The sequence below is a fragment of the Sceloporus occidentalis genome, unplaced genomic scaffold (genome assembly GCF_023333645.1).
Source record: "Sceloporus occidentalis isolate IW3139 unplaced genomic scaffold, rSceOcc1.0.p SCAF_30, whole genome shotgun sequence".
NCBI lineage: Eukaryota > Metazoa > Chordata > Lepidosauria > Squamata > Phrynosomatidae > Sceloporus > Sceloporus occidentalis.
Genome location: NW_028317010.1, coordinates 4,577,091 through 4,645,322, shown reverse-complemented (window position 1 = coordinate 4,645,322; position 68,232 = coordinate 4,577,091). Strand labels below are relative to the sequence as shown.

Genomic DNA, 68,232 nt, shown 5'->3' with positions numbered 1-68,232 from the left:
GTTCCAAATTGATCCTTCATGTTTTATAGATATAATAAGTTCTCTTCTGTGGGCTTGCATTTTAATTTTGCAAACCCCTGCACATTTGGCAGATGGCCATGCCTGTGTCCTTAAGGCCATCTGTGCAGACATGTATCTGCTCAAGGGGACATAGCTCATATGTTCGGTACTCGGCTGTACCTTGGGTCTGGGTTGACATGACTTAAGGAGTCACAATGTACTTTGAGTCATTTTCAGTGAATATTACATTTGGAAACCGATTGCTAATTTAAAAAAATATGAATTCAAATTAATATTTAGCAAAAAATTAAATGAATTACTCATTGATTAAAAAATGTATTTAACTTGTTGCTGTTGCTACAACCTGTTGTATTTTGATCACTGAGCTGAACAGTATATTTTACTGTATTAACAGTGTGTACATCACTGCACCCATACATCCAGCATTTAGTTAAATACTGTTACAATAAATATTGTGTGTATCAGGAAGGTCCTCGAGTCACATTAAGAACTTAATTAATTTACCAGACACCTTTCATCACAGAGCTAATTATACCATGAATGGCTAATTAGGGTGATATTGAGTGTTTGCATTATCACCACTGTCAGGGCCTTACATCTCTGAGGCAAACAGACTACATGTAGGGCTTCTAGGACTATCTTCAAGCAACTCTCAGATGAGATTTTAAATAATTTCTTAACATGTATTTACCTCCCACAAATTAAAATACATGAACTGCAAAATCAGAGACCACCCAATCTGAATGTTGGACTTAATTCCTAAATTTATACATAGACTGCAACCCATAACCAAACGTATTAATCACGGAATTAACAAGAGGCTTGAGCATCCACTCAATTTTCCTTATAATTTCTTCCCTTGTTTCCAGCTTTCCTCTTTCTCCACATTATCCATTATTCTATGTCTCAAACTCAAGAAGTGTACTTTTATTCATGGAAAATTGGAAATATGGTCTTACTGGTCTCAATCAAAGATAGAGGAGCAGGGTTATTTGTGGAGTATGACCCGTTGTCATATCACATGCCTCTTATCAAACTGAAACCTTTCAATATTTGCAGAATTATTCCATCTGCATCGTGTTAACCAAAAGTACTCGTGTAACTGTTCAAGTACAGTACAAGAAATATAATGTAGATGTTACAAAAGTGTAACTCTTTAAGTAAAGGTAACTTGCTGCAGTTATGGCGTGGATGTGCGGGAAGGGCATTGTGTCACCTTTGCACACTGCTAGATGTGGGAAAAGGATGTTACTCATAAGTTAGTGGTTATCAGGCACGTAAGACACTAAACAGTTGTACCAAGAAATTAATATATTGCACAAGTGTTATTGTAAATCGGTGCCTTGGATTGCATTGCTTTAAGTTATTAGTAGACATGATGTTGACTTTTTATAAAGTACAGGAGGTGTGTTAGATACCCATCTACGTCTTTCTAATTGTTTGCATTGTTTAACGAAGATTACTCATTGTCTAGTGATACAGAAAAAAAAGGCTAGGAATGTTGCTTTCAGTGTGAGAAAGTTGGATTAACCATGAAAATCATTACTAAGGGCATTGAGTTTTCTAAAAAAATAAAATAAAAAAAAATAAGACCTGTCTAGACCTTAGGAAGGAACAATACAGCCATCATATACACTTTAATGCATATGATACCTGCGTTATCACTTTATACATTTTTGCGCACAATCCCCCATGTGCATTTGCTCCTTCCCCCACTCCCAGCTATATGCCATGCGGGATGTCTTTTCAGCCAAACATCTCCTTGCACATGAAATGCTTAACTCCTGTCAGCTCTAATGCCGGCTCAGCTGACATGGGGCCAATCAGCGGTTAGAATTTTTGGACCAAGGAGAAGCTACATTCCACATTAGGTAAGTTTTTTGATTTGGAACAATGTACATTAAATTACTTACTGAGTACTTTAATATGCATTTTTTCAGTGTTGCAGTCGGGGTCAGTAAACAGACTCATTCATTGGTTTTAATGGAAGATAACAATAATAATGCATAGTTTACAATTCAATAACCTTTTTTAAACTAAAGTGGTTAATACATGTAATGCACTAAAAAAGCAAAAACAACTATATTTATTTGCTATATTCAAGTAATCATGCATTAAAACACATGCCAACAAATAAACACACTACTAGCATTGTCACATTGGCTATGATGAGCTTCAGCTGTGGCAATAATTTGAGCGCTTTTTGAATAATCGATATCCAGTGGTTTTTACATGAAATCAGCACATGGTGGGCTGTCATAACAAATCATTTCCTTTAATTTAGTTGAGCCAGTTGACCTACATTTATTCTAATTTTTTTTTAATTATTTTTTCCTATATGTATTTTTGTATTATGCTACCACTTCAAAGTGTTAGGCTTTGGAATGTTGAATGCTTTTATAATATTGTTTTGCCTGGAAATGCTGTGTTTAGCTTTACTTTGCTAACTATGTTAAGTCTTAAAATGGACGTGTAACTGAGACCACAGTTCCACAAACACCTGCAGAGCAGATAGAATTAAGTAATTACTTTCTTGGTTGAGGGGAATAATAGGGCAGTAACTGTAGCACGAGGGCCTGAGTAAGCTGAGGAGGCGTTTCTAATAAGTTTCTGAGGGGTTAAACACCAACAGGTTAGAATTTTAGAGCACTGCTTTGCATGATGATGCAAAACAGCAGACATTTTCTACATAATAAACAAATCACCCACATACATATTCTTATGATCATGCATCTTTGTTATGAAGACGTAGTATATGTGTAACATAAAAATTGAAGGAGTTTAATCAGCCACATAAAACATGTAAGGAAATCCATAGTTATTAACAAATCTATGTGCAGAAGGGGCAGGCAATAAAAAGACTAACTTCACTGATGTTGATTACAAACTCGCTGGTGGAATATTTAGTCGACCATGTATGTTAAGGTGTGGCCTGTAGACAAGGTGAATATAATAGGAACGCTTTTAAGCAGCTTTTTATCAACCAATGTTGGAACAACTAGTAACATATTTCACCTTTCATACATCATCTACATATTGCAGTCTAATATTATTGGAACGCTTAATGTAGTGCTTGTCATTATTGGTCAGCCATGTCCCAGTTATGTGGAATTCCCGGTGTGATTCAATAACTGTCATTTCACTTTTGTACATTTCCTTTGTGATTGACATGCTTTTATTATGTGTCTTCAGAAGCTGAAATATCTTCTTGACAAAAAGAATCAACATTTACTTTCTCATCACACATCTGAATTGTGATAGACCATGACTCATGTTGTACGTGCATTTGCTAGACAGAAGAAATTGGTAGATAAGGAACTGCCTTCCTCTTGTGAAATTTTGATATGACGGCTCTTAAAAATATTCTTGAAACAAGGTTCCATTAAGCTGAATATGTGAGTCTTTGAAATCAGTTTGAGTATGTGACTAGCTTCATGAGGAACACATGGTAAGCCTCCTCTAATCTGCCTTTCTATCAGGCATACACTTATAATCATACAGTGTATACCAGGTGTGTCCTAGTTTGTTTTGCAGTGGACCACTTCATCATTAATATTTGTGTGATAGACATGTGCAAGTGGGCACCTTCACCTTCCCTCTTCTTTCTTTTATCTTTTATCTATATCTTCGTCCATGCCTCATTACCTGGCACAAACTTCTGCCAAAATGGCATCACTACCAGTGACGTCCTCTTGCCATAAGTTTACCTTAGGGCAAAATGACAGTGCTTTTGGTGACGTCCTCTCACCCGAATGTAGGATTGGACATAACGAACAGCACAAACTTCTGTGAAAATGGTGGCGCCTTAAGGCAAGAGGAGGTAACTGGAAGCGTGCCATTTTGGCAGGAGTTCTCATCTGGTTATGTCCGGAGAGATGCAGATGAAGATAAAAGTTAAAAGAGAAAAGATAAAACAAGAGAGAAGATGCATAACAAGAAGATGAGAGCGTGAGAATGAGAGTGTGAGTGAAAGGACCCGTGAATTTTCTGAGCCTTTTGCTTTGTTTTTGACCACTTTGTCGGGGGCCTGGCCTTGTTTTTAGTGGCTTTGTACGAATTGCTGAATTTGCCAAAATACTGTTAAATTGCAATTTGTACGAACCCTATGCACAAATCCAATGTGTGCTCATATTTCATTGAAAGAAAATATTAGCCTTTTAGTAAACGTTGATTCAGGGTGAATTTGGCAACAATAAAAAAGCAGTCGACAAACATACATTAAGACACACATGCACTCAAGACTAGCACAGACTCTAACACTAAAACACATGCACACACACTACTCAGGTTCTCAAACTACCACAACAAGACACACCCACTAACATACCGAAATACACACACTAACATACCCAAACTCATTCCCTGACACACGCTTTCATTGACATAGCCAGACATTCACTTTCACTAACATACCCAGACTGTAATGGCCACTCCAAGTCAGGTCCCATTCAGGCTGCGGAGCTGCTCATCTCTCGTTTCTTTGCCTTGCTTCTAGTTCTGCTCTTTGCTTCAGCTCTGTTCCCTTTATAAGGTGTGCCCTCTCTCAGTCAGCAGTCTAAAGGTATGTCTCTCTGATATGTGTTTGGGTTTCATGTTTAGTTTGTTTAGTACCTCTGTAGGCAGGTTTTAGTGTTAGGACCCACCGTCATTGGAGTACTTGGCGTAGTGGTGGGCTAAGCATACTATAGCCAAGTGCTGGAAGAAAATCAAATGGATCCAAATATATTTATATAAAAAAAAAACAGAATATAAACACTATATAGTTTACTAAGTGGATAAATGTGGAGGATATAACTATAAAGACAGCCCCTTACATCATATAGGCATACCTGGGAACTTCTCGGCTCCAGCGTGACGTCAGCACGTAGCTCGCATTTTTTGGATCCATTTGAGTTTCTTCCAGCACTTCAAAGATTTGTTGTGTATGCATTTTTTATTTATTTACACACGTGGATTAGCCACCACACAGAGTGTGCGGTTATTTATTGTTTCTTTTCATTTTCAAAGACACATGTTTACACTGTAAAATACCCACATACGCAAACATACCCAGACACACAAGCACACCTAGACACACACCGACACGCTAGACAAACAAGAATACCCAGACAAAGACACATGTACACGCACTGACTAATTGTCAGGACCCCAGTGGGGCTCACCTTGGTTCCTGCAGTTCATGGTGGTTGCTTTTAAAGGCACCTCAGTCATTTTGATCCTCTGTGAGCTTCTGATTGAAGACTTACCTTGCAAAGCCTCAGCCTGATGCAGCTCGCTCGGCTACTCCTGCGAGGTCACACAATGCAACTTTGTGTGACCCCCACCCATCCTCACCTCCTCCTGATAATTAGGGAAATAAAGAGGTGAGTCCAGTTGTCAGGACTGCTTTATGCAAACTCCTGCAGCATGCCTCCGTCTATCCAGTGATGATTTTTCAAACTGCATATAAGTTACTACATTAAAAAAGAGGTTTTTTTTCTCTGTATAGTCAAACATTTAGCTTTAGAAATTGAGTTAAAACTGTAAACATACTGCACCATATCTACAGGTACATACTATACACGTTCTACATAATATTTCTGACAAACATTCCTTTAAAACTCACAGAGACTAATGTAAAAAAAGGTGTCCATGAACAGTTTATTCACTAAAATATTTGAATACGCATAAGCTATGCATTATTCAGTGACAAACTACCTAAACAAACGGGATTGGCCACATATAATGGATAGAAGAGGACAGGAGGGATGAAATGTTTTTTAGGTCAGTTATTCAAACTTTTTGTAGGAGAATATGCAAGTGCGGAATGCATTCCTGCAATGTGAAATGGCTTTGTAAATTACTGTGATGAAAAAAAAAACCAGAATTTGAATTGTAAGTTAGTGAAAGCAAGGTACGCTTCAGTGTTTACATGCATCATCTCTTGACATGTGGCAGCATGGAAAATGAATTTTTCTCCCCTCCCCCATGCATTGCTTAAGTGGACCTTCTGTACCTTCCTCTTAAATTATATGACCTCTTATTCATGGAGGACAAGAAACGTATACCAAGAACTATAAATCTTTAAAATTCAAGTGCAAACCAAGGTGATGAAAATGTAGCTGTGGTTTAAACCGTGTTTTGAAAGCAATTACCGTATTTGCTTGATTGTATGTCTTTTGTGATTTTGTTTTTGTGAGGGATGGGTCACGTCAGCAGATGCTTCCTGAGAATAGCAAACTAAAAATGGTTGAGTGTTTTTTGGTTGAAGAGCTTAGCCTAGTGTTTTTAACCCACACTGTGAATGTTTGAATGATGTATCCAATATGGACAAGAACAATACGATAATTTGTATGTTATGAGTTAAGACGGACTGTGTTTGTTCATTATTGTAATGTAGATGAAGATCATATTCTATTTTAAGACAAATTTATACATAAATGCTAATAATTCCAAAGGGTTTACTTACTTTTCCTTGCCACTGTACATACACACACCACTCTAACCAGGGCCGGCCGGACAATGGAGCCGAGTGGGGCAACCGCTCCAGGCGGCACCTTTTTTTTTTTTTTTTTAAAGCGAAAGAGAGAGAAAGGGGCACGGACTGGTTTTCGCTTACCAAGCTGTCAGTACCCGCTCAGCGCCCCTCTCTCTCTCCTCTGCGGCGAGTCTCCCTGATCAGTCTCGGTGCCGGCTTGTAATGCTGAGTGCCGGAAGATTACCTAATTTCCGGCGCTCAGCCTTACAAGCCGGCACCGAGACTGAACTGGGAGACTCGCCGCAGGACTGCTGAAAGGTAAGTACAAGGGGGGGGGGGTAGATAATGGGGGGGCGGCAGGGACGGAGGGAGAGGAAGGGTAGATAAGGGGGGGTAGGTAATGGGGGGGCGGCAGGGATGGAGGGAGAGGAAGGGTAGATAAGGGGGGGGCGGCATTTTAAAATTCGCCCCAGCGGCATTTTGCCTTGGGCCGGCCCTGACTCTAACATCTAACATCACTTACACATACATACACAAAGAGCCCCTCCAACACCATACATTTATTCTCTGATAATTGATGCAGCTCACTCACATCCCCCTCCCTCAGGCTCTTATATTTTTACCACTAAGTATTTTTAGGAGTGCTACACGTTTGTTTGCAATGTTTATTAGCTACTAACAAACACATTTCTCTGTTTTCAGTAATTTATTTAAATAATAATGAAAAATGTGCTTAAGTCATTTTTTTTTGCATTATACAAACCAGTGCTCCTTCAGTTAGTCCCAGCCCATTACATGATATCATGGGCCAGAGTGATATTAGAAACTAAATATTTGATGAATTGGTTCCTTGAGGTAAGGAAGATAATAGAGCAGCAGCAGCATTAGTGCATTGTGGGCAGGTACTGGAAGACAGAGACTACCAGTCACATATTGATTTTCTAGTTCTATGGGCTACTAACCACTACAACTACCTCCAGTAATGCATTACATTGGACTGTTAATGTATTTTTTTCGTTTTCTAAACTAAGCATATATTAATGTTCATGTAATACAATGAATATTGTTAAAACAAATATTACACTGTGGAAATAATTATTATGATGTGTATTATTGTTAGCATTATTGTCATTAGTATTTAATCCTGCAAGAGCGTACATTTGCAAAGGTATGCAGTCGTTCTGTTTACCAACATCACATTGAAGCATGAGTTAGCGGTGACACTGAAATATATCCGGCAATTATTATATTTAGAACTAGACTAACCTTTACATCAAAGACTCAAGTTGTACCACTGCTATATTGGACACTGCTATATTGAACATGCTATATGTGTACAGTTCTCTGCCGTTCATCATTTTTATCATGATAGAAACAAAAAGCTGTAGATAAAGGTATTTTGCAATGATATGAATTTCTCATATGTGGGTAATCCTCATATCCTAGATATTTTTTTATGAATAAAGATCAATTAAACCTTACATCTGACCTCAAACTGCACATGCAATGTGTGGAAACTAGTTGTGGTGACAACCAGTTTTTCGTATACAGTGAAACAAAGGCTTTAGAGGTAGAGCATAGGTAATATGGGCAGCTTATTGGTAAAAAAAAAATATGCATAGGGAAATGAAATGGGCTAGAGTAAAATTTTAAACAGAACATTTCAATATTTGCATCTCTTGGGAGCATGGATTTGCCATAGTTTTGGCCCTGATCTTGATCTTGTGACCTGAGTTCGGAGTTTTGTTTCCAGCCTAACTTCAACTTCACAACCTCCCAACAAGGGCCTAGCCCTGTAATGTATCATCCTTGCCATCGTTTTTTAGATTGTAAGCTTCTTTTAGCAGGGCCTTTTTCATCTATTGAATAACACATTTTTTAAACATATTAGAACAATGAATAAATATAATAAAAATCATTCACTTTAATTTCCACACAATACACAGCACCCAGAATATGCCACTGTTCAAATCATTATCTGCGGCCACAATGCTTAATAACCAGTCCACAGAAACGTCTCCAGTTAGCTTATAAAAATGCAAACAAGCAGGACCTTACTAAGCATCTTTCAGGATCCATCTACCAAAACCACTGTGTATGATTGGCTGAATGTGTCTCCTTGGGAACAGTCCTCCAACGAACAAAGACTTCACTGGGAGTCTGGGGCTACACACTACTCTCACTGAAATCCTTGCCTTCAAGTGGTAAATTAGAGTGGTCCAAACATAAATAAAAAGAAACAGTATTGAGTAAATAACTATGTACAAACATATCAGCATAAAGTTATGGTGGGTAAAGGTGATGGGAAAACCGCTCCACTTAAAATTAAGGGGGTAGTAGAAGCATTATTAAACACTCATCTACGACTTGTTTTTTCCCTCAGAAATCTGTGACAAAAGTGGGAACCAATATTTTAAATGTAATGAGCACCATCTAGAGGAAGTAGAGGAACCAACATCATTGGTTTACAGTAGGAAATAATGTCGACAAAAAGTAGTTGTTTCAAAGATAGTATAGTAAACCCTCAATTGCTATAAATATGTTTCTGTAGCGTAGCAAGGCTGTCCGTGGTCTCCTTACCTCTTTGGTGGAGGTCTTGAATGTTTGTGGGTACACAGGAGACTTTTAAGGACAGATGCAGCAAACAAGGCAGCAGCTTCTTTACAGTAAAACAAAGTAACAATGAAATATTGCTGTTTGCTACGATGTTAACCAATACATTTCAAAAAGTAGTAACATGCTAGCAGGATGAAGTCTGACATCAAAGGTACAATAATTGCTCTCTCAAGAAAATAAATAAAATAAATGAAAACACACCAATAATAGTGTTACACCAGTAGCGTGCCTAAAGGGTGGCGAGGGGGGTGGTCTACCCCGTGTGCCACTCATCAAGGCGGTGCCGCGACGGCCGCCTATTGCAAGCCTGCAGCTCACTGCTGTGGTGCCTGCGCACTGTGTGAGGAAACTCTTTCCCCACCCAGGGGGAGCAGGAACCTGGGCGGGGATTGTGATTGGTTAATTCTGAACACAGCCATAGCCCCAGTTATAAGAGACACCCTCTTATAACTGGGGCTATGGCTGTGTTCAGAATTAACCAATCACAATCAACCAGGTTATTGTGATGTTGTTTTGCCCCTCAAAGATTTCAGTTTGTTTTGCAATTGAATTGTTCACGTTTTAGATCATATTAAAGGTGGAAAAAGTTCTGACATGATTTATCTTTGTCTCATTATTTCACATCACAAGAACCTGGCATTTTCACAGGGATGTGAAGACTTTTTATATCCACTGTACCTGTTTGTACAGCCCATCTAATAGATGCATTTTTTCTTCATTCTTTCTGTATTATTACCTTTATATAATGGGATAGTTTGCTTTAAACTTGGTATCTGTGAATATCTTAACTGTTGCTGAAAACAATATATGGTTTCCCTAGGTGAAGTTTAGGCTTTTTATAAGGTTGCCTCCTAAGTCAAATCATAATAAAACTATGAAAAAAAGCCTGGCCTTCCAGGGCAAAAAATGTGTCCCAAACAGTGGCATTTAAATGATTAAAAGTCCAAGAGGGGAGTGTTAATCTCTTTAACATTCCATTGTATAATCAGGATGCGGAATACACACAAATCAGCACTGTCATTGCAAGATCATCTTGAAGCATATATTGTGGCACTCCTATTTTTGATTGACATAATAGACTAATCAGGATTACCTAGAAGTATAATCAGCTTCCAAGCCTGTGGATCTAATGGACTTCATACACAAGGTTGTTGGCCTGGGAGGTGTGGATAGGTCCATGGTCTCCACACCTGTAGCACAGGGATGCTGGGCAGTTGGCCGACATCCCCAACCTCCTGGCATATTTTGCCACTCGCAAGATAGCGGCACGTACTATAAAAAAATAAAAGAGTTGGCAAAGTTTCCAGGGGGTCTCTCCAGACCTTCCTGAGAACTCCTGGATCCACTTGCAAGTTGAATACAGGTACTTCATTAGATCATGCAAGTCAAAGAGCCCAGCTTTCTAATCACAATGTGATTAATAAAAATAAATTAAGACAAAAAAAGTTTAAAAAAGTGGTAACATGTAAAAATAATTTCCAACTGACCATCAGGGGAACCTTCCAGTTCCAAAATATGTTAAAAAAAAAAAAAAAAGGAAAAGAGAGAAAGAAGGCCCCCAAAAATAATACATATATATTTATGAGCAAGTCCTAGAATTAATGCTTTATCTTCAAACAATTCTCGCAAGGAAACCTTGACCCTTGTCCCTGTCGCTGATTCACTGCTTTTCCTTAGGTACTGACCAATGCAGACTGGGAACGCCCCACAAGAGCTGCAGTTTTGGAGATGCTATGACCCAGTCGTTTAGCCATCTCATTTTTCCTGCTTCTAACACATCAACTTTGAGGACAAAATATTCACTTGCAGTCTAATATATCCTACCCACTGACAGGTGCCATTACAACAAGATATATATAGGACTAGGTGTCTTAATGTGGTAGCCAACCTCCCATGAGGCACAATATGAGATGCCTTAGCAACATTTATTTAAAGGCAATTTTTCGCATTTTAGAAATCTAAGAGATGCTATTAATAAGATCTGTTCTTTACAAAACAAAAAATGTCAGTCATTCTCCTTTAATAGAAAATGAGAAGTACAAACATTGTCATGCAACTACCGCTTTCATTTTAATGTCATGTTTCTATAAAAATATTTTAAGGTTCCAAATAAAGAAAACTCTTGTCTGAGTAGACTTCATCATGAATGTCTGTGGCTTCAAATGGATTATTTATATAGTGTCTACTTGTTCGTTTTGCTGGGGTACACTGAGAAGAAAATGCTGGTTACTGGAAAGAAAATATCTGTATCCAGATATACACCTAAGATTCCATAAATGCAGTGATTTTGAACTCTTCAACTTTACAATAGCCGTGACTTGTGATAAGGTGGAAAACTCCAATGATTTGCTGGTAGAAGTTCCTTTGAAAACAGATTTACTTTGTCTAACAGAATATAAAGGTGAGAAAATGGAAGCAAAATCATTTACTTTGTTCTCAAACCTCAAAGCCCTGTATGTCACTGGCAATTTTGAGCTTCTTCCTGGGGTCTTTGATGGTCTTTTTCAACTTTCAACTCTGTGGATAAAATTGGAAAATATGTCTAGCAGCATTACATTTCACAATGATACTTTTAGTGGATTACATAACCTGCAAGAACTAAAATTAATTAATATACCATTTTCAGCATTGGATACTTCAATGTTCAGCCATATTTACCAACTGCAAAATCTTATATTGGAAAAAAACAACATCAGCTTTTTGTCTACGGTTACAAAATCATTGAGAAGACTGAAAACATTAAAGAGTCTTTCTATAATAAACAATGACATTAATATTCTAAGGAAAGATGACTGTCTACATTCAGAGAATTCTGTGGATTTCAACATCAGTTTTTTGGATCTGAGTATGAACAAGTTGGTCATTGTGGAGAATAACTCTTTGTGCAACTTTCCACACTTGTCTCAATTTAAAGCCAACAATATTGGCTTGACAATTGATGATGTCTTCCACTCTGGTATTAAAACGACACAGGCACTTTCATTGTCCAACAATCACTTGCCCGCCTTTGAGCTGTGTAAGTGTGTATCTTATCTGAATGTTAAAAAGCTTCTGATAATGCATAACTCGATAAAAGACATTCAAACTTCAACAGAGGAATGCAAAAACCTAAAAATACTAAATCTGTCACATAACTCTTTGCGAAAAATACATTTTAATCAAACGCGACATCTTAAGGACCTGAAGGATTTGGATTTATCCCACAACCATATAAGCCACTTGAACATTTGTCCAAATGAATCCATACCTACCTATGTTATGGATCTTGAGTACCTAAGATTATCTCACAATTTTTTAGGAATTCTCTCAGAAAGGCAGTTTCATTGCTTAGAAAAACTTCAGATATTGGCTTTAGAACACAACAAAATATACAAAATCTCAGATTACGCATTTTATGGCTTGAAACAATTGCAAGGTCTATATCTACAACACAACCACGTATCTCGCATAAAGAAATGTACATTTTCTGACCTATTTTCTTTAACTGATCTGAATTTACATCAAAACAAAATACACATTCTAGCTGATTTTCCATTTGATGATTTACAGAAACTCCAGAAAATTAAAATAACTTTTAAACATTTCAAAAACAACATATGGAAATACATTGGAAGCTCTGTGAAACATATTTCTGTAAAAGCATGCAAAAAAGATGTTTCATTATTAGCTGAAAACTTTAATAACTTTTCTAAACTAATATCCTTAGAGGTTGAGTCAAAGTATGTTTTTGTTAATTCATGCAAAACATTTCTGTTTAGCAAGTTGAAAGAGATGTATTTGAAAAATAACATCTATTTTACTTGCTTTGGGTCAGGTCAGCAAGCATTAGGTAATTTCCGAAATTTGGATAAACTTTTTTATGACGCCCATTCGCATGAATCATCTGCTATAGTCACGCTTAATTCCACTTTGCAACAATTAAAAAGACTAGAATTTCTTCGCTTAGAAAACACAGATAAGATCATTGGAAGAGGTGCAGTAAATGTGTATAAATTGTTTCATGGGTTATCAAATCTAAAAATCTTGCATTTGAAGAATTCTGGGTTAGATCACTTAGATTCACCAGCAATTTTTCAGGACTTAAAGTCACTAGAATTTCTATTAATTGAAAAACAATCAATTCAAGAAATTAGTAAACATGTGTTCACATCAATGCCTAATCTTAGGTATGTTTACTTCCAAGATATTATTTTTCCTTGTAATTGTAAATTTATTGGGTTCCTGTCATGGCTTGAATACAATACACAGACACCCATGATTAATTTTCATGAACAGCAATGCTTTATGAATTCTGCAAATATTAATCTGATTTATTTCTTGAATATGAATTGTCAGGATGACTTGGATTTCAAAATATTTGTATCCACATTTATCAGCATATTAATGTTTTTGTGCGCTTCTGTATTTCATGAAAGTATTTGGTGGTATACTTTGTATTTCTCTTACAGGTTAAAATGTTGGCTGAACCATAGACTAAGAAGAGAGGTTAACGACCAATATCAATATGATGTCTTTGTTTCTTACAACACAAGTGATGAGCAATGGGTAATAGAGCAGCTGCTGCCCAACTTGGAACAAAATGGGCCACCTTTTTTTAGGATTTGTATCCATAATCGTGACTTTGAGATTGGTAGAGACATTGTAGAGAACATAGTGGACAGTATCTATAATAGCAAGTGGACAATCTGCCTTATTACACGCAGTTATCTACAGAGTCACTGGTGCTCCCTGGAGATGCGAATGGCAACTTACAGGCTCCTGGCAGAGAGGACAGACTCTCTTATACTGATATTTCTTGAACATATCTCTAGAGAAGAGCTGCAATATTACCACAGACTGACTAAGCTGGTTGATACAAAAACTTACCTGGACTGGCCTGACAATGTCAGTGGACAACAATTGTTTTGGACCAGGCTGCGTAAGGTTATTGGTGGTGTTAACAAAAGTAACAAATAAATAGCTCCAGCGATTAAAAAAAAACTCAGTGTATTTAAATACACAAGCACAGGAAACCCTCAAAGTAAAATTCAGAGGAACGTTAAGTAAGTTCCCTCAACTTAATTTATTGCCATGCAATGAAAATCTTATTTTTTATTTTCCTCTTTTTAATGATTATTAAAACAATACATATTTATTAAACTTTAAATAATTTAAAACTTTAGGTTTCATGTTTATTGTATTTAACATTTTGTCTGCTTTTTTCATTTCAAATTAACTTTTGCTTCTAAACTGATAGCACACTGGTGACATCGCTAAGCTATTTTTTTCCCAATTTATTTTATATTCCTTTTTTCATTAATATCTCTTTCTCTGAAAGAAAAAATGTTTTTATTTTGTTTGTTTTTAGAAAAAGGAGAAACGTTTTCTTATTTTCCCTGTACTTATCACACTGTGTCCATATTGTATTTCAATTTAAAACAAGGAAAAAAATAAACGTCATTGCTTTTTAAATCATCCATGAAAACCCGTACTCCTACTGATTAGCTCCGTCGCAGAGCCCCATATACCAATTATCACAACCCCACGGCTTTGAGCAGGATGAGTCTAATATGCGCTAATACAACATAGCACAAGAGAGTATAAATTGATAAAGCTATCAAAGGGAAGTTTCTTTGCATTTTAAATGTGTTTATATTGCACACAATGTAGCACTGATGTTAACTGGTTTGTGCCCCACATTGTTCCAATAATTTTTTTTTTATCTGCTGATCTAGAGCTGATCATTTTAGGCAGTCATGTAATATTTTTATTACATTGTAAAATCAAACTGGCTGTTAATGGCGATGCCCATGATGCCCATGTTTGCCTCTATTCACTAAACTCTAAGGGCTTGCAAGTTGGCTAAAAACGTGAATTTGCTTTCCCACACATGCATCAGTTCACTAAAGCTAACTAATGTGAACTTTAAAAAAAAGTTCACAAAATTCCCCCCTTTTTTTGTTGGGTTTTTAATTTGAAAAAACTACAGAGTGGTGGGACTGGAAAGGATATGCCATGAATTTGGAATAGTAATACACCTCCTTATTCCCCAGAGTAGGGGATGTGGACAGGGGGTATATGTGGGCAATATGACCCATGTTTTATTATATTGACACCTAGCACAAAAGAAGTGGAGGGAAGGGGGCAATTGTTACCCTCTCCATATCCATACTTGGTTAATATTTATTTATTTTAATATTATTTATATAAATTTTGACTATATTGTGTAGGGGGTCATGTTTCTGGTGAGGATATGCAAGTTCACATTCATTCACCAGAAGCCCTCTCATCACATGCTCTCACATGATCTCGACCACGCAAAGAAATATATGGAGCTGGTGTCTACTTTTCCAGGGCTACTTTTTATTCACAGTCCAGCCCTGGGATGGAGGAGGTATCTAGGGGACAAAGCAGAGTAAGCTGCAAGAGGGGATGTAGGGGTACTAGATTTTAGGAGTCTAGCTCTGGGCTAGCTAAAATCCTGAATGTTGAACAGTATCTCCCAGGGGCTCAGATATGGCATGTCGTGGACAAATTGTTGGGATGAGCTGGTGATGATCCATTGGTCATAGTACACATTGGTACTAATGTCAGATGTCAGAGTAAATGGCAGATGGGGTGTCCTTAAAAGATTTCAGGACACTATTGCACGAACGCACCCTACTCCAAGCGTGTACGTGACTTGGTTCTGTTGGTAAAAGGGTTAAAATTCTGTCTGCCCTAAACCGGAAATAGTGATAAACATAAAAATATCAACCCTTAATACCACCAACAATTAACTATAATGATATGACTAATATCATAACGTTGCCACCACCAAGACAATTTATAAATGAGGTGCCTTGGTCCCCCAAGCGAATTAGACTAAAAACCCACAGAATATAGTTTAACACAAAAATTATGTGATTTCAAATTACCAATAAAATTACCAATAAAATGGTCTAATCATTTAACATGAGTCTTTACCAGACAAAGGCAGAACTTAATAAAGGAATATTTATTATGAACAAAAAAATTGTCACAGTGCATACAAAAAAAAGATGATAAACAGATTATTTACACCAAACAGATAAAAAGGAGAAATTACAGAAAACCTAACTACTCACTTGAATGGTAAAGTAACAGTTTTTCTATCCAGAGGGCTCCAGCAAGTAAAGATGGCGACTTACTCAAAATTAGACCTCTGCCCCTAGAAAGCACACTGACCAAATTCCTATCTTTAAATTTATACTTTTTCCAGTTCAGCTCAAGTTTCCAAGCCGGGCCAGAGGTGGTATAAGTGGAGGGAAGGTGTACCCATAGGAATCATAAGCAGTGTCGGCATTGTGCTGCCTGGTACTTTACTTACTGTAGGGACAAATGAAACTATGTAATATTTACTTATCCAGAGATAAAACGCCCTCCTGAATTTGTAGTCACCAGGGCCAGACTGGCCCATCGGATACCTGGAAATTTCCCGGTCGGCCGGTCGCTCCGTGGGCCGGTTGGCGGCAGACCAACCTTCAAAACAGCTGCTGAGCGGCTGCGAGCGGTATTGAAAAAAATGTAAAAATAAAATTAATAATAATTAGAAAAAAATAGTAAAAAACAAGTAAAATGTAAAAATAATTTCCCACTGATGTCACTATCAGGGGAACCTTCAAGTTAAAAAAAAGTTAATTTTTTTTTTTTTTAAAAAGGCAAAAAAAATAAAATATATATATAAAAAATATATTTTTTGTGAGCAAGTCCTAAAATTAGCATATTAGCTTAAAACAATTCTCGCATGGAAAGAGTTAAAATACTGGCATATTAAATGCCCATGGGGTATCTACTTGATGGGGTAAATTGAGTTGGCCAGGTTCAACAAGGTCCCAATTAGAAAAGTGCACACGTACCAAATGTGGCCTTTTAGTTCCCCCCAAAAATGACAAACCCATGCATGTGGGGTATCACTGTACTCAGGAGATGTTGCTGAACACATATTGGGGTGTCATGTGACAGCGGCATATACCAGGAGCTGTAAATTCATACATAACATAGGTGTGTGTGGGAAAAATACACACACAAAAATACTACTGCAAACTTAGAAAAAATTCTGGTGGTAAAATGTGTGCATGCAAAGAGTTAAAATACCAGCATTTAAAATACCCTGTGGTGTCTAGTTCTCAAAAATATATGGTTTTGTTGGGCACACTGAAATGGCCCGGCTCAAAGATGTACCAAATAGGTCATGGGCAGTGGATCCCCAAATGCCAAAGTTCAACATTGAAAAATGTGCATGCCTCAAATGTGGCCCTTTTGCCCCCAAACAGCCAGGCAAAATCATTCATGTGAGGTATCGCTGTACTCAGGAGATGTTGCTTTACACATATTGGGGTGTTTTATGATAGTGACATATACCAGAACCTTTTAATTCATACCTGAAGTAAAATGTGTGTGAAAAAACAAATGCAAACAAAATTACTACCATAAAGTTTGACAAAGGCTGATGGTAGAAGTATAAGTGCTTGGAAAGGGTTAAAATACTAGCATTTGGAATACCCTGGGCTGTCTAGTTTTCAAAAATATATGACTTGATGGGGTAAATTGCATTGGCCGGCTTCAAAGATACCCGAAATGGCACATGGGGGGAAGAATTACCAGATTTGGAAAAAATGGCTTTGAAATAGCAAAACGCTACCTGTACTTATTGCCCCATAATGTGTAGAAAAAAGCAAAAAAACATAAAAAGATTGGGTATTTCTAAACTCAGGACAAATAGTAGAATCTATTTAGCAGGTTTTTTTATTACCTTTTATAGATGAGTAAAAGATTTTTCAACTAAAAGTTAGAAACAGTCATTTTTTTCTAAATGTTTCACCATATTTTATACTTTTTTTAATAGTAAATAATATGATACAATCAAAACAATGTCATCTAAAGAAAGCCCTTCTTGTTCTGAATAAAACAATATATAATGTGTGTGGGTTCAGTAAACGGGAAAGAAGAAAATTACAGCTAAACACGAGCAGCGCAGAAATGTTAAAACGGCCATTGTCACGAAGGGTACAAAAAGTAAAATCAGCCTTTGTCACGAAGGGGTTAAAGGCTCCATTGTGTTTACTCACATCTTAACCCCTTAATGACAAAGCCCGTGCATGTACAAAATGCATTGTTTTCAATGGGTTTAGGGACCGCCCATTGTCCTTAAGGGGTTTAAATATGACAATCAAGCAACAATGGAAGAAATCAGGAATGAGGCAAATATTTTGTTCACTGCACTGTACATAAATTACACTGCAGCAACTGGGGTACCCGTTTTAATCTGCTCCTGAGTACCCACATAACTCAAAGTATTGTCTCCATGCGCTTGATGAATTCATCTCACCATACAAAATGATAGACTAATGATACAATCCATGTCAGAGGAAAACAGCAGATATTCATGCTTTGGCATTTGATTGTGTAACAATCTTGTTAGAAAGAAACTACTTGATATAGTAAATGGCAACTGTTATGCAACATTTCCCAAGCATTTCAAGAGAATATTTCATAATGAAACAGGAAATGCCTCTGAAGGCTGTTATGCCACTGAAAACCAGTGCAACTTTTAAACAGTTTTCACTATGATTCGATGTTCTGCAGTAGATTTCTAGGTTTACAAGTAGAGATTTCTATTAAAAACATATTCATATACGCAAGACATTATTTTGTATGACTAAAGATTGAAAAGAAAAAAACCAGCCAGTGTAAACACAAAATATATACATTAATTTGCCCTTGTTTGGCAGCCATCCTATATGCCTGAGAGTCTCATCTATTTTGGCAGCCTTACAATATTACAAGGTATGCATAACATTTTCAAACTTCAGAGCATGTTGTTTAGAAATCTCCTTTCAGTGTTTTATAACTCCAGGGTTCTCTATTAGCACAGGGAACTCCCTTATGACATCACCAGTAGGGTTCCCTAGTACAGCAATTAGTGGTTCCCCAGTAGGGTTCCTCTGTATAGCAGACCGTTCCCCTGTAGGGTTCGCCTGTATAGTATAGAGATCCCTGCAATTGTTGTTTGCTGCACCCTGACAGCTCTGTTACTGGGGCTGCAGCATTCACATACATTGTGCGACCAATCAACAAGCTACTGACCTCCCATTTATTTAATCAATGCAAAATTGCAATGCTTTATATGTGATATACCATGTATGACAAGGAGTTAAAAAATAAAACTGGAGGTGAGGGTAATAAATAAATGACAGTGTATATAGGGCCCATTTACTCTCACCCTCCATTCCTGGACAACAGTGTCATCTTCTGGTAGTTTCATGTTCAAGAAATGATAGAAGAACCTTGATCAGGAATGTAATTGATAGACAAGACAGGCAAAATGCGATTAACCTTCCATCAAATACAATTTTTTGTGGCTTTTCTGTAGGAGGATGTTGAAAGCAATGTTTAATTTTCAAGGTAAATATACCTGTTTTCCTGTCTTACACCCATCCCTGTGTTTTTCCCACGGATTAATGGCTCACAGAACCTGTATACCCCTAATGTTGTTCAGATTCCACCTCCCCCATGCTTGGCACCAGACCAGAACCTAGCTGCAGAATCATGGAACTGTAAGGCGGCTAGGAACTGGATTGATGCCATCCAACAATTGGAACTGCATCGCTACGAACATCCTCTGTCCCACCACATTGCTCTTTTGAGGTTACATTTAGCTCATGGTGGGTTGCGGAGAAAGAGCTTGTGAACCCTGGTTTTATTACCAATCTTTAGGACTAGTGTTTACCCAGCTGTGGCTATGGAACTCTGGCCTGGCTACCAGGCTGTCACTAATGGTCCCGATGTCGGATCACGTCACTTTTTGGAACATAACATCTTCGGACCCTGAGCTCTCCATTGGTACCCCTAGACCACCCTGAAATTGTGACTCTTTGTCTGGTGGTCATTGCTGGCAATAGAACTGTATGGAGTCGGCAGGCTGTCTGGTGGTTGATGATATTATACCCTTAATCCTATCATGTTTGGTGTATAAATATCTGTTCTGCCTTTAATAAACTGAGTTCTGTTTTACACCTACACTAAGTTTCAGCTAGTGCTTGAGGAATATGAAGGGTTAATCCCTTGAGCAATTAAGCTTTCAGCGGCAAGGAAAGCTCTACTGTGGAGCTAATCAGTCCGAGTACGGGTCTCCGTCACACCCAGGCCCGGACTGGCCATCGGGCAAACCGGGCCAGATTGACTTAGGGGCTGATGGAGCTGCAGCTCCAGGCCCCTACCTTAAAATAGGCCCAGTCAGGACCGAACTGACTGGGCCTATGCGGCCTCTACGGCCGCATTAACGCAGGGCATAAGGGGCACCTGCCCCTTAAGCCCGCCGCAACTGCGACCGGGTCTGCCACTCTAAGGGGTCGGGAAGCCCCCACCAGGGCCAGCCTTACGGGTCTGCGGCCGCACAGGGTTTAAATTAAAACATCGGGGTTTTTTGTTTTTTTTTACTTTATTTAACATCCTCCATGTTAAATAAAGTTTTTGTTAACTTTATTTAACATGGAGGATGTTAAATAAAGTTAAACAAAAAACCCCGATGTTTTAATGTAAGCCCTGTGCGGCCACAGACCCGTAAGGCCGGCCCTGGTGGGGGCTTCCCGACCCCTTAGAGTGGCGGACCCGGTTGCAGTTGCGTTAATGCGGCCATAGAGGCCGCATAGGCCCAGTCAGCCCGGTCCTGCCGCGGGCCCGGCCGCAGTTGCTGCTTGCTCCGGCAACAAGGTAAGTAGGGTGAGGGAGGGGGGTGCAGTGGGAAGGGGCAGAGGGGGGATAGATAGTGAGAAATGGGGAGAGGGGATAGATAGTGAGAGGGGGTACATAGTGAAAAGGAGGAACAGTGAGAAGGGGCAGATTAGATGGGGAGAGGGGGTAGTGTGAATGCGTATGAGAATGAATGAATGAATAAATGTGTGGATGAATTGTGTGAATGCGTATGACAATTAATGAATTCATGTGTGGATGAATTGCTTGAATGATTTGTGAGACTGCATTAATGAATGTGTTAATGATTTGTGTGAATGAGTAAATGCAAAGATGGTACATGAAGGGTGGGCTTTAACAATAAATAAATAAATATGGGCTGCTTGGGCTTAAATGCCCGGGCCTATTTTTTGTCCCAGTCCGGGCCTGGTCACACCTTATGTAATATAAATTTGGAGAGAGTTTTCGTATAACTTTATGTGAACAACAAAACAAAAAAAATTGCCGTGTAAACCAAAATGTGCGGAGAGTGGTACGTGTCAGAACACCGCTCCCACGACCTGTAGTTTTCTGGTGGGAACCTGATGCGGCACTGTATATGTGGAAAACAATATGTGGGCATAAATATAATATTTATACGTCTTATATAAATTTGTTACGAAAAACAAAAACAGAAAAATGCTTATAATGTATATATAATGTGTGCATGTGTGTCAAACCTTACCTTCAAATTGATAGCTAAAATAATGTTTCAGTTAACATGGTATCATTTAATGATTACATAGATTACTTATTTAAATTAAGTTTAGATGAGTTACTGCTGATTTAACATTTGCAAAAAAAGAGGAATTTGACACTTTGACACAAATTTCAGAATTACAGAAGCAGAAGTGAACACTCATTGTGATACAAGATACAAGAGTGCCAGATGGTCCAAAGTTAGAGACATTACCCAGGCACCTGCTACTTCTGGTTAAGGCCCCCATTAAAAAAATAAATAACATTAACCAAAGAAAACCCATTCAGACTTACTGGATTTTGAATAGGCTGCAGCATTTATTTACCAAATGTCATCATTTATTATGAAAACAAAGACAGCCTAGTTTTCAAAATTTGAAACTTATAGTAAACTATTCTAAATTCTGCGTCTACTAACGCCGCTCCTGCTCTGCCAAATGCCACCGGTCATTCGGAACTCCTGACATGATAAGTCTAGACAATAACATAATAAACATGTATAATAACGTGGGCATGCCTCTAACATCTACCCACCTTCAAACCGCATGCCCATACCACGCCATATTCATTCCAAATAAGCCTAAACCAACTCTGCCACTTGGCCCTATTATCCTAATGCAGCCTAAAATACTTCCAAAAACAACTAGGGAGGCAGGGAGGGAATCCTCTTCTCTCAGTTTCCCAAAAAAATCCCATCCTGCAAGGCTGTGTCATCTAACTCTTTTTCTGCCAATGCATCTCCAGAGGTCTCTGGCTCATAAATGTTAAATATGCATAGGTAAAGTGGCAAGTATTGTGGTCGGGAAACAATTCAGGAAGCATACACAAAGGTTGGCAAAGGGGAGCAATGGGTGCATGACTGGCTTAAGAAATTCAGGCGCCCTTTGCAGGTCACCCCTTGTGGCGCCCTCCCATCACCCCTTGAGTTCCTTTGTCCCCCTACTACTACTTCCTTACTCAAAAGGGCATACCCTAAAAGACAGCCCCAGGGCCCTGCTTGCACACATAAGAACTTGCCCCAGTGCCCAGATTGCATCCACAGGACTTGTCTGAGCACCTAGATTGCACACATAAGGACTTGGCCCAGCACCGAGATTGCACCTGTAGGACTTGCCCTGCACTCAGATTGCATCCACAGTTGATACCATGCATGTGCTTTATATTTATTTCTGTTTACATGTATATGGGCATGCAAAGTGTGCAGGGCTAGAGGAGAACACCTGTGAGCTGAGCTAGGGAGTGGACCGCTAGTAGATCCCTGCAGGTAAGACACATGCCTTAACCTAGTTCTTTTGTGTGGGAATCCTTTTTGGTGTCTTAATGTGTTACTCTACACATGGCTCGGCGTCAGGGCCGGCCTTAGGGGTGTGCGACCTGTGCGACCGCACAGGGCGCCATGGTTGCAGGGGCGCCTGACTGGGACTTAGATTAAAGCATCGTTTTGTTTTTTTTTGTGTTTTTTTTAAAACTTTATTTAACATCATTCATGTTAAATAAAGTTTAAAAAAAAAACGATGCTTAAATCTAAGTCCCGGTCAGGGGCGCCGAGCGGTTGCTCGTGAAGTTCTCGGCAACCGCTCGGCGCCCCTTACTCTCCGTGACTCCGTCGCTGTGCCGGCATCTCATGTTGAGCGCCGGACTATTCCGGCTCTCAACATGAAATGCCGGCACCGCGGCAGAGAGAGAAGACGGATGCCTCCCGCTCTCACCGCAGGACTCCGGCAACAAGGTAAGTGGGGGGGGGTGTAGTTTGAAGGGTGTAGTTTGAAGGGGCAGAGGGGGGGGTGTAGTTTGAAGGGGCAGAGGGGGGGGTGTAGTTTGAAGGGGCAGGGGGGGTGTAGTTTGAAGGGACAGGGGGGTGTAGTTTGAATGGACAGGGGGGGTAGTTTGAAGGGGCAGAGGGGAGGGGTAGTTTGAGGGGCATGGGGGGGTAGTTTGAAGGGGCAGTGAGGGGGGCGCCAGAGGAGTAGTCCGCACAGGGCGCCACAACGCCTAAGGCCGGCTCTGCTCGGCGTTGCTATATCAGCGCACCTTGCATTTCATGCCTAAATTTCTTTAGAGTCCTGACTTGGTCTTATCCTCACTCGCGTGGGCTTAGCTGTTGTGTCTACTTGGTTTTGACTGTGACTTGATCACTGACTTCCATTCTACTCCACTTGTCATGACTTTCAACTTTGTTGACTGACTTTAAAAGAACTCTGCTTGCCCTTTCTGTATGACCTGTATTTGCACTAGGTAGGTTTGCCCCTCTAGTCCAAGGTGGTGCAATGAGCCATGTCACATTCAATGTGTGAGATGTTGACTGTGTTAAAAAAGATTTCATTTGTGAGAGGCTGATAATTATTATACAATGGTGGCACAGAGATGATTTAGTTGGGGCATTGGAAGACCAGGGTTAAATCCCAATCTTGAGAAGCATGGAATCCTGTGATGCATGGAATCTTGTGATTATTTTACCCATTAACACGCACATGTAGAATATTTTGTAAGGAGCCAAAGGATCAGTCCACCAACAGATGCTTTATTCCTCTTTTCTCCCACATGAAAGTTGAATATAAATTTACACAAACGGAATTGAGAAACATAAGCACCATATCTCTAGTGAATCTTACACAGCAAATGTTCTCTTCCCTGTCTGTTAACACTTAACTATTATATTTCCTTCCTTTTTTATTTTGCTTCTGTATTGTTTTCTCAGTTCTGTTTCCTACTGTTACGAGAAATGTTCTTTGTAGCTAACTGCTGTTAGCTTGAAGCATTTTTGAATAATGCATGGCCAATTATTCTGATATTTTTAAAATGCAAAATATTAGAGACTGTGTTTATTTTCCATAAAGCTATAATAAAAGTAATATTTTTAAAAAAATAGTAAAGTATAAGCCGTATTAAGGTAAATTTAAGGTAAGCAGGGACATTTAAGGTTTGAGTAGTTTAGAATGTTGTTGCAGTCATTTAAAGACAAAATACAGCATAACCAATTATATACAGGTGTAACTGTCAATAATACACCTAAAACCAATAATACATCTCTAAGTACCATACTGAGATGCAGAAGTGTTTCAACAAGCAAGCATACATAGTATATAGAAACCAGTAACTAGGGCAAAAATATGATAGCTCTTTTAATTTTCATTTTGCTTCTGAAGAATCCCCATATGCTTTTTGCTGTTCAGTAAATTTTTGGCAGACATATATATATGATTGCGACAGCTCATCTGTTTGTCCCATGTTATTTTGGCCCAATTCCTGTTTTCATGTATTGTACCTCCATCCCTGTGTTTTACCTCCTCAGCCAAGGATTTCTGTCGGGTGGGCATTGCTGGCCATAGAGCTGTACGGGCTGTCTGGTGGTTGATGAGATTATACTCCTAATCCTATTATGTTTTGATACTAAATTCTGTCTGTACCCTACACTAAATCTCGCCTAGTTCTTGAGTGAATATGAAGGGTTAATCCCTTGAGCAATTGAGCTTTCAGCAGCAAGGAAGATCTCTATGGCAGAGCTACTCAGGCTGAGTACGGGTCTCTGTCACAATGATATGATATATTTTCCACCAGCTTGCTCCAATACTGGCTCACAAACTCTTGTGCGCATGCATGGAAAGTCTTCCTATTGATTTTAAAGAAAGCACTTTCCTATCATTGAGCTTGCGATTTTGCTGCACAGCTCACCTAGTCTGTGCAGAGCTCTCCGATGTGTGTGAGACACTGGATTATCTAATTTGAGGTGGCATAATGTACATAAATGATTACCTGAAGCTCATAGTTTTGTGACGCTTTCTGCATGGAATAATTGATTATGAGAATAATGTCTGATTCTGTTCTATCCAGTTTGTCTTAACATTAATGTGCAAGTTCTGGACTTCATATATGGTTCCCATTTGATGTCCAGTCAATATGATCAGAATCAGATATTCTCAAGTCGCATACTGTAAGTTAACAATGGCCTTTGTAAACAAATGCTGTATATCCTCATTAGTCTAATCATGAAAATGATGCCTTCCACAACTGAACACATTTGTGTTGTACTTATTGGAAATGTGCCAGGATGCTGAGTTCTTGTTGAACACGATCTACCCCTGGTAATGTGGAACTGTATGCATCTTTAAGGTGTTTGGCATTATTATAAGGTGTGTGGCATTACTATATATATACACCATATGACCAAAAGTATCTGGACACTCCTCCAAAATATTGAGTTTTGGTGGTTCAGCCATACTGTTTGCAAACAGGTGAATAAAACATTGGCAGTAGAGTGGGAAAGCAGAAAGGGACTTTAAAGATAGCACTGTCATAGGATGCCACCTTTGTCACAAGTCAGTTTGTGAAATTTCTGACCTGCAAGAGCTGCTCGGGTCCACTGTAAGTGCCAATACTGAGAAGTGGAAGCATCAAGGAGTAACTAACTGTTGGACCAGAAAGCAGTAGACAACATACATTCATGGAGCCGGGCCATTTAGTGCTGAAGCGTGTAGCATGTACAAATCACCTCCTCTGCAGCATCACTCAGAGAAAAATCTTCAACTGGTAGTACATATTAAAAGTGCTACTGTAGGTGCGTAAGAATATATAAGAATTGTGTGTGTGTCATTGAAGGTACTATTTGTTGAAGAGTGCTAAATACCGTACGTGCCAAAATACTGTGTCAAGCCATTTAGGAAAAATATCTATCCCTGAAACAGTATCATCCATAAAATCAACAAATTCCAAAGGTTTGTTCAATATAACATTTATTTTTGATCATCTGATACGAGAGAAACAACAGTTAAAACTTCAAACAAGAAAAATGAAAATGTTAACAGAATAAGGTAATACAGTGACATTATACAATTTGCCAAAATATAAAAGTAAAAAATAAGAAAATATCGAGATAGGAGCTATTTGGACCAACTAGTATCTTTATCTATGTACTTTGAGACAAAGCTTATTTGGACCTTTATCCCCTGTAACTTGATGCCTTTCACATGCAGTCTAGTGGCATGAGGTGTAGAATGATAATAGGTAGTAATGTGACAGAAAAACTTGAGATTTTCAAGATCTAAATATGCATAAGTGAAGAAAGCAGACCACAATCAGAAAGCCCATTCCCATGTCAAAAAATAAAATAAAAAAACAGCTCCACCTAAAAGTGCTACAGGGGTTACTAAATGGTGTCTGGGCGTGATGAGCATGACAATCTGTACCCTTTTCATCACACATCTCTGGCACATATACCATATAAAAGTGGTTCATACAATGCTACAGTGCAAGCAAGCAATTGAGATATGTGGCAAAGAAAAGCTAAGATCTCCGCTCCTTCTTAGGTGACCTGCCACCCTTCATAGAGCATTGTCATTACATATATCTCTGTAACTACAGATAACTTTACGCAGCCTGGCCCAAAATAATGCCTGTCCATTGATGTCATCGGGCCAGTCCAGGTAAGTTTTCTTATCCAACAGCTTAGTCAGTCTGTGGTAATATTGCAGCTCTTCTCTAGAGATCTTTTCAAGAAATATCAGTATAAGAGAGTCTGTCCTCTGTGCTACAAGTCTGTAAGTTGCCATTCGCATCTCTAGAGAGCACCAGTGACTCTGTAGATAACTGCGTGTAATAAGGCAGATTGTCCACCTACTTTTACAGATACTGTCTACTATGTTCTCTACAATGTCTCTCCCAATCTCAAAGTCACGATTATGGATACATACCTTAAAAAAAGGTGGCCCATTTTGTTCTAATTTGGGAAGTAGCTGCTCTGCTACCCATTGCTCATCATAAGTGTTATAGGAAACAAAGACATCATATTGATATTGGCCATTACCCTCTCCTCTCAATCTGTGATTCAGCCAGCACTTAAATTTGTAGACCAAATACATTGTATACCACCAGATACTTTCATGAAACATAGTGATGGATGTAAAAAGGAATGTGCCGACAAATGTAACTATGAAGATATTAAACTCTGTTTCAAAATTGCAATTTTTTTCCAAGAATGAAACAAGATTTATTTCAATACTTTGTTTTTTAAGAAAACAGGTCTGATAATAAAAATCAATAAATGAAACTTGCTTGTTATACGAGAGCCACTGGTTTAACCACATCAGACGGCAGCTGCAAACAATGCTTGTAGCAGGCAAATAAATGTATTTCAGGTTATTCATCGGAGAAAAAACATTTTCTTTTAGTTCTTCTAATTGTTGATTTTCTATTATTAAGGATGACAGTGATTTCAAGTCTTTAAACATTACATCTGAGCTTAAATAGTCTATTCCTGAGCTGATCAAATGCAAAATGTTTAGGTTAACTAAACCTTGAAATAACTCATCTGAATTTATAAGTGCAGTCTCAACCAACTTTTCTGTGTTTTCCAAGCAAAAATATTCAAGTTTTGTTAAATGGATTAAAGTAGAATTTAATGTAAACATTCCCGTGGTCTGTTCCAACTTTGAGGTAAACTGTAGTTTTTCTAGATTAATGAAATTGCTTAATGCTTGTTCAAATGTCAAATAACACCTGAAGACAACGTTGTTTACTAACTTTAATTCTTTGACTCTATAAAATGGGAATTCTTCGCAGATGTCAACGAAAATATGAGTAGCTTCTATGAGTAAACTTTCTAAGTAATAAAACATACTAAAATGTTGTTGTAGAAGTGTAATATACGCATCATCAGTTTTTAAAGTAAGTTTCCTTAGAGAACTGGCAATTTGCTTAGACCACCATATCTCCTCCAAATTATATTTAAAAGTCAGTGTGATTTCTTCAAGCTTTTTGAGATCCTCAAATGCCCAGTCATCAACGGATTCTAATGCATTCTCAAATAGATCTAGTTGTTTCAATGAATAAAGGCCTTCAAAGTCATATTCCCTGATCATGTATATTTGGTTATATTCCAATTTCAAAACTTCCAATTGGTCTAATCCACAAAAGGTGCAGTTTTTGATAGTATGAATTTTGTTGTCGTTTAAAACTAAAACCTTTAGGTTTTTTAGGCATGCAAACTGACCTTGTTTTAATGATTTTATATAGTTGAATGATACATTCAGGTATACAAGCTCCATTTTAGTTGAAGATGTTTCAGAAGGGCAAATGTCCAATTTTGTAATTTGGTTGTTGGATATATTGAGATCCCTGAGATTTTTTAATTTCTTTACTTGTGAGACAGAAACTTTCTGTATCAAATTATAAGATACATCTAACAATCTTAGAGTTGAACATGAACCACTGGATGTATCAATTTCTTTTATTTCTGTATTCAGGAGCTGAAATTCTTCTATGTTAAAGAATGATACATATAAACAGATATCCAAATGTCCAAACTGTACATATGGGAAAGAAAGGATGTTAACCTTCTTAATCCCAGAATAAAATACATTTTCAGCAACCAAACTGTGAATATTGACTTTAAAAAATGACAAGCTGGGGAAATTGCACAATGAATTGTTCCCAACATATGTTATTTGTAAACCATTCAGGCTCAAAAAGCTAATATTTAATCTCACATACTGATTTGCCAAATATGAGTTTTCAAGAAGGCAATCCTCTTTTCTTAGTTCTGTAATCTCATTACCATCAATGAATAAATATTGCAAGGATTTCATTTTTGTTAAATGATGCGTTACTGATGACAAAAAATATATATTATTGCCAGTTAAAGTGAGACGCTTTAGCTGGATTAAATTCTCAAATGTGGAATAGTTCAAATCTGAAAAATGGATCCCAGACAATTTGAGCTCTTGCAGATTTTCAAATCCTCCAAGGTCAACTTTTCCAACAATGGAATAATTATATGCTTCAATCCAAAGTGTAGATAGGTGTGGAAGAACTCCCAAACTTTCAGATAATAGATGTAAAATGCCATATACGTATAAATGTTTCAAATTGGTAAACTGGGAAAAAATTCCAGGTGGAATGGTGCCAGTAAAGAAGTGTAGACAAAGCCAATCAGTTTCCATTGGTACTGCTTGTAGAGAACTCTGTAGATTCAATCTATCCACTGTACAAAATGTTGCAACTGTGAAATTCATTTTCTCAAATCCATAACATTTATTAAACATTAAATATCCATAGGTCTCAAAATAGTTTCTCTCCATGACTTCACAGTTTGTTTTATCCATACCAAGACATGGTTGATAAAAGAAGGAAAAACAGACAAGCCACACCAAAGAAAAACTGCCGTTATCCATTCTTCTATACTTTACTGAAGATTACAAGGTTCAGGTGTCTGAAGAGTTGTCATAAAAAGCAGTAATGCAATAGAATATACATCACATCTGTGAGTTCTGCTTGGCTTTTGCAGTTGCATTTAGCTTGGACACACAAGCGAATCCTGAGCTGGGGCGAATCTCCTAAGTGACATCTCTAAGTGAGGAGTTACAAGCAAAGAAGGAGTTAAAAAGCAAGAAGGAGGGTAAAGTATAAATCCTTGTGATTGCATATAATATATTTATATATATTTTGCGCCTTACTGTCTGTTTTTGCCAGTTATTGGAGCTATCCCCATTGCCAAGATGTCCTCCATGTTTGACAATGCGGTCAGGTGTACATCTTGCTCAATGTATGCAATCCTTGAGCAGCGCTTCGAGGGTGCATATTGCTGTGCGAGATGTGTGCGGGTTGCTCATTTGGAAGCACAAATCCTGAGTCTAGAGGAGCAACTGGCAACACTGAGATCTATTGACAACTTGGAGAGGAGTCTGCTGCTCACTGAGCAAGCTCTCTCGCAGGTAGAGGTGGGGGAGGATAGTGGGATGGAGGTACAAGACAGTCAGGCAGCTAGCTGGGTTACAGTTAGAAGGCGGGGTAGGGGGAAAAGCGCCAGGGAGGCTAGTCCTGATCTAGCACACCCCAACAAGTTTGCCCGGTTGGCAGATGAGGGGGATGTTAGTTCAGAGTTAGCAGTACTGCAGCAAGTCACTGCCTCTGACCACCAGAGGGGTGTCTGCTCCAGTAAGGAGGGAAGGAGGAGCGCAGGGCAGACCAGACAGGTGCTGGTAGTGGGGGACTCAATTATTAGGGGGACAGACAGGGCGATCTGTCACAAAGACCGGGATCGCCGAACAGTGTGTTGTCTGCCTGGCGCTCGAGTTCGGCACATCGCGGATCGGGTTGACAGATTACTGGGAGGGGCTGGAGAAGACCCAGCAGTCATGGTGCACATTGGCACCAATGACAAAGTGAGAGGGAGGCGGAGTGTCCTTAAAAATGATTTCAGGGACTTAGGTAGCAAGCTTAAGGCAAGGACCTCCAAGGTAGTATTTTCTGAAATATTACCTGTACCACGTGCCACACCAGAGAGGCAGCGGGAGATTAGGGAGCTAAACAAGTGGCTCAGAACCTGGTGTAGGAAGGAGGGGTTTGGGTTCATGGAGAACTGGGCCGACTTCTCTGTCGGATACAGGCTCTACGGTAGGGACGGGCTGCACCTCAATGGGGAGGGTGCAGCTGTGCTTGGGGAGAAGATGGTCAGAAGGGTGGAGGAGTGTTTAAACTAGGGAAAGGGGGGGAGGGAAACTACAATATAGAAGGGGAAGATAGTGTAGATAGAGAGCTGGGGCTTATAAATGTACCTGGGGGTGGAGCAGAGGGAGGGGTTATAATAGTTAATAGGGATAGGCTTCATAGGGAAAAAAACCATACACCTCTAAATTGTATGCTTACTAATGCCAGAAGTCTGACCAATAAAACTGACGAACTGGAGTTAATAATGTCTGAAGAAAATTATGACATAGTGGGTATAACAGAGACATGGTTGGATGATAGCTATGACTGGGCGGTTAACATACAGGGGTATAGTCTATTCAGGAAGGATCGGAAAAAACGAAAAGGGGGAGGAGTTTGCCTTTATGTAAAGTCCAGCCTAAAGGCCACACTGCGGGAGAATATATGTGAGGGAAATGATAATGTGGAGTCATTATGGGTAGAAATATATGGAAAGAAAAATAATAAAATACTGATCGGGGTTTGCTATAAGCCACCAAATATAATGGAAGCAGCAGAAGATCAATTATTAAAGCAAATAAACAAGGCAGCTAATCACAATGAGGTGGTTACTATGGGGGACTTTAACTATCCCGACATAAACTGGGAAACCGAGACCTGTGAATCTCATAAAGGAAACCGGTTTCTGACTATAAGTAAGGATAATTATCTGTCCCAAATGGTACAGGACCCGACCAGAGGGGGCGCCCTACTGGACTTAATATTAACCAACAGACCTGACAGAGTAACTAATGTGCAGGTCAGGGGACATCTAGGAAATAGTGATCACAATATGATACATTATAACTTGTCCTTCAATAAGGGAACTCTTAGAGGAGCCACAAGAACTATGCACTTTAGGAGGGCAAAGTTTGATCAACTAAGAGAAGCCCTTAACACTGTAAATTGGGAAAATGTCCTCAAAAACAAGAGTACAGACGCTCAATGGGAGATTTTTAAGAATATCTTAAATTCTCACTGTGAAAGGTACATACCGTATGGGAATAAAAGAGTCAGGAACAAGAGAAAACCAATGTGGATAAATAAAAATGTAAAGGGGGCAATAAATGGCAAAAAAAAGGCATTTAAGCTACTAAAACAGGAAGGCAGTGAGGAAGCACTAAAAAGCTATCGGGAAAAAAATAAAATATGTAAAAATCAGATAAAAGCAGCAAAATTGGAGACAGAAAGACTCATTGCCAAAGAGAGTAAAACAAACCCCAAAATGTTCTTTAACTATATAAATAGTAAAAAGGTTAACAATGAAAGCGTTGGCCCCTTAAAAAGTAATGAGGGAGAAGTTATAGACGGGGATCAGGAAAAAGCTAATCTATTAAATATATTCTTCTCTGCTGTATTCACAGAGGAAAATGAAATGCCAGGTAATATACAGCAGGATGAGATAAATGCCCCAGTACATGTCGCCTGTCTAACGCAGGAAGAAGTGCAGTGCCGCCTAAAAAAAATCAAAATAGACAAATCACCAGGTCCAGATGGCATTCACCCCCGCGTTCTAAGGGAGTTAAGTAATGTAATAGACAGACCCCTATTTCTAATATTCAAGGACTCTATAGTGACAGGGTCTGTTCCCCAGGACTGGCGCATAGCAAATGTTGTGCCAATATTCAAAAAGGGGACAAAAAGTGACCCGGGGAATTATAGGCCTGTTAGTTTAACTTCTGTTGTGTGTAAACTGTTTGAGGGTTTCCTAAGAGATGCTATTTTGGAGTATCTCAATGAAAATAAGTGTATGACTCCATATCAGCATGGGTTTACAAGGGATCGGTCCTGTCAAACTAACCTGATCAGCTTTTATGAGGAGGTGAGCTCAAGACTGGATCGGGGTGAATCGCTGGATGTCGTATATCTTGATTTTTCCAAAGCATTTGATACGGTGCCACATAAAAGGCTCGTACATAAAATGAGAATGCTTGGGCTGGGGGAGAATGTGTGTATGTGGGTAAGTAACTGGCTCAGTGATAGGAAACAGAGGGTGGTTATTAATGGTACATACTCTGAGTGGGTGACTGTTGCTAGTGGGGTACCACAGGGGTCAGTTTTAGGTCCTATTCTTTTTAATATATTTATTAATGACCTTGTAGAGGGATTGCATAGTAAAGTATCAATCTTTGCAGACGATACTAAGCTCTGTAACGTGGTTAACACAATAGAGGACAGCGCACGATTACAAATGGATCTGCATAGGTTGGAGGCTTGGGCTGGGATGTGGCAGATGAGGTTCAACACAGATAAATGTAAGGTTATGCACATGGGGAAGAAAAATCCAGGCTGGGAATATGTATTAAATGGGAAAACACTGGGGACGACTGACATGGAAAAGGACTTAGGAGTTTTAGTTAACAGTAAATTTACCTGTAGCGACCAGTGTCAGGCAGCTGCTGCTAAGGCAAATAAAATCATGGGGTGCATCAAAAGGGGCATAGATGCCCACGACAAGGAAATAATTCTACCCCTGTACAAGTCACTAGTCAGACCACACATGGAATACTGTGTACAGTACTGGGCACCAGTGTACAAGAAAGATATAGTGGAGCTGGAGAGGGTTCAAAGACGGGCAACCAGAGTAATAAGGGGAATGGGAGGACTACAGTACCCAGAAAGATTATCAGAATTGGGGTTATTTAGTTTGGAAAAAAGACGGCTTAGGGGGGACTTAATAACTATGTATAAATATATAAGGGGACAGTACAGAGATCACTCCCAGGACCTATTTATACCCAGGACTGTATCTATAACAAGGGGACATCCTCTACGGCTGGAGGAAAGAAGGTTTCTACACCAGCACAGACGGGGGTTCTTTACAGTAAGAGCGGTGAGATTATGGAACTCTCTGCCAGAGGAAGTGGTGATGGTAAACTCAATAAAAGAGTTCAAAAGGAGCCTGGACGTGTTTCTTGAAAGCAATAATATTACAAGTTATGGATATTAGATTAATAGGGACAGAACGTTGATCCAGGGATTTATTCTGATTGCCATATTTGGAGTCGGGAAGGAATTTTCCCCCTGGTATGGGGCAATTGGCATCTGCTTCATAAGGGTTTTTTGCCTTCCTCTGGATCAACACAGTAGGGACACAATATGTATATAGGTTGAACTTGATGGACTTTGGTCTTTTTTCAACCTTATGAACTATGTTACTATGTTACTATGTTACATCTGTTTCCTCATTTTGATGGTTAAAACGTAAGGGCAGGGAACACATCACCCACCCCCTCCCCCAGCACCTACATTTCCACTAGCATGATCTCACGCATAGTGTCACTATAAACTATGTATGTAGTATACAGTTTGAAATTGACCACTTACAGTGGTAGTTACAGTATATCTACTTAAATATACCAAATCAATGTACCTCAAAAGTATGCTTCTTTAACTCTCTTTATCTCTAGTACAGAGCAGATGCTCTGTAAAAGGGTTTGCTATAAATTGCCATGCAAGTTTAGTACTTAATGGATTCATTCCATCATGCTATGCTGGTGTATTGCTTAAAAGGGTTTTTTTTGGTAATGAAAGGGTTAACTGATACTGACAGAGCTACACCTGTCATGTCTTGCTTATGTGGCATGGAAAAGCTTGGACGCATATTTTACCCATTGTATAGGAGTATAATGGAGCTATGTAAATCATATATCATATAATATTTTGACTATATAGAATAATATAATATATTGACTATATATATATATAAGGAGAAAATCCAATTAGAATGCAGGTGGTGGGGTTCTGTGGTGATCAGAGAATGAGTGAGTGTTGGGTTGAAGTGGGTGTAAAGCAGGATGGAAGTCTTGACAATAATGGAGAGGTTGTTATGGTCCAGAGGTAGATTTTGAAGAGAAAGGAGTGGTGAGTGACACATTTTATATTTTCACAGGCTGATATTGTAAAGCATGCATTAGTTTTGTTTTCAGTCCCCATAACTAACAAACATACATACTAAAATGCAAACTCACTCTATGACACATAGATACATATAAAGTGATGGCAGATAAGAACCATTCGGCTCATGCAGTCTGCCCAACCTCTGAATACTTTCCTTAGTCCCTAGCCTTATCCTATATCTAGCTTAGCCTCATGCCTACCCCATGCTTGCTTAAATGTCTTCAGTGTATTAACATCTACCACTTCTGCTGGAAGGCTATTTCATGCATTCACTACCTTTCAGTAAAGTAATATTACCTTTAAACCTTTGCTCCTCTAGTTTAAGAATATGTCCTCTTGTGGTAGTTTTTCTCCTTTAACCTTTCCTGGTTTTATCCTGTAATCCATGAACCATTTTAGTAGCCCTTTGAACTTTCTCCAACATATCTATATCCTTCTAGAGATGCGGTCTCCAGTGCTGTGCACAGTACTCTAAGTGAGGTCTCACCAGTGCTCCGTACAACGGCATTGACACTTCCCATTTTCTGCTGTTAATACCTCTCCCTATACAACCAAGCATTCTGCTAGCATTTACTGCTGCTCTATTGCATTGCCTACCTACCTTTAAATCCTCTGATCCTTAATCCCTTTCCTTGCACGTTGAGGTTAGGACAGTATCAAATACTCTATACTCGGCCCTTGAGATTTTTATACCCTAGATGCATTACTTTGCATTTATCCAAATTAAATGCCAGTTGCCAAAGCTCTGACCATTTTTTCAGTATACCTAAATAATTTGCCATTTGTCTTATGCCTCCAGGAACATCAACCCTGTTGCAAATGCTTGTGTCATCAGCAAAAAAGACATCCCTTACTGCAATATCACTAATAAAAATGTTGAAGAGAATTGGTCAAAGTACAGATCCCTGAAGCCAATGTCTAATTCATTCAACAATATTCGGATCTAAACTCAGAGATTGCCGTTTATTTATAAGTCTTCTATGTGGGACAGTGTCAAAAGGCTTACTGAAATCCAGATACCCAATGTCTTCTGGACCACCTTGATTAATTACTTTAGTCACCCAATCAAAAAAATCGATAAGATTAGTTTGGTATTATCTTCCTGAGGTAAACGCATGTTGTGTTTGATCTTGAAACCCATGTGACGTCAGATGTTCAACATTCCTATCCTTTAACATAGTTTCCATTAATTTCCCCACTACAGATGTAAGACTTACTGGCCTGTAAATGCCCTGTCTCCCTACCTTCTCTGCCGAACACTTCCATGTCCATGTTTCCTTTCCTGCAGCTCCACTTCTTCTCTTGTCTCTTCTTCTTTCTTCTGCCCAAGACTGCAAACTCCACAACCCAAAGGTCTGTTTGCAGAAAACAGCATCTACATATAGGGCAGGGCTGCTAACGATAATGTAGTAAACACCAGCCTTTGCCAAAGTTTGTGGTAGTATTTTTTTTTATATATTTTTTTCACATACATTGTACTTCATGTATGAATTTATAGGTCCTGCTATAAGTCACTGTCACTGACACAACAACCCAATATGGGTTCAGCAACATCTACCAAGTACAGTGATACCGTCCATGTATGGGTTTGTCGGGTTGCTTTGAGAGGTAAAACGCCACATTTGGGATGTGCACATTTTTTAATTTGGAACTTTGGCATCTGGTCCTTCTGCCTCCATGTCCCATTTGGGACATCTTAGAAGCTGGTCAGTTCAATTTACCCCATCAAACCATTTTTTTTTTTTAAGTAGACACCACTTGGGTATTTGAAATGCTAATATTTCTTTCCATTTCAGGATTTTTGGAAAGATACAGCGCTATCATTAGTACTTCAAAATAAACTTTTTTTTTCTTTTTTGGACTTTTTTTCAGTACATTTTGTTGGAACTGGACAGTTGCCCTGATGGCGATATCACTGCATAATTATTTATAAATGTAACCACATTTGTATTTATTTTAGCTTTTTTTATATTTTTTTATTATTTTTTAAATATTTTACTAATCACATTTTGATGAGAAAGCTGGGTTCCATTGACATCCATGGTTCAATGCAGCACCTGAGTTCTCTTGGAAACTTTGGCAACTTGGTTATTTTTTTAATGGACACCACCATCTTGCAAGAGGCAAAATCTCACAGTGACGCTTGTGACCACGCTCCGGAGAAGTCACAGTGTGGCCTGGGTTGGGTTTTCGGTGTTGCTGAATGCCTTGCTATCAAGGCATTTCAGCGACACCATTGAAGCTTAGGAGGCGATCACATAGAGGCATTACAGCAACACCATTTAAGCGAAGAAAGCGATCGTAGATTGATTTCTAAGCTTGTTTAATGCCATGATGTGCTAGGCACGTCAATGGTCATTAACTGACTGTTTTTGTGTGGCGTGTCTGGTACGTTACTGGTCATTAAGGGGTTAAGGTAAACCATTAAAAGGACTGTTAACTCTTGTGAAAGTCCTGCAAAAGATGAATGTATTCAATGTACTTTAATATGGATTCTTGAAAAGCTGCCATACTCCTCCAGCGATCTGAATATTCTTGTCACTTACATACTGAAGCAGCCAGAACACCCATTGAATTCAATGGGAGAGCATTCGACGCATGGCACCAGGGTCTGAGCAGACTGTGCCCAATGTTTTCGAAGCCAGCACTAAAGCTGACAGTGGATGAATGTAGTAGGCCATAACGATTTGTTTCGTGGAACGCACCTCCTGCATGGAAAATAGCTATTAGCTAGAGGGCGGGGAAATGCATATGGAGTGATTCAGCAGGACCCCCCATGCATTTGTGAGAACACCACGACAATTTGAAGAGACCACACAGACGTCATGTAGTTGCAAAAATGATGACTGGATCTTTTTTTTTTTTTTTAGATATTTATATATTGACGAATGTGTGCATGTAGCTCGCGTGGAGCAAACCACAAGCGTTTGTCGCTGCCTGATACAGTGTAACCACGCAGGAGTTTCCGTGTCACACGCTCAAGCAGCAGCCGAGCGCTAGCAGTGTGTGACGGAATGCGAGTGCGCGCTGGATGATGGTGAATTCGCGCGCGACCTCTGTTTTGTCTGGGGCGCGCTTCCGTCACGTGACCGTAGGGGCAAGCCTTTCGCTGGAAGCTTGAGTCCATCGGTATCTGATTAGCGATTACGTATGCTGGGGGTAATTGGGCGACAACACGATTGGGGTCTCTGAAAGAATTCGTTATCCAGTATGGCATACTGGGGAGTGAGAGGCAGCGCGGTGAAAATTCACTAAGAGGACGCGACGGCGACTCGTAGGGACCTAGTGCGCTCGCACTGCCCCGGGGATGGCCTTCGGGTCTCGGTGACCCGCCCGGGCAGTGGTAAGGGGGGCTGCGACCCGGGAGCTCAGGGGGTACACGCTGTCCCGTGCGGGACTGCTCCTTCTTTGCCCAAGCAGCTGGGTGGTGATTGCTGGTGGAGGATGTCAGGCCGCCGCTGCGCCGGGGCCTCGGGTTCTGCCGCTGCTCACGGAGATACGGTGACCAGCGGGGAGCCTGCCCGCGAGCTATTCGAGGCCTGTAGGAATGGTGACGTGGAACGAGTAAGGAAGCTGGTGAAAGCGGAGAACGTGAATAGCAGGGACACCGCGGGCAGGAAGTCAACCCCACTCCACTTTGCTGCAGGTAACGCACAGGCCCCAAGGTGGGCAATGGGCAGACCATTAACCATATAATAGGGAGCATTCTAAATGAAAAGTCATCCCCATGGAAACCTATGACATTTACCTGCTGATTGTATGATGACATTAGGCATTGGAATTGCCCCATGGAAACATGGCTTTTACGTTCATTTTCACTTCCTGCGTGAGCTCAGTCGGTCTAGGCCATAGAGCTAGGGTGGAGGCAACTCATGTTACTTGATCCTCCTATCAGGCCATCTGTAGCCATCGCTTGTGTTTACAGACAGGCCTATAAAGTACCTGAAGAAGGGACCTAAATAGTCTCGAAAGCCTGTGATCAGTAATATGTTTGCCAATAAAGGTGTCATCCTTACCACGTTTGCTTTCTCTCTTTCTATGGCTAACACAGTACATCTCCAGGCCGCTAATATGAAAGAAAACGTTGTATTTAATATTTTTTATTAATTCTGAAAGTTACAATTCTGTAATTTTCTTTAATTGTTTGATTTCTCTACCTAATAAATTAAACGTTATCAACATCTTTGCGGGAAGCTGAAATGTAATGCTGAAAATACAGAATTATGTTATTCAATATAATAAATTCCGCAAATCTAGACCCTAGTTATTGTTTTCTGTATATGGAAATTGAAATGTTCAAACAAACTGTGGGGCGTATTAGAATTTCTCTTATAGTCAATGATCATTATCTCATCATTATCAAATCTTACAAATTACAAATATTTAACCATTTAGATTTTTTGGGGGTGGATAAACCTGTGCTGTTTGCAATTGTTTGATATCCATGAGAGCAGGGTGTTTTTTGTATTGTTTGAAGAATTTATCAAAAGGTTAAACAATAGGCACTTTTTTCACAGACGTCTGCGCATATTTACCTAGGATGACAGTATTTCTGGAGGGCACTGCGTGGGTGTGTACACAATCTGTAAGCACCATTGCATAACTTTTTATTAAAGGGGCAGGAGTCGCCATTGCTTTTTTGGGGGGGGGGGGTTGGAACTTAGCATATATAATTTGAGACCAACCTATACTTTATGCTAAGTGTTTTGGGGATATTTAGTTTAAAAGGTCTCACCATGAAAGCTATGGTCAGTGGCAGCCTACAGGAGAGCCAGCATTATTTCTTTTCACATCATCCTCTTAAATGCTACATCAAACAACAACATTCAGCAACAAGTCAGAATAAGGTAATGGGTAACCATGCAGATTCTGGGATAAAGAAAACAGGTAGGTGTGTGTGCACATATACGTATACACTGCTTGTTTGAACTTATTAGTAGCGTAAAGAACTGTGTTGTGTGCGTTTTGGAAAAAGTTGTCATGAAAACCATTTGTTTCTTTCGTAGGATTTGGTCGTAAGGATGTTGTGGAATACTTGCTGCAGATTGGTGCCAATGTCCATGCTCGTGATGATGGTGGCCTCATTTCACTTCACAATGCCTGTTCCTTTGGGCATGCCGAAGTTGTGAATCTCCTTCTGAGACATGGTGCTGATCCGAATGCCCGTGACAATTGGAATTACACACCTCTCCATGAAGCAGCCATCAAGGGCAAAATCGATGTTTGTATAGGTTTGTAAATATCGATTTGCATGTTTTGAATTTTTATAGCAAGAGCTAGGCTGTGGCCACACAAGGAACTTAAACTGGTGGAAGAACTCCTGGTTAATAGTATTATATGCACACACCTTTTTGTGGAGATCGTACTCCCTGGTATAGTTTGTCTAGCAATTAGCTGGAGATATAGAAAAAAAAAAATGGTGGGAGAGAAGAACCTTTTAGGCCAGTGATGGCAAACCTTTTTGAGCCCAAGTGCCCAAACTGCAAACCAAAACGACTTATTTTTTTCAAAGTGCCAACACTGCCATTAAACCTGAATAACGAGGTTTTAGTTTAGAAAAAACAATTCGTACAGTTTTTCAAACTAATTAACAGCTTTTGTTTAAAAAGAAAAACACAATAACAGAGCTTTCCATTAAACATTTTTTGTATTGAAAAAAAACAAAAAAAAAACAACTGTACACGTGCATGTATTTTTTTAAAGACACCTTTTGTGGGCACAATTAATGTGATTTTTGCTGTTGTATGCATGCTGATAACTTGTCAAACCTTGGCTCATACTCTGTTAGTTTAAGAGCAACACATACAGCACTGAGTTCATCTGTTAGTCTATTTCTGGCATCACATTTGATATAATTCAATGCTGAAAACAGCTGCTCACAAGCATAGGATGACCCAAACAAAGAAAGAAAAGCAATCCCAAGTGTTTTCATTGACTTAAAATTATTTGGCAGAGAATTCCACACTTTAAGGATTTCACATATACACTGCCCATAAACGTATGCACATACACGCACATATACACAGCTGCCCTATACACACACACATATGCCTGCCCAAGTGCCCATACATATGCCTTACCATATGTATATGCACACACATCATTCTCCACCATCAGACCCCCCCACCCACCTTCATTCTCCACATCAGACCCCCCCCAACCCACCTTTGTTCTCCACATCAGACCCCCCCACAACCTTTGTTCTCCACATCAGACCCCCTCCCACCCACCTTCATTCTCCACATCAGACCCCCCTAACCCACCTTCATTCTCCACATCAGACCCCCCTAACCCACCTTCATTCTCCACATCAGACCCCCCTAACCCACCTTCATTCTCCACATCAGATGCCCCCACCCACCTTCATTCTCCACATCAGACCCCCCTAACCCACCTTCGTTCTCCACATCAGACCCCCCCAATAATCAACCACCCACCCACCTTGGTTCTCCACAAATCTTACCTTTTCTTAATCCTTTCTGCTTTTTCTTCCTCCTTTCTGCTTCCTTTTCCTCCTTTCTGCTTCCTTTTCCTCCTTTCTGCTTCCTTTTCCTCCTTTCTGCTTCCTTTTCCTCCTTTCTGCTTTTTCCTTTCTGCTTCTTCCGTTCTAACTGTGCAGTGCAGCCGCGCACAGCTGTTTATGCTGGGCGCCGGGGCTGGATATAAGCGTCATATCCAGTCGCCCGGCGCTCAGCACTGAGAACTGTGGGAGATGTAGTCCGGGGGACGCCGTGACTATAGTATATTACTGTAGTCACGGCGTGCCCACAGAGACGGCTCGGCGTGCCAACAGCGGCACGCGTGCCACGGGTTCGCCATCACTGTTTTAGGCTATCTAGTCTTCCCGTTTTTCCTGCTGTTAAGTCCTTGGTCTCGTTTTAGATTCAGGAGCCACGTGTCTATACCATACATACAAAGAAAATCTCCACCATGCCGATTTCTTAGATGATAGTTCAGCTGTATTTAAATGAATGGCAGTCACATGGGCAGCCAGTCTAAGTTTAGTTTTGCACATGACTTGAAATGTTGATGTGAAGGAATGTTTGCCTATGAAGCTGGTACAGTTGGCCATAATGCTGCTTTCTCAGCATGGCCTTTTCTGCGCTGTGGAACTTATAGAATAAACTATATACTGTATATTTTATAGTTAGATACAAAATGGCACATTATTTGAGTATCTTAATGTTTTTACATTGTACACCTTGGCATAGCATACCTGATTTAGCAATGCTTCAGTAAGATACCCAATTCTTTCTTCTTTAACATAGGTTTCACTTTTTGGTTTATGCAATTGCTGTTACTGAAATCTTTCTGTCTTTTTCAAGTACTGCTTCAGCACGGTGCTGATCCCACTATCCGTAATACAGACGGGAGGACTGCTTTAGACTTATCTGACCCATCTGCAAAAGCTGTGTTGACAGGTAATAATTGTTTTTGCCTTAAAGATTTTAAAGCAGTTAAGTTTCCGCTACGCTTTGTGTGCTTGGAACCATTTTATTGTCTATTTCAAAGCGGATATATTTTTTTCCATTTGCTAGGAGAGTACAAGAAAGATGAGCTGTTAGAAGGTGCAAGGTATGTATCTCAGTAAACCATTTCTATCATTTTTTGCCACATCATTGAAAATCTTCTATTGTAGAGGGGGCATTCATTCTGTTTAGATGCCAAGCTTGAAATTTCTCACAGATTGTTTTTCTTATTTTATTTTGTTTTCTTCTAAAATTTTATGGATTTTCATGACATCGTTCCAGGAGTGGAAATGAGGAGAAAATGATGGCATTACTGACTCCTCTTAACGTCAACTGTCATGCCGGCGATGGGAGAAAGGTATACTTCTCTGGCATTAGAATGGGAATCAATGCATCGTTGTTGAGCATTTTAATGATGTTTTGGGTTGAAAGTCTTATGACAGTTGATTATTTTGTTTTCCTCTTCGTTGCTGTGTAGCAGGATGGGACAGCAGTTTTCAGCTCCAGTCCTCAGGGATCTTCAGCCAAGGTGAATCTTGCAAAAGGAAAAGCTAAGCTACTGATTACTTTGTTAGTCCTGCATTCACAGAGCTTTAGGTTATTCTAAAAATATATATACCGCTGAGAGTTCACGGGGACTAGAGCTGCAAACCAGTGGTATATCGCAGTATGTTGGCTAGTGTTTTCTAAATAATATATTCCTTTTTCTCGTCCCTTTCCTTTACAGTCAACCCCACTGCATTTAGCTGCAGGCTACAACCGTGTCAAAATTGTGCAACTCTTACTTCACCATGGAGCTGATGTGCATGCTAAAGATAAAGGGTATAGTGATTTTTGTTTTCTATTGGTAATTCTCAAAATGTGTACATCCTATGTATAGATCTGGAAATACTAATGTAAGCTGAGATCAACGTGTTTGTATGCTTGCAGGTGGCCTCTGCATTTTTTTTATAATCCTTTTACTGCATATATTGTTGATTCTATGTATGAGTACTGTTCCTTTTGCAGGAAAAAAACTGAGGCTTTTTTTTCTTCTCTTAAGGGATCTGGTACCCCTTCACAATGCTTGTTCATATGGACATTATGAAGTAACGGAACTTCTTGTTAAGGTGTGTTTTCTTTTTCTTTCCATGCGTTTTAAAGAGCCAATATACGTCAGAAATAACATTTTATTTAGCAAAATGTTAAATCCCTTGAGGTTAAAAACACTCCAGTTGCATTTCCTGTATGAGTGGGGAATGTTGCAATTTCTGCCTCCCATCATCATGTGAGAGTTGTCATAAGGCTTCATCAGTGATGCCCTCCCACAGCACTGATAGAAGCTCAGTGTCACAAAAATGGTTTTAGGCCACCTAAAAATCCTTAAAATGCCGGAATCGTAATAGAGAATCACCAGATGATAACTTGAGGACTGTAAACAAAATAGTTGTAATAATTTGTTATCCAGCAGTATTGTAATTGTATTTATTATTATGTGGGGCATGAGATCATTTGCTACAAACATTTGCTAAGCCATGATTTGACAGATTTGGTTTGGATTTGGAAGCCAGCCAGAAAATGTAGAAGCCAGCTTTTTGGGGCAATACAACTGGTCTGCAGTTGTATTGCCCCAATGGAGATAATTTAACATAAAACGCACCCAGTACTTGATGTCAAGGGTTGTTTTACACTATCTTTAACAAAAAAAAAAGTGTTTTAGTGTACCTGCCAAAGAGGAAATTATTTAAGGTGTCATAGTAAACCATATCCAGACTATTCATATTAAGATTATTTATTGGGGCACATACCTGGGCTTGTTTAAACCCTCATGCTGTGCAGCTGAATATGTTAAATATATTTTTATAGATTAGTACACACACACACACACACATACATACATTCATACACGGCTCTCCCTCTTACATCATGGACACCTGTCTGCACTGCATGCAAGCTGCTTGCTGCTGCCTCTCTACCACTGGAGGGTCACATAGCATGGATGGATGCCATGGATCTGTGGCACACGCCTCGGCACCCCAGGTGCTAGGAAGTGATTTATAGTCGACCTGGCGCCCACCTTTTAAACACAGTCTAACATTTTATGTTCACTAACACCTTACAGTAACATGCACACACAAACATTCTACGCTCACGTACACAGATGCTAATGCCATGCTCTTAATACACACTCTAACGCTATGTGCTGACACACACTCATGCTAATGCCATACTGTAACATATAGAACACCATACAGGCTAACACCGCATTCTTATACACTTGCAGGGTGCTCAGGGTTTGTCGAATCCTGTGTTAAGGAACATAACACAAAGTGACATGGTTTGCTTTACTGTTATCTCCTTATGGTGTTGTTTTTCCTGTTCTAAATAAGTGTGTTGTTTGCTCCTTAGCACGGTGCTTGTGTAAATGCAATGGACCTGTGGCAGTTTACTCCTCTGCATGAAGCGGCATCTAAGAACAGAGTGGAAGTGTGCTCTCTATTGCTAAGCTATGGGGCTGATCCTAATATGCTTAATTGCCATAATAAAAGTGCCGTTGATCTGGCCCCAACTCCACAACTAAAGGAGAGGCTATCATGTAAGTACTGCTATTTGTAATGTTGATAATTTGTTTACTACTTTCTGATCTCTTTTTATCAGCCCAGTAATATTGCAACAATCTATTGCAAATATTATTTCTGTTTAAACACTAATTGTCAAACTTGCTTTTATTGTACATCTGTATAATACTCTTGGCTCTGAGGAAGCTTTTGCATGAGATCCAAGGTATTATTTTTGGCCTAGAGGAATCTACCCCCCCACCTTATAAGTTGTTATACAAAGCTTCATGTAGTTTGATTTGTAACACAAAATCTAGGCACTATTTTTACATTTTTACAGTGTTTACAGAAAATGATTTTATTTACATCTTTCCCTTGTAGATGAGTTTAAAGGTCATTCGTTGCTGCAGGCTGCAAGAGAAGCAGATCTTGCTCGTCTTAAAAAACATCTGTCGTTAGAGATAGTGAATTTTAAACACCCACAGACTCATGAGACTGCTTTGGTAAGGAGTGTTGAAGGGATATTTGATATTACAAATTTGTCTGAATAGTTTTTGGTCCATATGCACAAGTCTAGAGGCACAGTGGCATATAGGAGGGTATAAAGCATACCAGGGGGCACAGTGGCATATGGGGGGCTATAAGGCATATCAGGAAGGCAAAGTGGCATATAGGGGTATAAGGCATATATGGGGCAGAGTGGCAAGCCTGGGGGCAGAAGTGCATAACTGGGGGGGGGCAGTAGGCAAATACATGTGAATTAATATTTACTAGTAAAACCTTTTTAGCTATTAAAACCTAGTGTGGGAGATGCCTTTAAAATATAGCTTTTATTATTATGTCAGTAAAATAAGAAGGCGAGAAATGCCATTGTGTTAGAGGTAAGTGTTGTGTGCACATGTCAATGTAAATTTTAAGTGTTTTATTCTGCTGTTTGTTTTTAACACCCAGTTTGTTCATTACATTATTTTAAATAAACTAAGAATTTCTATATTGTTTTTTTTTCATTCCAAAAACGTACTTATTTCTGAATCCATTTCTAGTTGACTAGATTTTCCTTGAAATGAATCCAACCCTGGCATTGCGTGCTGGTCATTATATCCAATATCTTTACTGCAACACATGTCCTTCCTCCTATGAAAAGCTTTCTGTATTCTCATAAGTTGATTGCTTCTTAAGGAAATGAGAGGATGTTTGCAGCGTATTTTATTTATGGTACGATGAGAAAATCCAGCCGGCGGTTTTTTGTATGCTTTAAACTATGCAAAAGTCATTTGTCTGACCTCTTACTTCCAGTTAGTGGGAAAAGTCTGCTTATCTTAAACCTTCTCACAGAATTAGGCACTGATGGAATTTGCTTGGCATCTTTAAGATTTTTTCTGCGCTTTCTTTTTTATTTTTATTTTCTTGTAAGTAGCTTCCTTTTCTATTTTGGTTGATATAGAATATAGCATAAATTGATTGCATTTCTTTTTGAATCTCCTGTCTATGTTTAGCACTGTGCTGCTGCATCGCCATATCCCAAAAAGAAACAAGTGTGTGAGCTACTGCTTAGAAAAGGAGCAAATGTCAATGAGAAGACGAAAGAGTAAGCCGTTTTTCTAAAATAAAACTTTTTAAAAAAAATCAGTCGTTCAGAGATTGTTTAATTTTCAGTAACTTGTCTTTCTTTTTCCACATAAGCTTTTTGACACCTCTTCACGTTGCTTCAGAGAAGGCCCACAATGATGTCATAGAAGTGTTGATGAAGCATGATGCTAAGGTACAGTTCCTGTCAGTTGGCAGTTAATGTCTATAGCTTTGGCATCTCATTCTGACCTTGGTCTTGGTATCACACTCTATTAGTGGTTCTGCAGTCCAGGTTGTATACTTTGGTAAGTGGATTTTTTGTCTTCTGCTACCATTGTACTTTCTGGCATTGTCCATACTCACGAGCAGCAGTAATCATTTGTTACATAACTTACAGCTTAATTGCAATTCTACGCGCTTAATGTTTTGGGGGTTTTTTTTTTTAGCAGCAGAGTGAGTAAGAGATGATTAGAAAGGGCTAATTGTAGTTTCACTTTAATCTCACGTGACCCCTGGGTTACAAATATAATCCAAACTATATATTTATACAGAACTGTGGAAGTTAGCTTGGATAAATCAGCTTTACAAAAAGGCCCATTCACATCTATATATACTTGTCTGCTGCAGTTTAGAAAACAAAACAAAAGTAATTATGCATGTAGTAGGGCAACAATTCAGATCCTACGTGAAAATATGATAATTATATCAGCTTTTCCATAAAAGTGTGCCATAAATGATGGACCCCAATTTTTGACATTTTCTTGTTGATTTTACAGGTTAATGCGTTAGATAATTTGGGACAGACCTGCCTTCATCGTGCTGCACATTGTGGCCATTTGCAGACCTGCCGACTCCTACTTAACTCAGGATGTGATCCGGCAATAGTGTCGCTGCAGGGCTTTACAGCTCTTCAGATGGGTAATGAGAGTCTACGACAACTTCTTCATGGTAAATATTGAAATCTGTGATTTATTTTTTTTTTGATTTTTTTTTTTTATGCAGCATTTAGAACAATATATATTTATGGAATTGTGTCCATTAATTAATGTTTCTTTTCCACAGTGGGTACGCCTTTCAGTAATACGGATAATGATCGCCAGCTGCTGGAAGCTGCAAAGGCTGGCGACTTGGAAACTGTCAAAGTAAGTGCTTTATTAAGACATTAACTGTGCAAATTTAGGCCACTAGAAAAGCAGAAACTCAAGACCTGTTTTATCCGATTAATTGAAAAATAGTTAGTGGCAGCCCCAGTGTATTTCTTGAAACCCTATCCCATCCAATATATTGGGCCTGTTCTGTTTGCAGAGTTTATTCTTGATATAGTATTTCTGTAGACCGAAGTGTTCCCAACAAAACTAATATTTTATTCTACTATGATTTTAGCAACCTTTAAGTTGTATTAACAGTGCAAGACCACTATTTCCATCTAATTCTCCCTCTTCATTTGTCTCCAAAGAAACTGTGTACACCACAAACAGTAAACTGTAGAGACTTAGAAGGACGTCAGTCAACACCACTCCACTTTGCGGCAGGATACAATCGGGTGTTAGTGGTGGAATATTTGCTGCAGCAAGGAGCTGATGTTCATGCAAAAGATAAAGGGTAAGCGCACACTCATATACACACACATGCACACACACACACACACACACACACAGGCGTATTCATGTGTCCCATAACCTCAAGGAAGCATTATTCTAAAATTGCCCCGGCATGCTAGTTTTTGTACCCTTTGTGACAAGACTGTTTTAACACTTGCGGTGCTCGTGTTTAGCAGTAATTTTCTCCTCTCAAGTTAAGTATATTTTTTTTCAGGCTTTCTTTGAATGCTATTTTTGATCATATCATTGTTTCCTAGAAAAAAAAAAATAAAATAAAATACAATGAAAATTTGAAAAAAAAAACCCTTTCTCACTTTTTATTTGAAAAATCTTTTACTCACCTAAAATGTTTTTCCCAATGATTTTGTGTGTGTTTGCTTTTTTCTGCAAGTTATTGGTCAATCTGCCCCATGTGCCATTTTAGGTATCTTTTGAAGCTGGCCAATGCAATTACCCCATCTAACCATATATTTTTGAAAACTATATAATCCAGGGTATTTCAAATGCTGGTATTTTAACCCTTTCCATGCACTAACCCTACTACCACTTTTTGTCAAACTTTGTGGTAGTAATTTATTTTGTGTTTTTTTTTTTTTTTTTATCACACAAATTATACTCCATGTATGTATTTACAGCTCCTGGTATATGACCACTGTCAGACACCCCAATATGTGTTCAGTAACATCTCTCGATTACAGTAAATGGGACATCTTTGAGGCTGTCTAATTCAGTTTACCCTATCAAATCATATATTTTTGAAAACTATTTATTTCAAATGGAGCTATTTTAAGCCTTTCCATGCACCAATTTTACTGCCAGCCTTTGTCAAAGTAGAATGGAAATGCTTCTATCTTAACTCTTTCCATGTCAGGATTTTTGGGAAAATACAGTGCTAATTGTAGGACTTGCTCATAATAAACTTTATTCTATTTTATTGTTTTTGTGTTACGTGTTGCTAAATGCCTTGCTATCGAGTCATTTCAACAACGCCACTGAAGCTTAGGAGGCGATTGTTGATACAGTGTATGGTGGACGTTGACGCCCCCCAGGGAGGGGCCAGACATGATGTAGATCTCTGTGTTGCTGCAACACTGTTTAAGCGAAGTGATCGTAGATCCCTTGTTTAATGCCTGGTAGTTACCTGACCGTTTTGTCCGGTCCGTCATTGGTCTTTAAGGGGATAGTAAATGTGTTAATGATGCTGCATGTCTTCTGCTTGATATAAGAAAAACAAGTATAGTATCAAAACATGTTACTATAATATAGGGCTGCAACTAACGATTATTTTCATAATCGATTAGTTGGCCGATTATTTTTTCAATTAATCGATTAATCGGATAAAAAAATGAATGTAAATTTTTCATTTATTTAAAATAATTTAATAAACAAATTGTTAAATACAAACATCAGAATAAAAAAAAACTTTGATAAAATACATTTCTTGTCTTTATTTCCCAACCAGCCCCCCCCAATTTATGCACGTTTGAGCCCAGGCTTGCCACGCTGCCTCCCACATATGCCACTCCACGCTGCCTCCCACATATTCCACTCCACGCTGCCCCCCACATATACCACTCCACGCTGCCTCCCACATATGCCACTCCACGCTGCCCCCCACATATACCACTCCACGCTGCCTCCCACATATGCCACTCCACGCTGCCTCCCACATATGCCACTCCACGCTGCCTCCCACATATGCCACTCCACGCTGCCTCCCACATATGCCACTCCACGCTGCCTCCCACATATTCCACTCCACGCTGCCCCCCACATATACCACTCCACGCTGCCTCCCACATATACCACTCCACGCTGCCTCCCACATATGCCACGCCACGCTGCCTCCCACATATGCCACGCCACGCTGCCTCCCACATATGCCACTCCACGCTGCCTCCCACATATGCCATGCTGCCTCCCACATATGCCACGCTGCCTCCCACATGTGCCACTCCACGCTGCCTCCCACATATACCACTCCACTCTGCCTCCCACATATGCCACGCTGCCTCCCACATATACCATTCCACGCTGCCTCCCACATATGCCACTCCACACTGCCTCCCACATATGCCATTCCACGCTGCATCCCACATATGCCACTGCACGCTGCCTCCCACATATGCCACTCAACCCCTACATATGCCACTGTGCCTGATACGCCTTATACCCACTGATACACCACTCCATCCTCCCCAGACATGCCACACTACCTCCCAGACATGCCACGCTGCCCTCCCCACATATGCCACTCCAGTCTACCCCCAGATATGCCACTGTGGCCCCAGATATGCCTTATACACCCTGATACACCACTCCGTCCTCCCCAGACATGCCACACTGCCCTCCCCACATATGCCTTATATACCGTATATGCCTTATACCCCCGGATATGTCTCTCCGTCCTCCCCTGATATGCCTTATACCCCCCAGATATCTCATGGTGCCCTCATAGAGTCACAGACCCGTTCACATCACACTGACATCATACTTTTTTAAATAAGTACTGGGTTAATCTTCACTGCCCCAGGATTTAGATTCCCCTTAGTTTGGCCCCCCTTTATCTCTAACTGCACCTTAAGTTAACTTTATTAAATTAATCAAATTAACCCTCAGTCCTCATCATTAAATTAACCCTAAACACCCCATTAACCATAACTACCCCTAAATTAACTCTAAATACCCCATCAAAACAACTACCCTAAATTAACCCTAAACACCCCATTAACCATAACTGCCCCTAAATTAACCCTAAACACCCCATTAACCACAGCATCCCCTAAATTATCCCTAAAGACCCTGTCAGCCACAACAGCCCCTAAATTAACCTTAAACATACCATTAACCACAACTGCCTCAAATTAACCCCAAACTCCCCATTAACCACAGCTGCTCCTAAATTAACCCTAAACACCCCATTAACCATAACTTCCCCTAAATTAACCCTAAACACCCCATTAACCATAACTGCCCCTAAATTAACTCCCACTTACCCTAACTTTCAGCAGCCCAAATATTAATTTTATACTTACAGTTAGATGAGTGTCACAGCCATGTGGTTCTGGCCTTCTGGGAGAAGGAAGGGGGCGGGGCAAGTTGTCACAGTGATTACAGGGAGGGGCTGGTAAGTAGGAGCTGCTGCTGTGAGTCAGACTAAACGGATTATATAATGAGGGGTATTTTTCAGAGCGTTTGCTCTGAAAAAACCCTCATTTTATAATCGATAATAATCGATTCAACTAATCGATAATGAAATTCGTCGGCAACGAATTTCATTATCGATTATTATCGATTTTATCGATTAGTTGTTGCAGCCCTACTATAATACACCACTTTGCATAATATAAATCATACTTAAGAGACCTAAACACTACAGATTTTGTATGATGTCTATTAAGCAAAGTAATTAAATGTCTTAGTGCCACTTACTTTAAACAAGGGGAATAACCCTTACTGAATGAAGCATGCAATAAGTGTATGCAGAAAATATTAGTTTAATATTAAAGGGAATAAGATTTTATTTTTTTATTTATTAAGTGTTGTAGCCACTTAAAGTAAAGTCCCCCACACTAGGCTCTCCTTCAAACTAAATTCTTAGGCCTGAGGGTAGAATAGTTGCTACTAAAGGCACTGTAACATCAGTTCCTGCCTAATCATATTTGGATGAATTGTAATAAAAGTTAAATTGTATTCATTAGCCTTAATCGTATTATACACTCACTGGCCACTTTATTCGGTAAACCTGTTCAATTGCCTGTTAACACAATCAGCCAATCACATGGCAGTATTTAAGCATGTAGACATAATCAAGACAACTTGCTGAAGTTCAAACCGAGCATCAGAATGAGGAAGAAAGGGGATTTAAGTGACTTTGAACATGGCATGGTTGTTGGTGCCAGAAGAGCTGGTGAGAGTATTTCAGAAACTGCTGACCTACTGGGATTTTCACGCACAACCATCTCTAGGGTTTACAGAGAATGGTCTGAAAAAGAGAAAATATCCAGTTGCGTGGACGAAAATGCCTTGTTGATGTCAGAGATCAGAGGAGAATGGGCAGACTGGTTCAACATGACAGGCAACAGTTACTCAAATAACCACTCGTTACAACCAAGGTATGGAGAATACCATCTGTGAACGCGCAACACGTCGAACCTTGAAGCAGATGGGCTACAGCAGCAGAAGACCACACTGGGTACTACTCCTGTCAGCTAAGAACAGGAAACTGAGGATACAATTCACACAATGAGTTCACTATACTCCAATGGCTTCCAAAGTCACCAGATCTCAATCTAATAGCACCTTTGGGATGTGGTGGAACGGGAGATTAGCATCATGGATGTGCAGCCGACAAATCTGCAGCAACTGCATGATGCCATCATGTCCATATGGACCAAAATCTCTGAGGAATGTTTTCAGCACCCTGTAGAAAGTCATAGGGCAAAAGAGGGTCCAACCCAGTACTAGCAAGGTGTAGCTAATGAAGTGGCCAGCGAGCGTATGTTATGTCCATGATGCTTTAAAGAACTGTGCTGGCACTAGGTTGATTGCATACAGCATTTACTATGTAACACATTTCAAAAGCTTTCCACCTTCTAAAAAGAAATGCAGGCATTTTGTGCGCAGTGCTAAGCAGTGAACCTCCTGTTGTCTGTATGTTGCTATGGGTGCTGTTCCACATTATTTACATTATACCAATATTTTTTATGCATAGCCGGTACATTTTTCATATTTTCGTACAAAACAGTAAACCTTTTCTGTACACATGTATAGTCTTTTTTTTAACTGCTACTTGGTGCTCATTAACTGACATTTAGATTTAAATAACTAAAAAGAGTATAGATTCACACGTTTACAATTCATCTCCTTATGTTATTTCAGAGGTTTGGTTCCTCTGCACAATGCTTGTTCCTATGGCCACTACGAAGTGGCCGAATTACTAGTCAAACATGGAGCTGTTATTAACGTAGCAGATCTATGGAAATTTACTCCTTTACATGAAGCGGCAGCAAAAGGGAAATATGAGATATGCAAGCTTCTGCTACAGGTAAGGTTATAATTTACATACTGATGGACTGGTACATATTGGTAATTGCATTAGGGAAGGAATTATCTAAAGTGTAGTAGCCTTTGAAAGTAATTCAGTACCGTGTGTCGTGTTCAGTCTTGCGCTATAATAAGCTCTATAAGTAAGAGGTGACCCTTTACAGCACAACGGCTGAATAACTGAATAAACTGTTAACAAAATGGCTAAATTGTGGTATTTGGTCCACAGCACGGAGCCGATTCCACAAAGAAAAACCGAGACGGTAATACACCATTGGACTTGGTGAAGGATGGAGATACTGATATTCAAGATCTTCTCCGTGGAGATGCTGCTTTGCTTGATGCCGCTAAAAAGGGTTGCATGGCTCGGCTTACGAAACTTTGCACCCCAGAAAATGTCAATTGCAGAGATACACAAGGCAGACATTCTACACCCTTACATTTAGCAGGTAAGTGTTACAGTATGTTTATTCTGGAGAGGACATGTTCAAAGCGGTTTAGACCTGCTCTAAAGCAAGCATGTGGGGCATATTTTTGGTTATCCAAATAGTTGTGTAATAGTATTTACAAAACTTGTGTGATGTTGAGCAGGTGGGCCTCGTGGCAGGTGGTGATTACAACTTTTTTAACACTTCCAGATTATTGAATACGACTTTGGCACCAAGATTATCTATGATTAAAAAGAAAACTGAATTTGTGCATATCTTATTCATGTTAAACTGCGATTTAATTTCTATTATTAAATATATTAACGGATGTAACCAGGATGTGTGTGTTGTTTTTTTAACTGAATGTTTTGTTCATAGCTGGCTATAATAACCTGGAGGTTGCAGAGTACCTCTTAGAGCATGGCGCTGATGTAAATGCACAGGATAAAGGGGGACTAATCCCTTTGCACAATGCAGCATCATATGGGGTAAGGCTGGCTTTGTGTGCCTTTTGTAATTTTTCTGATTTATAACTAAAGTTTTATGGCGCTATAGCTCAAAATATATGGCCATTTTCCCTTAAATGTATTAGTTCTGTTTTTTTTTTTTCAGTATTAAATGCATTAAATAATATTAATGTATTTACCAGCCTATTCATGTAGACTTCAGTTGTGTTTCACATTGTAGTAGGTAATCAACATTAAGTGAATAGTTAATTTACAGGACTCGGTTGTACAAAAATATTATTCCATTGGATTGGTTCGTGTGTTCGATCCCAAACTACTTTAAACTCCAATACTCCCTGTGAAATGTATTATAATTGTTCTGCTCACCTGTAATGGCCATATGCAAGGAACGAATCAGTAAGGCTGTCCTTATTTTGTAGCATGTGGATGTGGCAGCGTTACTCATAAAATACAGTGCATCTGTAAATGCCTTTGATAAATGGGCCTTTACACCCCTACACGAAGCATCCCAGAAAGGAAGGACGCAGCTTTGCGCTTTGCTGTTGGCACACGGAGCGGATCCTACTCTGAAAAATCAAGAAGGACAAACCCCGTTAGACCTTGTTACTGTAAGTAAAAAGATACATTCAATTTTGCTGGTCCAAAGCAGGCTTTTTGCAAGATCCTGTTTTCTGATGGGAGTTGTAGTCTCACAGAAATCTCAGTCTATATTGTAACATCTATCACTTCCGCCATCTGATTTCCGTTCATCCTTAAAAGTGACCGTTATCTCACCATAGCTGTTCTTCAGTTATAACCACGCTCGAGCAACAAGTGTTCTTACATGTGCATTCTCAAATTTGTGTGTGTTTGTATTTTCACTTGTCAAAAAGTCCCTCTTGATAATGTTATATAAATACAAGATGTACATTACTCGGTGCATTTGTTTTATGTACCATACGACGATTTAGCATGGCCTTTGTAGCTATTAACTGTTAAACATGAAGTTGCACTGCATCCTTAAATTTAATAGCAAGCAATTAAATCTCAATCTGTCAATTCTTAGTGTGATTATTTCCAACCGGTCAAACAAATTATTATAAATGGCTAAAAAAGGATTTATTGGTTTTCTTCTCAAACAGGCTGATGATGTCCGTGCGCTTCTCGCAGCCGCGATGCCCCCGGCCGCACTACCAACATTTTATAAGCCACAGGTTATCAGCGTGTCGCAGCCTACTGCAGCTTCTGTCCCGGTCCTGTCTTCTGTGCCCTCGAGTCCTCCCAGTTTATCTGCCGCCAGTAGCCTGGATAATCTGTCAGCCAGCTTCTCTGAAACATCATCTGTTGGCAGCGGTGCTGAAGGCGCTGTTGGCTTGGAGAAAAAGGAAGAAGGTAAGTGAATTGGTTTTCACTTCTGTGGGTAGTGAAATGGCATGTGCTGTATCTCGCCAATAAAGCTACTGAACTTTATAAGTATCTATCTAAGGTTTTTAGTTGTGGTCGTGGTTTGTGCCTTACATGCTCCTGTGTTTTTTATTAAAAGGCAGTTTTTTTGGTGGATACAATATTCGATAAAGGAGTTGTTTCTATCTTTAGATGTTTTTAAACTCCACAAAATGCTTGTCCCTTCTATGTAAGTGTAAGATTGTTATTTTGTACAACTTATAAGCGCCGTTACTAACACAAGTGCTATTAATGCTCGGTCTGCAGCATTTATGTGCAAATCCTTTACATTAAAGTTAAAGGTTCTTAAATTCCTAAAAAGATGTAAGATTATAAAGAGGCAAAATTAGCCATAAAGATAAGTCAATTGATAGTTATGTTTCCATTATAATTTAACGTTAGTGATGCAAATGTTTGTTTGTTGTGGTTAGTTCTAGGTGTGGACCTGAGCATAAATCAGTTCTTGAGGAACCTTGGCCTTGATCACCTTATTGATATCTTTGAACGAGAGCAGGTACGTCTAACTGAAATTGTGTATTTTTACCAAAAAGAAAAAATCTAAAACTGCATAATCCTTAATATTTTCAGGTTATAATCTATATGTTTGCTTTTATAAATTATATCATTGTTATTTTTTGTTAAATTATAGATCACACTTGATGTCTTAATTGAAATGGGCCACAAGGAGTTCAAGGAAATAGGAATTAATGCATATGGACACAGGCATAAAATAATTAAAGGTGTAGAGAGGCTGATCTCGGGACAACAAGGTAACCAAATTAATAAAATTCCCTCTTTAAACTAACCTCCTTTACATTATGGTGTAACTTTTCATATATTTTGGTGTGCAATCAAGTTTACTGCACTCTCAGTATCCTTTGCTCACTCTCTGAGGTTTCTGTATTTTTTTTACCTAGGTTTAAATGCATATTTGACTTTAAATACATCTGGCAGTGGAACCATACTAATCGATTTAGCTTCAGATGACAAAGAATTTCTTTCTGTAGAGGAAGAGGTAAATATGTTTAACCAAATCTGGAAACAACTTGTACAGATGGAATCTACACATATTTAAAAAAATATATAGATTTTTTGCTCTGGTATTTATTTTTGTTTGCATGGTTTTTTTCTTCTTCGTAGATGCAAAGCACTGTCCGAGAACATAGAGATGGTGGACACGCAGGCGGCATCTTTAACAGATATAACATATTAAAGGTATATTCTGATTGCTTTTGATGCATAAGGCTTATTCACCAGATGTACAAAAAATGGTTTTAACTAGTTTATATATATATATATATATATATATATATATATATATATGTTGTAACTATTTATACCTAGGTTCAGAAAGTGTGTAACAAAAAGCTTTGGGAAAGATACACTCACCGGCGAAGAGAGGTCACAGAAGAAAATCACAATCATTCCAATGAACGGATGCTTTTTCACGGTATGTTGTGGTAGCCATGGACATGCAACATAAAATAAGGGCATGACTATTCAAATGTGTTAATAACTAACAATATTTTAATCATATTGGTTGTGAAAACTTACAGGCTACAAGTTGAGCACTATGTAAGGGATAAGTTATTCTAGGGCATTTGTTCCATTTTGCAAGTAATCGGTTTCCCCTGCAAAGTATTACCATGTGAGGGGTAATTAACATATTTATTTAAGGTCATGTAGACAGTGGCTCTTCTTTTTGAAGCACTCAAAATATTATTGAAATTGATGTCATGTTTATAAAGCAAGTTACTTTAAATGTTACCTAACTAATTTGCAATGGGAAATGTACGTGGGATTTGAGGGCCTCTATTATTCATTTTATAAAACTAGCTTTTATTCAGTTATTATATCCACAGAAGTTTCCAATGTTTAATGGGTTTCTAGTGGATTTATTTGGCTACATCATTAAGAACGTAACACTATCACTATATTTACAGGTTCTCCATTTGTTAATGCAATTATCCACAAGGGGTTTGATGAAAGACATGCATACATTGGTGGTATGTTTGGAGCTGGCATATACTTTGCAGAAAACTCTTCAAAAAGTAACCAGTATGTCTACGGAATAGGAGGTGGCACTGGATGCCCGGTACACAAAGACAGATCATGTTATGTGTGCCATAGGTATGTCTAAATACAAATGTCTTTGAAAAACGATTATTACTATCTCATATTTATATCGTGCAAACATTTTTTGCAGTACTTACAATATATGTGACTAAAGCTTTCATTATTGTACAGTATAATTCCTGAACATTCAAGAATTACTTTATCAGCACTTTAACAGACGTCATTCTTGATATAAAAATGCGTCTATTTAACACCTTGAAAGTCTAAAGGAAATAGATACAATAAAAGAAAAAAAATATAACAAAATTAGAATTGATAGACTAAGACAAACCGAGGGCCCTGCTCGCAAGATTAGTGAATCACAGTAGTCGCAGAACCTGGGACCACCATGATTTACAAACACAACAATCAGTGGCCAATATCTAAACTCTCATAGGTACATTCAGTATAATAAATGGGATTTGTTGATTTTGTATGCATTTCAAAGAAGGCCATCTGGCATATTTCCAATTAGCCTGAAAGGGGTAACTATTCTTTCATCAATATTAGTTATGAAGTTGAAGCACCCAATGCTTGCTTTAGCCAGATACATCTAGTTAAGACGCATGTAAACTTTTTAAAGTTATTCACTGAATGCGAGTGTAAGTTATTACAAGTTATTATCAATCACACCATTTGCTTTGATTTTTATAGGCAGTTGCTGTTTTGTCGTGTGACACTGGGAAAGTCTTTCCTGCAATTCAGTGCAATGAAGATGGCTCATTCACCACCTGGTCATCACTCAGTAACTGGTCGTCCTAGTGTGAACGGGCTTGCTTTGGCAGAATATGTTATCTACCGGGGAGAGCAGGTACTTGTCTGTAATATCTGCTGTTGTATGGTAATGGGGGATTTAATTGAAAATCCTGCATCAGCATAGCTAGGAGAGTCTCCAAACTCTTACTCTTCAAACCAAAGGTGTATTCCCATCTTATATTAATTGAAATGCATAGTATGCAGAATAGTTTAAAAGAACTAAAGTGATAAAGGTAATTGATAATACATGTGGTTTTTTTTTTTTCTTTCTTTTATTTCCAGGCTTACCCAGAATATTTAATAACCTATCAAATAATGAAGCCCGAAGCTACTGGCGAAGGATAAATTACCGACTGCATGTTTCTGCAAACAGTGCAAAGCAATGTGAATACATTGTCGCATTGAGAGACTATAGCTTTAAATATTGTACAGGATAATTCCTGAACATTCAAGAATTACTTTATCAGCACTTTAACAGACGTCATTCTTGATATAAAAATGCGTCTATTTAACACCTTGAAAATCTAAAGGAATAGATACAATAAAAGAAAAAAAATATAACAAAATGAATTATAAAACTCGTTTATTTTAAAGCACACTATTTACACTGAATATGTAATTTGTAAAACTGTAAATAAGAGCTTTTTTTTGTACTAGCCTTGTATTTATTACGTTGCCTTGTAATATAGACTTAACTGAATTGCAGCCTTGTACAAAAGAGATTGATTGCTATTTCTACGAACTTGAACTTCCAAAAACCCTTTGTGCTCCATAGTCCAATGCATTACGTACTGTATGCGGGGACTGTCATAAGATTGCAGCACTAACACCTCCCAGGTTTAGGTATGGCTGCATTTCAGAGTGAATTTGAACCAAACGTTTACATTCACATTTGGTGGAATACATTGATTAATAGCGCATAGAAAGGTTAACAACTTCTTAAAGAATAATGAAATTGCTCAACGGTTCTAAAAAGAAATGTTGACACAAATGATATAATTTAAGGAGTGAGAGAAGCAGTGATATATATTTGTGAGGGCGATTTTGGGGAAGAAAATAGTTCTGCTTGTCATTGAGGAAGCAGTCTAACGTGCAGCAGAATCATAAATAGTAGCTAAACTTGTTTGTGGTCATGTTTGAATGATAATATCTTCAATGACAGTAAAGCCTAACCCTTTGATTTACTTGCAAGAAGCTGTTGATCCTTCAAACACAAAGAGACAGATTTTAGTTGAATTTTACTGTCTCTAAAGCAGCTGTTCTTGGCATAGCAAGACACCAGTATGTATGGGTTAGTCCTTTTACTGTGTGATTCTGAATACTGACCATTACAAATTCTGTAGTACTGATTAACATTTGTCTGAAAGATAAAAATCTGGATACAATTTTGGTTATCTCATTGTACTCATTGTGCTTCAAGGTGATTTAAAAAATCATATGTCTACCCGACTGGTATGACTTTAGAGAACCATTAACTTTTTCTGTCTCTCAATGATCTTATATGCAACACCCTATTGTAAAATCATATTTTTCCCCCATCCACTCAGTGTCAGTGGAGGTTGTCATGAAATGTATGTTTCGTTCTGTAAATCAATGGTATATATTACTTATACTAATGAAAGATATTTCTCAATCGGTGTAGATGCTGTCAAAGCAGTAATTTCGAGTTAAGGAGCATCTCCTTTTTTGTGATGGATAGTAGACCGTTGCAATGCATTTTATCTCCTATTCGGTTTTGTATTTTGTAGAAGACAGACCATAACATACACATTGGTGGGGTTTTTTTTTCCTACAGGGGATGAAATCCTTGGTAGATCTGTGTTTTATTCTAATAAATATTTTTGAACCTAACATGAACCATGTTAATGTTACGAAGTGCTGAGTTATATGTTAACGTGAACGATCTATAATAATTAGCCAGTGACTGTGCTGTTTGCTGCCTTTACCAAACAATTGTCATGCCCCTTCTTGCCCATCACTAAGGCAATATTTTCCCTTAACTCTTGCTGGTGGTTTGGTATAGTTTAATTTGTTGCGTGTAATGCAAGTAAAGCTATGAGTTGTCGTGACTAATTTCTAGTGTTTGGGATAAGTTTTGAATAAATACTTATTTCTACACCATATTTCTGGTACAGAACTCAAATAGCACTGTCCTTTCCCTATTTCTAAGAACAGTCTAGCGCCTTACATAGATCAATTATTCTACATGTTGGATTGTGCTCTTTTAAAAATGTACATACCTTTTTTTTCTGTTTTGCTTCGCAAGCAGTATTTGATGTATGTGTGCTTCCCCGTGGAAGTAAAATGTGCATATTGCTGGACATTGTACTGTTTTTAAAGACATGTCGTAAATTGACCTTCACTACCATGCCTGCCTGCTCAATCTCTATTAAATTGTGAAGTTAATGATGAGTTTCTATTTTTTTGTTATAAATGATTACTTACATAACACCACCATATTCTGTAAACATGTAATGGGAACTGTTAGTGCAGGAAGACAATAGTTTTTTTTCCTCTTAGTTGTATGAAAACAGCAGATGATCTGATATTGGTCTATTATTGGTTTCATTTCATCTACTGACATGAGTACTAAAACCTCTCTCTTAAAGCTATAGTTAGCTCAGTATTTATGGGCTGTAGCCCTTAAGGGCTACCCAACTGATGCTTGAATGTAGATGAACACGGCTGCGACTTTGCCCATGATTTCCATGTGATCCCCGATCCATACCATTCCAGATATGCAACCAAGTAAATTGGTTGGGTTCAAGAATCCTTTATCTGCACGTTATCAAAGATAATTTTCAAAAATATATGGAGACTAACTGCCGCCCCCTCTCATAAAACAAAAAGTGTTCCACATTAAATCTGGTTATTTGTAAGCATTACCCCCTATCTTAACTTTAGGCATCAATAAAGCCAACTGCTCTTGTAATCCTTTCTGTACATTAGACGCACATTTTCAGTTTAGCTATTGTATGATGGCTGAAATTTCCTATAAAGGAATTTCCATTCCTCCCCTCTTTTGTGGAAACTAAAGGAGTCCTTTGCAATGATATAGTGATGAGAAGGTGCAAATTCAGAGCAGGAAATTGAATGCTGTGTTGTTACTACAGATCAAAGCTCCCCTACTTGGTCTTTTATTTAAAAACCATACATACTTAAAGTATTATGTGGTTTTTAATACATTAAATGAACAGTGCTGAATATGTATTCTTCATGGCTTATCTTTAGATTATCAAGATTTTTATATATATATAATTACAAATTTCAATAGATGTTTAACACTACTGGTTTAATACATCTTCATTCCACCAGGGGGTACTCTTTCAATTGAATCTTATTGTTTTCCAAATTACCAATGAGTTCCTATTAACACTTCTTATTTATTTATGCCGTAATTTATTCTCGTCACAGTTTACCAGATGACAGTACGCTATTTGCTTTTCTATGGAGAATTGGTTATATGTATGGCAGTCTATGGTCTATCAGGCCATATGCACATGAAGCTTGATTAATCTCCCAGAGATTCTGACACTACCTGCATATAGTCGTATATAGTACAACACCGAGTGTTGTGTTTTATTTTGGAGATTCTTAAAATGGCCTGATTTTTTTTTGTTTCAACTCATTTAAATATGCATAACTTACAACAGCCTTATGTTTCTTAGCATGGGCATATGTTTTGTTAGTGACTTTGAAGACTTGAGTCTCTCATTCTTATTCTGGCATAGAAACAACAAACGAGGGGCGGCGTTAGCGCTCGACGAAGATGGCCGCTTAAGCCTCTAGCTCTGCTCACTGTCCGACTTTTCCGCCTGTTTTTTTCGCTCATCCCAGCAGATGGGGAAAACTAACCGTGTGGGGAGCACCCCACGATCGTCTGGGACGCGGGACAGACAGTCTAATCCCTCTGTCCGGTCGTATTTCCACGGTCCACCCGACCAAGACTCCTGAGACTCGGAGCCCAAGATGGCGCCGTCTCCCGTAAGCCAAATGAGTGAATGCTCGGAGGAGGGCCTTCGTGACCGGGATGCGAGTTCTCCACCTCCGTTGGCGGCTGGACCATCGTGGCAAGAGGCCCTCAAGGCGCTCCCAACAAAGGCGGACTTGGTGGCCGTGAGCGACTCCTCGCTGGACCAGGCCCTTCGGGGCGTGCGGGCCGACCTCGTGGTCATCAAACATGACCTGAAGCAGCTGGGCGACCGCGTGCTCTCGCTTGAGGAGTCCTATACGACCGCGTGTGAACGCATCGACTCTCGCTCTAACACTCTACATGCACACACGGATACCATTCATCAACTCAGACGACAGCTTGGAGGATCTTGACAACCGGGGGAGAAAAAACAACCTCCGCATACGCGGCCTACCTGAGTCGGTTCCTCCTGACCAGCTTCGCCAGGTGCTGCAGTTGGTGTTCAATTCGCTTCTCAGCCTGCCAGAGGATGCACCGATCCAGTTTGACAGGGCCCACCGTGCTCTACGGCCGAAGGGTCCTCCATCTTCCCCTCCGAGGGACGTGGTGTGCTGTTTCCACGAATACTCGGTCAAGGAGGCGGTGTTGAAGGCCTGGCCCTGTGGAATATGAAGGGGAAAAGCTCTCCGTTTACCAGGATCTTTCCCTGCTTACTCTCCAAAAGCGTAGAGCGCTGCGGCCCATCACAGCAGCGCTCCGGGAGGCTGGCGTTCCCTATCAGTGGGGCTTTCCGTTTATGCTGATCGCCCGACGGAATGGCGCTACCTTCACCCTGCAACACCCGGGCGAGTGGAAGTTCTTTTTGGAGGATCTCTGTCTACCTGCGGTGGAGGTTCCCGAGCGGGAAGAAAATCAGTGTCTTTGCCACCTCTGTTGGATCCGGCCGCCTCCTGGACCCTGCACTCCAACTGACGGAAGAGGTCCCGCCGCAACCCTGCGATTCCGGAAGACACCGGCTGAACCTCTCCTGTCTGCGGCATTTCGGTGGACTAATCTTCACCATGGAACTTTTCCGTGGTGAGTGTTTGTGACCTTCTCCCGTTGAACTTTGCTTTTCCTCGGCCGTCGTCGTGGACTATCGCACTCGATTGGGTATTTTGTTTATCGGCCTTTTTATATTATTTTTCCACTATTTTTCGTTCCGTCTCGGTTTTACGGCTCTCGTTTTACGTTTCGCACACACTACACATTATACACGATTACTAGTGACATGTTTGGCAGCGGCTCCCTCGTGGTCGACCGCTTACACGCGGTGCTTGTTGCCCCTCTCACACGCGACATGCGCACATATGGAATTGATACCCCGATGGCCCTGTACAGATTGCCCTGTTCGGCTGATCTCGACAGCGGGCTCTCAGTGTCCCTCATTTCGGGGCTCACTTCATTTATTTTGCCTTTGGTCTGTCACCCTTGTCTCCTTCTTTCTCCTGTTCCCTTCTCCCTTCAGCCAGTTTCCGTTACTCTTGTTTTTTGTGACTCTTTCTACCGTGTGTGTGTATCCTCTCCCCCCCTACGGCGCCTTACCTGACTTACCTGACTAGGATCCGAGACCGCCATAACAAACTGCATTTCCACTCCCACAAAATTGCTGAGTGTTTCCAACAATATTATTCCTCCCTTTATAATCTCCCCTCTGAAACCCGTCCTGGCCTGGATTTCCATGCTGCCACCACTGACTTTCTGACTGCGCACCTTAACCGGGTTCTTACTGCGGAGGATAGTGCGGCTCTGGAGGACCCGATCGCTCTGTCGGAAATTGAATTCGCAGTCGAAAATTCCCCTCCCGGCAAGAGCCCAGGTCCGGACGGCTTCACGGCCATTTATTACAAAAAGTTCCTCCCGCTTTTGGGCCCCCACTTGGTGACCCACTTCAGCGCTATTGCCAGGGATGAGCCCTTTGACCCCCGGGTGCTAGATGCAAGCATTCTCGTGATCCCTAAGCCTGATAAAAATTTGGACCTCTGTAGCAGCTATCGGCCGATCTCTTTGATCAATGTCGATGTCAAGCTGTTCGCCAAGGTCCTTGCCAACCGCCTCCGCCCTCTTCTGCCTGGCCTGATCCACCCAGATCACGTGGGGTTTGTGCCGGGGAGGGAGGTGCGTGACCAGAGCCGGCCTTAGGTGTTCTGGCGCCCTGTGCGGACTACTCCTCTGGCGCCCCCCCATCCCAAAAAAAGAAAGGAATAAAAACTTGTAACAAAACCCCAATCACTATATACTACGCCAAACATTGATGTGGTCCAGGCCTACCACTTCATTGTCTGGCTTAGTAGTAGGGATGCACCGAAACGAATTCTGGACTGAAACTGAAAGTGCAGCATTTACCTGGCCAAAACCGAATATGACCCCCCCACCCCATAAAAAAATCTAACACTTTTATTTAAAGTAAGTAACACACCAAAATAGGACAAAACAATTAAATAATATTATATATATATATATATATAATTAACAGCAATCACATTCCTATCATGCCCAGGCATACCCAGATTCCAGGATTTACTCACAGACTTGGCATGATAGGAGTATGATTGCCCTATCTACCCCTTCTCACTCCCTTCTCCCTGTCTACCCCCTTTCCCCTGTCTCACTCCCTTCTCCCTATCTACCCCCTCCTAACTATCTACCCTTTCCCTCTTTGAAGTTCACTTACCTTTCAGGAGTCTTGCGGTGGGGGTGCAAGGCCTCTGCCTCCCAGCTCTGTATGGAACAGTATAGAATGATGGGAGTTATGATGTACTTTTAGAGCATAATTAGATCATGAAAAAGACATTGGAAATGGTACAGCATAACACCCATCACTCTTACACACTTACCATTCCACACGCATACCAATCCACACGTATACACTAATCCACACGTATACACTAATCCACACGTATACACTAATCCACACATATATACCAATCCACACACACATACCAATCCACACACGTATACCAATCCACACATATACCAATCCACTCTCACTCTCACTGAATGCTTTCCTACCTTTCCTCTTTTCTCCTTACAGCTCCTTTTCCTTCTCTTCGCTCCTCTTCTTTAGTTCTTCTGTCTTCTTCCGGGTCAGAGGGCACGGACAGCGGTGGGCGCGGCTTCAGTGTTGTGCGCCGGGATCTGACAACAAACCCCGGCGCACAGCAGCTGTTGCCGCGCGGATCACAAGGGAGCGGTATCGGAGGTCTTTAACAGACCTCCGGCTCCCTTGAGTGATTTTAAGCCGGGTTCAAGGGAGATCCTTGAACCGGATTAAAATCACTCAAGGGAGCCGGAGGTCTGTTAAAGACCTCCGATACCGCTCCCTTGCGAGCCTGCTCCTCCAGCGGCGGACATTACTGTCCATCTCTGGAGGGGTGCCGGGTGCCCCCCTGATGAGCGGCACCCGGTGCGGACCGCCCCCCCCGCTAGGTACGCTGCTGGCGGCAGCGGTACGCTACGGTGGCGTCGGACCCCGCGGCGGCGCCCCCTGGAGTGTGGTGCCCTGTGCAGTCGCACACCCCAAAGGCCAGCCCTGTGCGTGACAATACGATCCACACACACCACTCCGGTACCCCTCTAGTTCTGGCCTCGATGGACGCCGAAAAGGCGTTTGATAGGGTCTCCTGGCCCTTTCTATTTCGAGTCCTGGAAGGTATCGGCTTGGGCTCTAGGTTCTTGACGTGTGTTCGCGCTCTGTACTCTTCACCGTCTGCCCGGGGTTACAGTTAATGGCATCCAGTCTGATCGGGTCGCTCTCTCCAACGGTACGCGGCAGGGCTGCCCTCTTTCCCCCCTTCTGTTCCTCTTGGTGGTTGAACCCCTTGCGACAGCTATCCGTACTCACCCAGATATCACGGGGGTCGACGTCTCTGGTCGCTCCCATGTGATCTCCTTGTTCGCGGATGACATCCTGGTGACGCTCTCTGACCCGGGTCGCTCCCTCCCCGCGTTGCTGTCGGTCCTCGACCGCTTCTGCTATATATCCAACTACAAGATTAACCTTTCAAAATCGGAGGTGATGGGGTCTCGTTTAGCGTCGGAACTGTCCCACCGTATTCGCACCACTATGCCTTTTCGTTGGAAGGATGACTATATTAAATACCTGGGGGTTCTTCTACCCGCGGATTTGTCTCGGATCCGATCTCTCAACTTTGATGCTGTCACGCACGTACCGGCACGCAGGGTCGGCGCCGGCTTTCTCCCGGATCCCTGGTGCCGGCGTCGTCTCGGTTGGCTGCTTCTTCGCTCCCCACATCCACGTGGGGAGCTGGGGAAGATGGCGACGGAGCGGCGTCGGGTGCCGAGAGAGGGGCGGCGCTTCTTCATGCCGCTCCGGCACCTCCTCCTTCTGCCGTCTGTGTGCAGGGGAAGATGGGAGGTGACACTGAGGAGGCAAGTGGGAGAGGGGCGGCGCTTCCAGTGCCGTCTCCCTCTAGAGTTCATGGTAAAGGCGGTACTAGGGCTGGATCTACAGGCGTGACGTCATACGTCACACCTGTGATCCCTATAAAAGCCCCAAGCTCCCTCTCAACAGTGCTCAGATATTGAGACGCTCTGTATGCTACATAGCGTCCCAAGTGCTGTGCTCCTTGCCCTGTTTTGTACCTGAACCTGTGCCTGAACCGGTATCGTTACCCACACCTGTGCCTGCGCCTATACCTGTGCCTGCACCTGTACCGTTACCTGAACCTGTGCCTGAAGCTGTGCCTGAACCGGTATCATTACCCACACCTGTGCCTGCGCCTATATTGCTACCGCACCTGTGCCTGCGCCCATACCTGTGCCTGCACCTGTACCGTCACCTGTACCTGTGCTTGATCCAGACCCTGGACTGTACCTAGTAAAGTGAGTCTGAACTACACCTGTTTTTTGCTTCCCTATTCCTTTGGTCGTCCTGCATATTGGGCTCCTTCTCTGAACAGAACACAGACACCTAGTGGTGTCTGACAGATCCCCTCTTGAGCTCCGTCCTTTCTGATCTTCACAAATGGGCCTTCCCTCATGTGTCTTGGTTCATGAGGGTCAGCGTTCTCAAGATGAACGTTCTCCCCCGCTTCCTGTATCTTTTCCAGACGCTGCCTATTTTCCTTCCCCCGCTCCTACTTCCGTAAGTGTCATGGTGCCTTTCTCCGTTACATTTGGAGGGGCAAACCGCCTAGACTTTCTTTCTCTTACCTGACGAGACCTAAGACGTCGGGAGGGATGGGCCTTCCCAACATGGAGCGTTGGTCTGTTGGTGCGCGCCGTCTCTGGGTGTCTGTAGAGGCTGCTGCGTTATCCTATCCGATTGCCGCTCTCCCTTGGATTGCTAACCCTCAGCGCTGTATCTCTCACGCCCCACATCCCTTGATTGGCCCCACCCTAAAAGCCTTGGGGCATGCTGTGCGGGCTGGTGGTCTCGTGTCCAACCCCTCCCCCCTGTTTCCCATCGCAGGGCACCCAGATTTCGCTCCGGGTCATGACCCGGCCCGTCTGGCGCCCTTCACGCCTGCGGGCATCTCCACTCTACGAGTATGCCACGTGACGAGGGGCCCTGTCCTTAAGCCTTTGACGGAGTTAGCGGGGACCGCGACTAACTCCTTCATGTCTCTTTTTCTATACCACCAACTCAAACACTTCCTTTCCTCCACCGGGGCCCTGTGTGGGGGCACTTGCCCCCCCACTGTTTTTGACCAACTATGCCTTGAGGCGAATGAGCCTCCACACCAGCTCTCTGCCTTGTACGCTATCCTGCTTACCCCGGTGGTCGTCACCAAACCCTATTATTTCAGCCTTTGGGAGAACGATCTGGGCCTATCTTTCTCACTGGAGGATTGGGAGAGGATGCTTATGATTGTTCACAAAGGGGCCGTGTCTAGCAGAGTTCAGGAAACCCTTTTCAAAATAGTAACCCGATGGTATAAGGTGCCCCTGGATTTACATAGGTTTCTGCCTCAAATCCCCCCCGACGTGCTGGCGTTGTAACTCCCATCCGGGCTCCCTCTTCCA

At 40.3% G+C, this 68,232-nt stretch overlaps 1 protein-coding gene across 1 annotated transcript; it reads left to right on the top strand.

Annotated features, from left to right (window-relative positions):
* The first annotated feature begins 38,326 nt into the window (after positions 1–38,326).
* LOC149298941 (poly [ADP-ribose] polymerase tankyrase-2-like) lies at positions 38,327–58,637 on the top strand. Its single transcript, XM_089486875.1, has 27 exons — positions 38,327–38,528; positions 39,889–40,113; positions 42,208–42,303; positions 42,421–42,457; positions 42,634–42,709; positions 43,079–43,173; positions 43,394–43,460; positions 44,740–44,926; positions 45,270–45,391; positions 46,385–46,476; positions 46,572–46,650; positions 47,234–47,405; positions 47,520–47,599; positions 47,914–48,059; positions 52,940–53,105; positions 53,334–53,553; positions 53,911–54,020; positions 54,419–54,607; positions 55,121–55,370; positions 55,853–55,935; positions 56,071–56,191; positions 56,339–56,436; positions 56,562–56,636; positions 56,766–56,871; positions 57,365–57,551; positions 58,191–58,347; positions 58,575–58,637. The coding sequence occupies exons 1-27, from the start codon at positions 38,327–38,329 to the stop codon at positions 58,635–58,637; spliced, it is 3,501 nt and encodes a 1,166-aa protein (XP_089343001.1).
* The last annotated feature ends 9,595 nt before the right edge of the window (positions 58,638–68,232 follow it).

Coding starts and splice junctions, on each gene's coding strand:
- LOC149298941 (XM_089486875.1), top strand. CDS start 38,327: ATGTCAGGCCGCCGCTGCGCCGGGGCCTCGGGTTCTGCCGCTGCTCAC. Junction 46,651..47,233: donor TGATGAAGCATGATGCTAAG/GTACAGTTCCTG, acceptor TTGATTTTACAG/GTTAATGCGTTAGATAATTT. Junction 58,348..58,574: donor TTATCTACCGGGGAGAGCAG/GTACTTGTCTGT, acceptor TTTTATTTCCAG/GCTTACCCAGAATATTTAAT.